General features: G+C 44.9%; 2 protein-coding genes across 2 annotated transcripts; both read right to left on the reverse strand.

Annotated features, from left to right (window-relative positions):
- Positions 1-6,344: 6,344 nt before the first annotated feature.
- On the reverse strand, positions 6,345-28,027 carry LOC149360294 (uncharacterized). The gene is made up of 5 exons (XM_089569230.1): positions 27,911-28,027; positions 24,588-24,736; positions 17,962-18,029; positions 11,850-11,933; positions 6,345-6,563 (listed from the first exon to the last, which is right to left on the reverse strand). Exons 1-5 carry the CDS (start codon positions 28,025-28,027, stop codon positions 6,406-6,408), a joined length of 576 nt encoding a protein of 191 aa, XP_089425356.1. The 3' UTR covers positions 6,345-6,405.
- Positions 28,028-50,613: 22,586 nt separating this feature from the next.
- LOC149360295 (uncharacterized) lies at positions 50,614-70,464 on the reverse strand. Its single transcript, XM_089569231.1, has 5 exons — positions 70,192-70,464; positions 61,547-61,695; positions 57,521-57,588; positions 53,782-53,865; positions 50,614-51,360 (listed from the first exon to the last, which is right to left on the reverse strand). Exons 1-5 carry the CDS (start codon positions 70,357-70,359, stop codon positions 51,203-51,205), a joined length of 627 nt encoding a protein of 208 aa, XP_089425357.1. The 5' UTR covers positions 70,360-70,464; the 3' UTR covers positions 50,614-51,202.
- Positions 70,465-72,089: the final 1,625 nt, after the last annotated feature.

Raw genomic sequence — 72,089 nt, forward strand, 5'->3', positions numbered from 1 at the left:
TTTATAGGCCGAAAGATTGTGACAGAAAAGATGACAAAAAACAAAAACAAGGGTTGTGTCAGAGCCATCAAATCGCGAGCGCATGCGCGGGTAGATGAACAACAGGTAGCGGCATTAAAAAAAGTCAATCTCAGCCTGGAACAGAGATAAAGAAGGTTCGCTAATGCAATCGCTGCCAAGTTTCCGTATGTAGTAGGCTTCTAGGCTTATCCGTGCTGTCCTGTCTTTACTTTTACCAAGAATCTTTGTCTCCTCAAACCGGGCCGGGCCACACATGCTTCACAATTACTTACATGTGCATTAGCGAACCTTCTTTATCTGTTCCACGCTGAGATTGACTTTCTTAATGCCACTACCTGTTTATTAGATCGAAGATAAACGGAAGTGCGATGCCCTTGCCTACCCGCGCATGCGCTCGCGAATTGATGGCTCTGACACAACCCCTGTTTTTGTTTTTTTTTGTCATCTTCTCTGTCACGATCCTTCGGCCTATAAAAGGTGTGGCTTTCGACGAATAAATCCAGTTGACAGTTAGCGCTTGTGTGTGTGTTTTGTTTCACTGGTCCATGTCTTTGTTTGCGCTATAACATTTCTACTTCAAGATGAATTACCAACTCGCCCAACAGGAAGTTTTATAGAAACTATGGCCTCAAAGCTTAACTTCGGAAAAGGACCTCTCCTTACCGCCACTCGTTCCGGGACACTGACAAGGTTGGAAAAATATACGTCACAGGACTGTGAAGCCTAAAGCTTCGAAGGTGCACGCAGTAGCATATCGGTCTTTGCCATGTCGCTGTTTCTTTATCTCTTTACTACAGAGCTAACTGTGGCTGTACGGTTTCATTGGACAATTTTGTTAGGGAACTGGCTTGCTGGAAATAAGGTAATTTGAAATGCTGTTCACGTACCGCTTTTCTACAGAGGTGGTAATTTAAAATCTCGCGTAGTTGGCCCATGTAAAGCCGACAATATTATGGGTTATCACAGAAAACTGCAAACGAGCACTTCTAAGCCTCTTTTAAGCAACGTCTTCTGCACTTATGCAGGTCCTAGAGGAAGCTTTTGTGCGTACGGATGGAAACTGGCGCCACAGAATTCGCGGACAACGATTGGGGAAAATGATGTCATTAAATGCATTCAACGATGTGAAGAAGGAACCGCGTTACGCTGCTTCCTCATCTTCGGCTCCCCACGGCACCTATTTCGCTACTACTATAAGATCGGCCCCAACAGGTAACCTAAAAAGTGAATTCGGCACCACATCATCGGTCTGCACGACGAATACCTTTCTACATAAAGTAATAACACTGCGGGCTTCATAGGGCTAAGGGGTGAGCTTTGGAAGGGGCGTAGGCTGACACCGACAACGAGGGAGTAATTTCGCTGCATGTACCATGTACAGCATTCGCTGAAGAAAATGCGTAGCACGTTCACCTTCCAGATGCACTGAGTACAAATGCACCCAATGTTCGTTTCTAGTAAAAATCAATTTTATAGCACTCTCAGGCCGTGTTGATGTTTGCGTTGTGTGCTCGGACATCGCGCAGAGAAACAAGAATCTGGACGGCTGGCTGAGAACAAAAACCTTTTTTGATATATTTCAGTTAGAGGTAGTTTTTTTTTAATGAGGCATAACTGCCCAAATGCAAACTGGGCAGCAGACAAGAGGGCAAACACACAAAGACAGGACTGACGCTAACAACCAATTGAGTATTTTCCGCAAATCATCACTACTAAACTACTCTGGAATAGACAAACGTAGTAGAAAAAGGCTGAAAATAGAAAAAGGCTGAAAAGGATACGATGCACTCGCAAAGTGAAATGAGCAAAGGTTAAAATGTGGAAGATGGTCCGTTAAAAAAAAAACAGTTTCTTGATCTGCAAGTGACAGAAATGGTTTGCTCGCGCAGGAAGACGTTCTTTCCTTGACATAATAAAGTTCAATTACTTCCGTGTCCTTGCTATCTCTTGATCTAGGTATGAAATTTATTCTCTCGAACATCATCGGAGTGCTTGAGGGCAATACGGGAAAAGAGTATACTCTCTGGGCGCTACATAAAGATCAGAAATTTAGCAGACCTTGTGTCATCCAAGAAATAGAAACCGAACAATCAACGTTTTGGGCAGGAGTAAGCCGCGCGACTTTGAAAACCTTATAAACAATAGCAAAAGCAAACGATCCGGCTATGTCGGAAGGCGGCTGAATGCTGTTCTAAATCGCTAGTCAAGCCATACAGATCCTCCCACACAGCTCGCCGAAATACTCTCTTTAAGGCCGAGCTTCATTATGGCCTCATTAGTTCATTTTAATTACAGTAACGTAAGGTCACTGCACGCAAACGATCAACGCAGAGAGTTCAAAGTCAAGCCCTGAGCTCCCCACCCGCGCGTCCTCCGCAAAGATTCACAAAAGCCCGGAAGTCTCTGCGACGCTTACCAGCGTCGATACGATGGCTGACTCTAGCAATGTTCACCGCGGGTGTCCGCCGGGGCACCAACAAAGCTTGCCAGTAGACCCGCGCACCACTTTCGCAGAAACATGAGAACCTGCTAATAGTAGCGCGAAGGGCACTTTTGTTTGCTAGCATTCCTGCCAGCAGTGAAGCGTCGTGGCCTCGTTTCCGCCCTCTGCCATTCGACACTTGCGCGATGAGTCAGCAAATAACTTTTCCTGTCGTTTAGCTAGAACAACTTCGAGAAGCGACACGAAGGTGCGGCGGCAAGAGTGTAATGGGGAGAGAATCACGCGGAGAGGGCAATGAGTCCCGCGTGGAGAGCGTGGAGAAGCCCTGGGTTCAAGGTTGTGCCCAACCTGCAGGGGCTGTGGCCATTGTGTATTAAAATTTCATTGGTTAACGAAGTCTAGGGTGGGCCTTCAAACATCACCGCCCTAACTTCTTTATTTGTGAAGCATATAAAAATGCGAGCAAAACTATCGGACATCAGCCATAGTCTAAGCCTTGTCTAGTACATCTCGAGACTCCGTGCTTAGCACGTACTTCTACGAGTACCTTGGCTTTATCCGAGACATTCGGTCAATAAGAAAGGTCTTGTAGAGTGTTTTATCTGTGTGAGATCAGTTCCGTTTATTCGCAGTTTGCTCAGTTCGTCTGTGTGACTTTGCTTCTGCAACTTTAAATTTTGCCCTAGTACATTCATGCAAATTTCTGTAAATATATTTCCTCTTCTCGGATGACCAGAGGTAACGATAGGTTTCAGACCGCAGCATGGCACACACGACATAATGCTACAAATCAAACAGGACATACTAAACGCTAAGACGAGGGGTGGGAAAATCAATCTAGGACTTCATCTGAAAAAAAGCCTTCGACAGCTCGACACATAAGGCTATACAAGAAGGACTACTTCGCCTAAACGTGGGCGAAAAAGCCTTTAACTACATCCGAGATTTCCTGTCAAATAGAAAAGCATGAATTAGGTATCAGGAAATAGAAGCGAATTGTTTGCAGGAGGGAAGCAATGGCACTCGCAAAGGGCAGTAATCTCGCCTATACTATTCAATGATGATATGGGGAAGCGGCTACAAAAACTGAGAAAAATATAAGAAATCAACTTTAGCCTGTATGTCGACGACGTTAGAATTGTTATAAACAAGGGTAGCGATGCTGACAAAGAGGCAGCCCTATAGGAAGCCATAAATGTTACGGTGGAGTATGTAGGCTGGAGAGGAATGAAGCGCTCCCTGGAAAAATCGGAACTCTTCACATTTCCGGACACATTGACAGAAACTCCAGATAGATCACAGTCTGGAAGTGCAAGACTAACAGACACCAAGAGTAGAGTAAATGAGAGCCCTAGGAATATTTCTCCATTCTAGTGGGTACAATAGAGAAACCATTTGTAGACTAAAATGGCACATAGTACAGACAATTTAATGAAAAGAATAGCCAACAACAACCGCGGGCTCAAAGAAGAGAGTATAATAAGACTTATACAGGTCTTTGTAATCAGTAGACTGGGCTATACTGTCCCATATTTAGACCTCAAAAGAGTAGAAAAATCCCCTTCACGGGGCATCTAGAAAAGCAAGGACTAAAAAACACCGTAGAAGAAACCACGTTAGCCGTGTTTACGCAAAAGCGCAGACTAGACAGAACGAAGGAAGGGAGAAAGATGCTCGGTAAAGTAGGAATACAGTAAGAAGAATATTGGGACACCACAGTAGAAGTGAGGCAGCGGGAAAGGGAACAAATGTACATACCACCACTGCCAAAAAACATGCACCCTGAGAACAACAAAAAAAGAAGAGAAAAAAGGGGCAGAGCCACTGGAAAGAAACTGGAAAAGATGGACTCTGATAGAGTGGCATTTGTACATCCAGCCTGCAGGGGAAAACGAAAAATTAAGGCTACAATAATTAACAGAGAACTTAGACTAATCATCGCGGCGCCGATTAAGACAAGAATTACCCAAACAGTAGAGGAGATTGCGATAGCACTGGCCATCGCGCACAGTAGAGCGCATTACATAGTCATCGATTGCAACGAGGCAATCCGCGGATACACCGCAGGGGTGATATCTACACCCGCGTCTAGAATTCCGGATCGAAATCCCATCGAAGAAAAAGTGACAATATTTTGGACTCTTGCTAACTCTGGCATCACGGGAACAAGGCGGTCAACACGCTAGCCCAAGCAATTACACGCCAGGCGGGCGGGAGGGGGAAACCACTCGAAGACACAACACAGGAAACACTAGCTAATTACAGCGAAATAACACAGCATTACAGACTAGGCTGGAGGGTATACCCCCCCCCCCCCCCCCCCTGATCCACAACTAGACAAAGGAGAAAGAGCAACGCGGAGAAAACTAAAACAAACCCATATCCAAACCTTGTTCTGGTCAACCACATATGACCAGAAGTACGATCGGACAGAAAACAGTGTTAGGATACAGGATCACTAGACCATATTATTTGGGAATGTGAGAGGGATCTAGGAAGAATAGCGGGTATAACAGCCAAGACTGCATCGGAGACCCTTCTGCAAAGCACGGAGAAGAACAAACTCCAAGCACTCCGACTGACTGAGGATTCCGCCAGGAGCCAAAAGCTTCCAGTCTGCACCTAAACTGACCGCTCGAACCCTGGGGACCTTCCCCGGCGTTTAGGCGAAGTCGGTTCTGTTGGATAAATAAGTTTTCTCTCTCTCTGCGTGGAACTGCAGGCAATACAGTGTAGTCTGTCTGATCCATAGTGTTACGGCACAACAGGAGGGACATGCAGAAGAAGAAACGACACGAAGAATGATCACAACGGATTCAAAAAAATTTATTGCATGTACAGAATACACATTAACAGTGTTACACGCGCAGTCCAGACCGTGGTGCACGACAGACAAGCAGAAGTAGAAGTTGTACAGTTCCACGAGTGGAAAAGCGATCACCAAGGTAAGGCCACAAGGACACAGTGGTATACACTACTCTAAACAGCTGGAACCTTAACGCCTCTTGCAAGACCCGCCACCACGTGCAAACCCTCTGACATCGCTATCTACGTTTCCTCAGCACGGACAAAAAGAGGAAATAATTTTCATGATTAACATTTGCAATCCGAGTGGATACAATTGCTCCAATTGTACAGAGGGCAAACGCTTGTCTAGACCAAGTTCTGGATGTGTTTCGATCTGAACACGCGATATCTAGCGACAGCGTTTGGTTAAAAATGGTATGGCCGCCGCGGTGGCTCAGCGGTTATGGTGCTCAGCTGCTGACCCGAAAGACGCGGGTTCGATCTCGGCCGCGGCGGCTGGAATTTCTTTGGAGGAGAAATTCTAGAGGCCCGTGTACTGTGCGATGTCAGTGCGCGTTAAAGAACCCCAGGTGGTCGAAATTTCCGGAGCCCTCCACTACGGCGTCTCTTAGTCGCTTTGGGACGTTAAACCTTAGTCGCTTTGGGACGTTAAACCTTGATAAACCAAATCAAACCAAAAATGGTATGAATGTACTCATGTGCAGTTAGCCTCATAAGATTTCATTGTCATTTCTTGCCTTCCTGGTCGCAGCGGCTTTCGTAGCATAAGAACACACAAGTCGGTTGTTCTGGACATGTGTTTTGCCATCTGTACCTTTGTTAAAAGTCAGTTACAAAATAATTGACTGACCACGGTAAAAAAAGACGAGTGAGTTAATCAAAAACGTAAAACTCAAAAGCACGTGCTAATAATGGTTCATTCCGTGCCAGTAATAATTAATTCCCGCCTACAAAAGCCGAACCACATGATGGAAAATGTGCATACAATGTCAATAGAAGCAGCATTTTTCGGTGTTCTTCCACGTGTTGCAACAACATTCAGGTTTTCACCGACACAAATAATTTCAGCATGAAAGGCTTCGGCAGTCGTCAACGACTGATTACCACTTCGAAGTCATCAAGTTGTCGCTTATTCAAGTTTCCTGTGCATCAGAGAAGGCTGACTGGTATACGTCTTTACAAAGGGTTTTAGTGCTAAGGTTGACGCCAGCTCCACAGACGTCCTCGAAGTTTTCGAGGCATTCATCTGGTATTGCATCCTTATGCTCGTTGGTGACCCATAAGGTACACTCTGAAAAATAAGCGTCACAACGATATATATTCTTCGCATAGGTCTGCAAAATTATTTTAAAGCTAAGTGGCATGTGTGGCGCGTAAATAAAAATTTTGCAATTCATATATCGGTACGATGACAAAGCCACATGTTGATGGCGCTTTTCGGATATCTTACATGGATAATGTTTTGAGGAAATATTCCTGAATGAGCATACGTGCATTCGTTAGGCATTTCATTTTTATGCTATACACAATTCCGACTGTCCATTTCCAATGTACCAATATTGCAACGTTGATTAAAAAAAGTGCGAAGTTCGACGGACACGTCCTGAATTAGTGCGAATGCAAGGAGAAAGGGGGCGCGTATAAGGACATACCGCAAACTCCCATCTTTCTGTAACGTAAAAACTCAATAGACTAAGGGCGAAGCATTATTAATCATCCTCGAAGGCGGGAAATGTATAAAAGGTACCAAGACAACCACGCTGATGCAGCGTTACAAACAAGCAGGAAAAACTCTTCCCACAAACATCGGTATTTCTGCAATGGTGAACCGTTTTAAGGCTCTGGCACGTAAGGTACAGGGTCGTCCACTCTTAGTTAGAAGACGCTAGCGCATGGCCGCACTCTTCAGAGGGCCACCGCATGCGACACAGTCGCTCATCGCAGCAAATCGACACAGGAGAAGGTGTACCTGGAAGTGGTGCTTCTCGTCATCTGCCGCTTCGCTTCGATGCGCAGCCGTTTCGGACGCAGTGACCCTCCAAAGAGCACGGCCATGCGCTAGTGTATTCTAAGTAAGAGTGGACGACCCTGTACAGCGTCAACAAAAGAACATTCCTTAGACCAGAAATGTGCACGCATTAACTTACTCCAGTACTCATTTAAGGCCGCCGCGGTGGCTCAGTGGTTATGACCCTCGGCTGCTGACTCGAAAGAGACGGGTTAGATCCCGGTCGCGGCAGTCGAATTTCGATGGCGGAGAAATTCTAGAGGCCCGTGTGCTGTGCGATGTTAGTGCACGTTAACGAATTCCAGGTGGTCGAAATTTTCCGAGCCCTTCGCTACGGCGTCCTGCAAAGCCTGAGTGGCTTTGGGACTTTAAACCCCATAAACTAAATCATTACTCATTTAATATGAAGTGTGTCGTTCGAATATGGAGTCAAATTTTGAAAAAGAAGTGTAGATGGGTTCCTTCGCAACAGGATAGCAATTTTCAAATGTTCCAACGGAGCTTTTTTCAAGAAAGCAACAGAAAGAACTTATGGTAAAGATACAAATAACATTTATAGAGCACTATGAGACCAATGCTTGCTCGCGATATATCACAACGACTGTCCTTAGCAATCACCATCATCGTCCTCGTCACTCAAACAGAGGCCTCAGCACGACAAAGGCCTCTTAACTGTGCCTACAATGAAACATATTTCCTGCCAGCTGCGGCGCCCCTATCACCACAAACTTCGCAATCTCACCGCCCCATCTTACAGTTTGTCGCAACCTGCTGTGTTTCTGTTGTCTTGAAATCTATTCCGTTATCCTTAACGAACATCGGTTATCTTTCCCGCGCATTATATGCCGGCCCAGGCCCATTTCTTCTCTCGGATGTTGACTGCTGAGTTCGCAACTCGTGTTTGCTCCCTGATCCACTCTGACCTCTTCGTATCGGTTAACGTTCCACCTATCAATTATGTTTGCATAGAACACTATGTGTTCGTTATTTTAAATTCAACCCACTTTGTTACGGTGCACGTTTTTGCTAAAAAAGATAGTACAGGTAAGGCACAATTGTTCTTTTCCTTTCTCTTCAGTGATATTGGTAAACTATTGTTCATCACATGAGAGAATCTGTTGAAATCCCTCGACCTGATTTTTAGTTTTTGTATTCTACTCTCATGGTCCGGATCTGCGGGCACTTCCTGGTCTAAGGAGATGATGATTTTCCCTCATCACTTTCAACACCTAGGTGTATATCGTAATAAACCGTTCCCTTCTGTCTCATGAATATTACCTCAGTTTTTTTACATATATCTATTACAGCCTGTGATCTGTTTGTTCCTCTCTATGCCTTCAAGCTTACTTTCAAGGTGGTCCTCTGAGATCGCAGATCACTTATGTATTAGACATTAGCAGCTACCCTGATCTGTTCCCAACACGGGTCTCTCAATAACTCTTGTAAACATGCGAACAAAAACGTAGTAACTATGTCTCTTTGGCTGCTGCCCGTCCTTATTGGGAGTTTATTACTTTTGCCATGCGTGAATATGGCGACTGTGCAGCGACTACAGATGTTTGCAGTACTCTGGCATATGTCTCTGCTACATCCTGGTTCTGTAATGCCTTTATGAAAGCTTAGGTTTCGACTGAGGCAAAAGCTTTATCGCAATCTTCATGGGCTGTGTACGAGGATTAGCTTTAACCTATGCACTTTTCTACCATCTGAATAACGGCGTTTGGTTTATGGTGGTTTTGCCTCTAAAAACATAAGCTGGTCATTTGGTTGAGTGTATTTTAAGGTTGCTATGGCTCTATAAATAATTACTTTAGTAAGTAAAATCTTTCCCAAAAGCAACCGATCAGCCACGCCGGTGGCCGAACCGGGGTCGTAGTCGAGCAGTGGCTCTGCGGTATCCGGCGCCGACCGCGGCTCCCCCGGCCGAGAGTGTAAACTGACAGACGCAAGACTGCGCCCTCTTTCATTATGACAGCGCTCCGAAGCCACTCCGAAGGCCATGGAATCACTCGCCGCATAATCTACCCGACTGATTCTTATCACCCAGAGAAAGAGAGCGAGGGCCGAGGGTTACATCTGCCAGTTTACACTCGCAGCCGGGTAGGAGGGACCAGCACCGGGAACGGCAGCGCCGCTACTCGGCTTCGAGGCAGTTCCTGCAGCCGTCGAGGCTGGTCGGGTGATTTTGGTGAAGACTGTAACCTTTACGTGACGGGCAGTAAGCAGATCGATCCTCAAGTTTTCAATTCCATTGGCATCCTCTTTATTATGGATTAGAATAACGTTCTAAGCTGCCGATGCGCTCGAGGTCTACTAGCGCATCCTCTCCTCCGTCTTTCAACAGATGGGCTGTTAGGTAGCCCTTACCAGTTTCCTTCCCCCTTTGGATTGCTTCTAGGCTTTCAATTTTTTTTTTTTGCCCAATGGATGTTCAATTCATCTACACCGCTGCCTCCATCATTATCGTGCTGAATATTCGGGTTACTCTATAGACCTGTGTAGGGAGCTCACCGGGCTATTTAGGTTATTTAGGTGATCACATGTCCTTGGTGCGTAAATAAGAACTTTGTGATGCTTTAAGGCTACCTGCATATATTAGGGAACGCCTTATTCTGTGCATATTACACGTTCTTGTGTCCATTAACTTGCGCTTGTTGATTGGTTTTATGGCTGTTCTAGGCCCACTGTATATCTATCAGGTTCGCTTATTTCACGCTCTGGCGTTTATTAATTAGATTTTCCATCCCCTTAGGGAGCTTACCAGTATACGGCATAGTTACACTGCCCCACGTCGGCTGTGCACACATTAATGACATGTGTGACATTTTCTTTTATCGCTTGAGTACTAAGGCCATGGTCTTCTGCTAAAGCGAAATATCTGCCCTGCAGAGAATTTGTGAATTCATTTCTTCCCTTAGTGCTAAGTCATTCATGGGCTCCTTCCTTACCATGACTTCCTTACTAGCTTCTTCCGCTCCCTGCTCGAGTACCGGCTCATTCGAGAGCTTAACATCAAACGGTCACTATATTTCACCTGCTGAACACCTCCAGATCCTAGAGAATGCAAGTATAAGCAAAAAGTATAACTTGTTCTTCAAGTCTGTATCGATATTCTGGCTCTGCGGGTCCACTTCCGTTTGTGCAGTTTGCGGAGGAAGATTTTGGTGATTCACAAATTTTTCGGGCTCCCCTCCGCTGTTTTCCTTCCTTCTGATTATCTGAGAGCGTCTGCTATATTCAGGCCATGCGTCGTGTCCTCCTACCTGTTAACTTGCCTAAATTTCAACTGAAGTCGCCCATCAGTAGTGTTCCGCGCTTTGACATACTCACTGCAGATTCCAGGTCTTCATAAATGATTTGGGCTATCTAGTCAGACGTGTAGGCCACTATCATTGTCGCACTGTACCTCTTATGAAGTTAATTATGATAACTGTTGCCCTGTCTTTAATGCTATCAAAATATTATTTCCTCCATCAATATCCGTATTCATAAGGCATCCCACTACTTTAATCTGTCCTTCCAAGTACGATAGTATAGAGGTAACTATTACTAGGGCAGCAGAGGTGAAATTAACATTTCACCACTAAACATACGAACGAAAGTCCATGTTCGTCATATTTTTGTAGCGAAAGCTACACTAGGCTAGCAGAAGCGCATTTCGATATGCCTGCCAAAGGCCACTAGTGCGCATGCGCCGTTACCACGGCATCTAGTAGAAGGGCGCAGCTCGGACTGTCAATCTTAAGCAGAGAAAAGAGTAAGAGAAGGAAACTGGGAAGAGGTGAGAATCGAAACTGGGCCGCCGGGGTGCGAGACGGGGGGACGCTGCCACTCAGCCACGACACTCCAACGTTTGTTTTTGAATAAAGGCGCGTCAAGTGAATACACAGTTCTTAAAACATATCTTTCAGATATGTATTCAGTAATTATGAGCATGTTAATTACAGATGTCACAATGAAGCGCGTACTAAATTTGCTCCGTTTCAGGTAAATCTCCTCCGTGATTGGCGTGTAGTACAAGCGTCATCATGCGGCGCCAATTGAAAAATCCCTCTGATAATGTACGGCGCTAGCCCAGCAGATGGCGCTGGTGGCATGCGGCGCACAACTTCCGTGCCGCGTGAAAATGAGGTGAAAAAGGCTAAGCAGGCGGCCCAGACGACCTAAGAACGAGAGGAAAGTCTCGCGAAGAGACGCCGCCAAGGTGCTCAACGACAACGACGTCGTGTCGCTACCGAAATGTCAGTAGACGAAACTGCTTTCGCTGCGCATATCCTGGCCTAGCTGATCTAAACCACTGCCAATTTTTTCTCTTATTACGCAGCCGCATTCGATTATCTAAAAACGGCCTTTGGTCCTTGCGGACGAGTATGCAAGTGCTCACTTGTTCCCAACTAATCATCTGGGCACTCCCACCTGCATGCGAATCTATAACTGGCGATGAAGTCACACAAATAACCCGCAATTGCTTAAACAGCGATATATGTCTGACTCATTTCAATCATAATCTCTTCAGTTTTGCGCACAGCCAGCCTGATTAACTAAAATGTATCTTTATTGTTGACTTACGGTCTCCAAGGACATACATCTCAATTATAACGCAGCTCTCGTGGTCGAAGTAGTCTGAATGGCCAGCAAAAACCTCGCCAGGGCCTGGAAAAATAGTGTTAAAATATACCAGGTGTTCATACTGCTGAGCCAACGAGATAACATAAAATGACTTGACCTTCGGTTTCGATCATGAATTTATTCTGCGCGATAGAATGCTTCTCGAGGCAAAGCTCAATGAAATGGCTTTTATTTCTATGTGCTGCGAATAACAAATTTATGGTATGTGAAGTAGCGCAAAACGGGACAAGGGACAGAGAAAGACGCACACAACACAGGCGATAACTTCCGATTGACAGAAACCTACGCGACTAAAACGAACGTACACCGTGAGGCAAACAGGCGCATGCGCATGGAAAAGAATATAATTAAAAACAAGTGAACGAGGAACAACGGACAAACGACTCAGCGATTAGTTAAGAAGGCCAGCTCTCTTTTCGACAGGGAGATCGACGGCTTGCTGACACATTTATCATCCAAGGCAGCGATACGCGCTGCTTCAATATTTTCACGAGTTAACTGATCCTGGTGTCTGGCCACGATCGAGCACTTATCCGAAAATGGCACATAGCCACACTCCTTACAGTGCAAAGCCAGATTGCTGCCAGTACAAGTTTTCAAGTTGTTTTTGTGTTCACGAAGCCTATCATTCAAGCAACGACCCTACTGACCAACATGCCGTTTGCCACAGGAGACTGGGACGTCATGAACAAAGCCTTCAGTACATTTTACGAACTTTTTCTGTTTTTAATGGTGCACTCCAGCTTTCGGAGACGTTTGTCGGCGTGCAAAGTTTTTTTGGATAGCGCGCTTACTTTTGCAGGGGCTGAAAAAACCACGCGAACATTCGCTTTTGTCCCAGTTTTCTTGAGATTGTGGAACAGGCAATGACTACAGGGAATAACGGCAATTTTGCCTTCCTTTCTTTCTGAATGCACAGACGGTAGTTGCTCTTCCTAGCGCTTCTTCTTCAGTATGACTTCAGCGACAGAAACACAGATATCAGCTAAGTAGCCTGCTTCATGGAACCTTGCGAGTTCTTCGTTAAACCTCTGCCTGATGAGGTGGGGGCATGGCTTTTCCAGGGAATTTTTCAAACATAAATTTATAATGGCTCGCTTTACGAGTTTAGAATGTGTGGATGTGTAGCGGAGTAGAGGTTTGTTAGCGCGAGGTGAATAGCTCCAGCACACGTGGTTGTCCAGGAATTTAAAAGGGATATCAAGAAAGCGGGTCTCGTTGTCAGTTGGCATTTCGTTAGTCAATAGTAGCGGTGAAAAACACTCTTGTATAATAGCTAAAATACCGGATGAAACCTGCTCTAAGCGCATAGCGTACACTCAATCAGAAAGAGGACATCGTCCACAAAACGAAAGATTCTGACCACATGTGGACTGGTAAGCCGCTCTTGGAGGATTCTGTCAAGAGATGCCAGAAACAGATCACGAAAGAAGTGCCATGTGACAACGATATCTGCTTTCTTGATATCTGTTTTAAATTCCTGGACAACCACGTGTGTTGGAGCTATTCACCTCTTCCTACCAAGCCTCAACTCCCCTACACATCCGCATATTCTAAACTCGTAAAACTAGGCATTAGTTATTCATGTTTTTAAAATGCCCTGGAAAATTCATGCCCCCACCTCATTAGCAAGAGCTTTCACGAAGAACTCAGCAAGGTTCCATGAAGCAGGCTACCCACCTGATATCTGTGTTGCTGTCGCTGAAGGCATACTGAAGAAGAAGCGCCAGGAAGAGCAACTACCGTCTGTGCCTTCAGAAAAAAAGAAAGGCAAAATTGACGTTATTCCCTACAGTCATTGCCTGTCCCACAATCTCAAGAAAATTGGGACAAAAGCGAATGTTCGCGTCGTTTTTTCAACCCCCGGAAAAGTAAGCGCGCTATCCAAAAAAACTTTGCCCGCCGAGAAACGTCTCAAAAAGCTGCAGTGCACCATTAATCATAGAAAAAGTTCGTAAAATGTACTGAAGACATTGTTCATTACATCCCACTCTCCTCTGGCAAGCGGTATGTTGGTCAGTCTGGTCGTTGCTTGAATGATAGGCTTCGTGAACACCAAAACAACTTGAATACTTTTACTGGCAGCAGTCTGGCTTTGCACTGTAAGGAGTGTGGTTGTGTGCCATTTTTGGATAAGTGTTCGATCGTGGCCATACACCGGGATGAGTTAACGCGTGAAATTATTGAAGCAGCGCGTATCGCTGCCTTGGATGATAAATGTGTCAGCAAGCCGTCTATATCCCTGTCCAAAAGAGAGCTGGCCTTCTTAAATAATCACTGAGTCGTTTGTCCGTTCTTCCTCGTTCACCTGTTTTTGATTATATTCTTTTCCAGGCGCACGCGCCTGTTTGCCTCACGGTTCACGTTTGTCTTGGTCGCCTAGGTTTCTGTCAGTCGGAAGTTTGCGCCTGCGTTGTCTGCGTCTTTCTCTGCCCCTTGTCCCGTTTTGCGCTACCTCAAATACCATGAATCACAGTTAGCGACTTGCCCAAGTTGCTACCCTTGTGTAATAACAAATGTTCGCTTGAGTTAAATTCCCAAATAAATAAAAAATATTCCTAGAAAATATTGTATTCTGTGCTAGCAGACAGCGGTTTTAGAATCTAGATAGATTCAGCTAGCGTATTGCGACGCAACCGTGATTCGATGGCAGTATATTCGTTTCGGGCGCAACTCTAGTCAACCCAAATTGTAAATCACATCTCTCCATTCCGCAGGTGCATGCAGTTCTTTATGAGAAGATGGTTTTCACCGTAGCGCAACTTTACTATCTAAGTAATTTATAAAGAACCCGAATATTGTTGCATCATCTGCGCAGGACTTACGTATATTGTTAGTTTTAAAGGGGAAGCTTTATTGGCCTAATCATGCCAAGGACATCGGCGCCGCAGTGTGATCTTCAAGTGGACGTGTGGTTGGGGTGTAGCAGCTACGCCGTGCCGGCTACTGAGCCGACCACCGCCTTGGCACCTGTGGCCTTGTGACTAATCACGTGACTCGCCATTTGCTGAATACAGGAGCCGGCACCGCCCTCGCGGCATTCGCATTGCAGTTTTCGCTATAGAATGAGCTAGTCGGCCGCAGCCGCCTACGTCGTAGGAGCGATTTCGCTGAACCACGCTTAGCTGAGCTGAGCTGCAATCGTTTTTTCCTGATTGTTTTCGTTCTCCTAATTATTCTTCAAATGCTTTTATATTTTCTTGATGACAAAAATCTTCATTTTCCCGCCCCCCCTAAGCAGCGCCGTCGAGACGTTAAGGACTAAATATATTAAATGAATAAAAAGAACGCTGCGGGCTCGTTTCGCACCCCTAGCTCCAGTCGTTAGAAATCACTCTGTCCCGATCAAGATGAGGTCTTGCTCCCCCGGCCTCCGGAATTTGGATCATGACTGCTTAATAACAAGCGCTTGTGGTGTGTTAAAAGATAACTATACACTTTCAGTTGAGTGCGCCGGGAAAGGACGTGCATAAAACCGACTGAACTTGGCTGGTTGTATAGGCCTGTCGCCGAACACAGCTTCTGTAGTCACTATATACCCAGTCGGCCATCAGGCACGAAACTGTATGGTGTTAACTAAAAGAGGTACCAAAAAATTCAAGTTGTATGCGCCAAAAATATGTGGTCTCCTTTATTTCCTTTATAAACGCGATCGTGAAGCGTGAAAGAGGAACTGCATACATGCTGCCTGAGCGCCCTTAGAAGTGTTTGCAGCTTACGTGCGGACCAGTCATATCAAGCCCATCTTCAAAAACAGCGACACAGCTTTCGAGAGCGCGAATTATTTTCGTGGGCTACCAACTAAGCTCTATTTTACAAAGCTGAAAACATACAACGGCAAAACATTCATCATTTAAGGGAAAACTTCCTGTTAAATAGGTAGAACAGTGAATGAATATTCCAGAAAGCTAGCTTCTAAACCAAGTAAACAACACAGGAAATGCCTTGACGTACGCTCGAATGCTTGAACTATAGCTGGGGTATGAAATTGAGGATTTTTACTGAAAAAAACGTACTTTACTTAGTTTTGCTGCTGTTCTCTATTTCAAGATAACAATGGCGACAATTTGATCGCACCACACCGACCTAAGGTGATTTTAGCGGGAGAAGTTTCCCTTCTGATGCGCAGAAGAAAGCGCATCAGAAAAGAAACCTGAGAAAGTGTAGAAACCGGCGGTGAACGGACAGCGGTTTCCAAACATTTAATGAAAGCGCCCTAAAATATTCAAAAGATTGATAACTCATGATATCTTTACTGATTTTTAGAATGCCTTTGATTCACGAAGTCATAACGTTTTCCTTCATAGGCTATACCTTCACGCAATTCGTAGAAGAGCCGCCGTGGTGGATTAGTGGTTACGGCTCTGGGCTGTTGACCCGAAAGACGCGAGTTCGATCCCGGCCACGGCTGTTGCATTTCGCTAGAGGCAAAATGCTAGAGGCCCTTTGTACTCAGCGGTGCCAGTGCACGTTAAAGAACCCCATGTGGTCGAAATTTCCGAAACCCTAATCGCCTCTCATAGGCGTCCCTCATAGCCCGAGTCACTTTGGGAAGTTGAACTCCATAAAACCAAACCTAACTCGAAGAATAGTTCGTAGCCTTCTCCTGTTATATCTCCGTGATACAGTTCAGTGCGTACACGTTGGTAACCGACAGTTCACTTTTATGCTAATTAAGGCCGGACGCAGTTTTTTAGGGTCATTTCTTTTAATGTCTATATTAAATACATTGTAGCGATTGATTCAAAGGCTGAATTTATTACTTGCGCAGGTGTTAGCAGCAGCCTCTATCAGGCCGAGATGAATATAATCTCGTAATCTCAAAGAATTGATTTTCTGGTCACGCCGTAACCTTTCCCAAGAAAATAAGACAAAAACTAAACTAATTACATTCCGAGCGAGCAGCAAAATAGTTAGTCTGTGAGGTGGGATCCACTGCGAAGGAAAGAAATTGCAGTAGAAACGGCACTTGCAATTTAAGGATTAAGGTTTCCCAAATATTCAACAAAACAATAAACTGACATTCGCAGCATGCGCGCGAAATTTTGCAAAAAAAAAAAAAAACATGCCTGATCACACTGCAATTCAATTCGTCTAGATTGTACCAAAATCCTGCATATGCTAACGTCATTTTTGCTCGGATAAAAATATTGCGGTTTTTTGGGTAAGGAGAAGCAAAGATAACGTTGGAATAATCTAAATGTTGGAAATATCATGCGCAATTTAGTGTATATAAGCTGATTTACTTCTGCAGATATTTTCTTCATTACAAATTTGTCTTCTCTCCAAACATAAATGCAGTCGTATGTCGAGCTCCTTTTATCACCATTAGCGCGTTTCAGAAAATTTGTCTCACCAACCACAACGTTATATTAGAGCAAAAGTAATACCTGTTTCAAGCACATCTCCATTTTGAGGCATTACCCCATACCACAAAAAATGTAAACTGCAGCCTGCGAAACACAACCTCTTGTTATTTTAAGCAAATAACAGGGCTTTACCAGCTGCAGCCTTAACGACTTTCGACGCATTATTTTTTTCCTGCAGATTTTGTCAGTTTATAAATTTCCTTTATTAACCCTATTTTGTCACTGATGTTATAACTCTATATCCTTCTACGTCCCCTGTGCGCTCGGGGTATGCATTTGTCTTTACGAGTTATTTATGCCAGGTTTTGTCTACCTCGCAGTGGAGTGGGGACACAAAATTAACTTTTTCCTTTATGCCTCAAATATATCATTTAAGATGGTCCTTTTACTTGCAATGTAAATAAATTTGTTGTAGGCAAATTGAACGCGTACATTTTTCTGCTCATACTTATACTTTTATGTACTTTCCATGACTTGCCCAGCCTTATTGCGTATTGTAGACCTGATCTTCTTAAGTAAGAACAACTGGTTTTAGGGCAGGTGACCTACCAGGAATTAATAAAAAAGAATTCAGTTGAAAAACGTATACTGTGTGCTAAGAACTTCTGGAATAAAGAAGAATACAAGAGCAAACTGACATCGCAGATTTCTTCCCACTGCAAAGTGACACAATATTTGCTTACTTAGAGAAGTGGTGAAATTAAACCAGTCAGGCACGTCCGTGGCCCAGGCGTGAACTGAATATTGGAGCCTTAACGAGAAAAATGTGAAAAATCCAGGTTATTATCGTAGCTTTAAGTGACAAAATCGGGAACAGCTAATTATCTCTTCAGGCTACCTATAATTGCAGGCACTACACGCGCCGCATGCTAATTTGTTACTACACTGAAAAAAAAAACAATTAATCCGACGGAGGCTGAATTAAAACTCTGCATAAAATGTGTTCCAAAACCATGTTGAGCATCGGCAGGAACGCGATGACATGAGTCCAAAATGCGAGCGACCTGGTATTTACTTCCCACAGTATATATTGATTTTATTTCACCATACTTGTCAGCATTAGGTGTAGAGCTCTTTCGCAGAGCCCTTTCTATGATATTCTAGGCATAGACAATGAGAAGCTGCAGCGTAGTTGCTGTGCCGCCCTCGCTAAGCGCCGAGGAGCCGCTTGTCTTCGAACCTGGGAATCAAATTAATTGCAGGTGCTGCGGTGCCAGCATTACTAGTCACAGCACGTAACTGCATTCCTGCGACTAGTTTGCTTGTATCGCAGCAAAAGGAACGGCTCGAGTTTGCAGCCCCAGCCGCCACTGTTCCCAATCGCATTAGTCGTTGCTCGCTGATAGAAGAGCTAAGTAGTCGAGAATGGCGGTGACATTTTTTTTTTAACGCAAGGATATCTGGCTGGATGAAATTCATATTGGTGAAATTTAGTTTGCCGCGGCTTTCGAGGGCCAAGAAATGAAGTAAAATAAGATTGTCTGGAAATAAATGTCTCGTCTCGTATGACTCCTTTTCGGCGCTATCTCAAAGTTTCATTGCTGGAATCAACCGAGAAGTGCTGCTAAAAAAAATTGGCGGGGGCTTAGCTTTGGCTAAGCCTGGTAGGTTGCGAAAGCGAGCAGCGCCTCTACGGAAGGAACGCGGCGCGCCGCGTCTAAAGAAGGAGCGCAGTCCGCCGCGTCTACAGGTCACACGTGGCTACCGGCCGCCGCTGCATGACGACTCGACTTGGTAGCCCATCTCTCACCCCGGTATGACGTCACTCTATGACGTCGCTAGGCATGCCATGACGTCAGAGGTCATTCTAAATGTTACGCGTGGCTACCGGCTGCCGCTGCGAGGCGACTCGACTTGGTAGCCCATCTCTCACCCTGGTATGACGTCAGAGGTCATTCTAAAGGTCAAACGTGGCTACCGGCGATCGCTACGCAAAAGGCCGTTCATGAGCGTAGTATTGCTTTCGCAATAAAATTGCGCTATCAACCGGGGCGGTATGAGTATCCGACTCGTATGCGGAAGGTACGGGGTTTGGTTCTTAGTGCCGAAGGGTGCCCAGCGGGGATACAATGGTACAATTCTTCGCCTGGTCTGGTGCTCGGCTGGGGCGGCATGCTTGAAAAACCGGTGTTGAAGCGATTGCTGCACTCTGCTCGGTAAAGCCGGGTATCGCCATGTGTGCAACATCACGGGCATTACTGGCAGGTGGCGCCAAGAGAGAACCCCAGGAGGCATGTTGCCCACCTAAGTCACTTGACCATGCAGCGCCATCAGAACCAGCCGATCGGATAGTGAGCAAACTGCCCACCTTGGTAGGTGACCATTATATTAATGACTGGTCGCTCGGGAAGAGGAACATGGGCCACACAAAGCACACCGCTATCAGCGCCTGCCATACCACGGCAGTGGCGCATCGCTTAACAGCTGCGCCACTGCGCTAAGAAGAGCATGAGGACTCCCAGGGATCTATGAATGTATAAAATAGAGAAGGAACTCCTGCATATATGGGAATTGCCCCAATACACTATCGCGTCATCCCCTTAAGGCGGAGCTTAAATGTCCCATCTCTTTGCCTCAGCGTATGTAGACACAAGTTAGGGTCAAAAAAAAATTTTACCTCGGCGAAAGCTTGTTTATTTTGGAGCTGGCGCCACAGCTCAATTCTACGCGCTGAAAGAAACGCACAAAAATGAAAGGTTTCAAGGACCCACACCTGAAAGCCGGCGCTAGCATTGGGCTCCTCAGCGGTTGCTTCTAGCCACTGACAGAGTTAGCGTGGTGTCTGCTCTAGTGCTCGACTAGCTGCTATTGCTTGTTTACGGTTATATTATTTTGTGCATCAAATTTGGCGACTGGCACCCCTTGTAAAAGAAGTAGAAAGCAGGAGACTGCCACGGCAGCCACCGCCGGAAACCACGAACGAACAAGACGAGTTAGCAGACCAATATGGAGGTGGTTGTTTGTGAATATAGTGCGGAGCGCGCCAATAGACGCTTATCCGAACGCTATACGCTGAACCGGTATCCGATCTCAAGAACGTGACTTTATCGGCAATGGATAGTGTCTGGCACGCCTCACAGAAGATCTACATGCCCGTTGCTGCAGTCGAACAGTCGGCTATAAGCAGCTGAAACGTATGCCAAGCGGAGTACATACAGAGTCATCAAATCTTCGAGATATGACACGGTAGATATGACAAGGTAGGGTTAATGTTCACTACAGCGGTAGGGGGCCTGTTCGCGCATCAATTCGCACAAGTTCGGCATACATTCCATATATACCGAATTGGTCTTCCTCCGCTTTACACTCATATATCGCTTGGAGTCCTGATACCACTCCTGGCGCTGTGGTGCAGTAATATCCCTGGCAGATGGCCACTTCAGGGACAACAACCGGTGGGCCTCGTGAGGCACAGGTTGCTCTTTTCTAGCAATCCGGCGCGAACAATCATTAATCTACCTGTCGTTGCGGGTAGTTTGTTCACCATCCCGAGAGCAAGTGTTGCCACGTGCCACAGTGGGCAGTTGTGATGATGTCGCAAGATAACGCGACCTAGGTGACAGGCGGCTCACATGCCGCCTGTCACACCGACAGGTAGGGCGGATTTTCTGCAAAAGGAAACCTTAATGCGGTCACCTTAAAATGCACTAGGCGAAACGCGAGGTAACCATCTAATGTTTTATATAACAAGTCACCAAACTCCACATTCCTGGTGCCATGTGGAGAAGTAAATATGGTTCTCAGCTTTGAACGCCTTTTCTTCAACTCCACTTTACTACGCTGTTGCTGACTGTGTGGTGCTGATTTCTTTAGGACTATGCGATTAGCGATTTCCTTCCAAAACAGCTGCTGAAGAACGTATCATCGTGTACAAAAGTCTGAAGGACCCGCAACTGTCGATCTTGGCGCATAGAACAAAGTGTACCAATGGTCGACTGATTTCACTAGCATACGTTATAGAGCTTCAGAGCAACTTTCACCAGAGCAAGTGAGGTCTGCAACCACCAGCTGATAACAAGGCTATACTGGCTAGTTTCCAGCAGCATCTTGACATCGTTTTCGTTATGAACTAAGATTTTGGTACTACCAATATCGAAGGAGATAAGGTATATATATAGCTCTGGGCTTCGCGTGTCTAAGGTTTTGGAGAAAAGAGATCCTGGTGCTATGGAACAAGTTACGGGAAGAGAACATGGGTTGGCTAAAACTTTGTAAGCGTTCTCCGCTGATAAATATCAGTTTATTGACATCATAAGAGAGGAATGTTGTAAAAAGTTTCAGGCAGCGAGCACCCATTTTATCCCGAAATATGGAGCCTAAATTATTAAAAGCCTTGCTGTCAAGCTGCTGCCAAGCGAAAGGGGGCTGCGGCTTAGTCTAAGCTGTCTCTCAGCTTTTTCTGCGCCTCCGCTGTCTGTATCTTTACAAGGCAGAAATAAAGAATTTGAATTTGAATTTGAAAGAAAAAGCTCAATCGAGCCGGCCTCTGACTAAACCATGTCTTGAGATTATGGTGGTGAAGACCTTTTGGCTCATGCTTTTGGGATTGAGAACTCTCATATCAACGAAACGAGGCTTTATAATTTGAATTTAGCATTGAAAATCGCATAAAACAAACTAAAGGTTCATCTTGCAGTGTAATTCTGCCATAATTACTGTATCCTATTACGTGCGGCATCTCGGTAAAGTACAATAAAATTGTTTTGAGTGAAGGGTTTTTTTATTGTGCTCGTCATATTTTATTATAGCTTGCACGGTGTGCAGCGCTCACATTGATGAAAAGTAACCCTCTTTTTGCGTCGCCAATAGTCTACTTTTTAGCTTTTGTAATTACACGGTTCCACAACGTTTGGAATTTCCTGAATGAAGCGGCATCCACGGTCCACAAACGGTTTCGTAGAAGAGGCGTAGAGGCGTAGACGGTCGTAAAAGCTTTGAGCGACAACTGAAGTGGGCGCTGCTGTATACTAAAAATTACTAATTACTGTCAGACGGGTGAGATTTAAGTAAGGCTTTGGTGCACCCCTTTTCCGACTAGCGTTGGCCATTGCGCTCGCGCATGATCGTTTCTAGCATCAGGATACATAATATCGGGCATAAGCACTCATCTAGAAATTTTGCGTAAAAATCTCTTTTAGAGAGAGCTAAATGCCGGCAATGACGGATTATTCGAGTTTAGTGATAAAGGCCTTTGATACGCACTGCATGCAATGCTGAAGGCGGTATCAGGGAAATTACAACAACGCAATTCCCTCACAGTCGGGATTCATATCCTTCGCCTTAATTTCGCATTCATCATGCTCCTTTCCTGCGATCGCTGCACGGACACTGCGCAACAAGTGTTTGTGTTAGGTTGCAAGCTCTAGTCATATAGGCTACCGAGACCTCGTTTATTGCGCGACCCAAGTCCGCCTGCTGTCTCGAGTCGGCGAGTAGAGGCTAAAGCTCGGCCCGGTATGGCTGTCGTCGGCAAGCGTGTGATATGGCTTATGCTTTACACGGGTTTGACGTCCCAAAGCAACTCAGCCTATGAGGGACAACGTGGTGAAGGGCTCCGGAAATTACAAGCACCTGTGGTTCTCTAGCTTGCGGTGACATTGCACAACATGGGCCTCTAGATTTTGGTTTTTTGTTTGTTCTTTTTTTGAGGAAAGGAAATGGCGCAGTACCTGTCTCACATATCTCGGCGGACACCTGAACCGCGCCATAAGGGAAGGGAGGAAGGTGAGAGTGAAAGAAGAAAGAAAGAAAGAGGTGCCGCATCCATCAAAATGTAACCGCCGCGGCCGCGGTCTAACCCACGTCTTTACGGTCAGCAGCCGAGCGCCGTAAGCACTGAGCTACCACCGCTGCTAAGAGTGTGATATAGGGAAAGAGCAGTGACCAGTGGTGGGATTAGAGGGGGCAATAATCCCAGGAATATTTTGCGCCGGAGGGGGGAGGAATACGTATCGGAGGAAGTTCGTTGTCGGCTTGTCGCGTGAATAGCCCCAGTAGGAATGTACTACGTGTTTGCATAGGAGAGTACTCGTAGTGCACATGCATATAGGTAAGCTTTGAGCTCGACGATAGACATGCAGATCTAGCAAGGAACAAATAGTGAATTTCTATGTCGCCCTTACAGCTTTTGATATCGCGGCATAACTACACAACTGACAACTCAAGAATAGATTTACTTTTCGCAATACTTCAAAGCAGGGCACTACTCAGATCTTTCGCTCACCGCATACTCTTCCAGCAGCAACATAATTAGGTATTCAAATTTTCAGTGTGTAACCTAAGAAGGCCATCAAAAACTAATGTAAACTAATTATTGGATGTTTTCGAACGCATCTTACAACTAGAGATTAGTAGCGCACTCCTATGTCATCCTAAATTATGTATCTCATTGTGACGTTTGCGAAAACAAAACTTGAAGGCACCTCTGTTCTCAGTATGCGTGTGTTGTTTTTATTTCATCCTTTAAATTAGTTTATGCCAGCAATTGTTTTTTTGAAGTCGTGCATTTCAAAAAATATATTGCATTCGTAACGATCGCAATAGCCTGTAGCAACATTCTGTCACGCTTCATTCTAATCGAGATAACTTGTTTAACCGGAACATCTCGCTTTCGTTACACAGGAGCATAAAAAAAAAATATACGTTCGCCCGGTCTTCAGAAGCTCTACATTCTAAATAACAATAATCGAACAACTGGCGAGTGTGCGTCGCCGCAAAATCTGCGCGAATCAATGCCTGCGTTTCTTGACGGCGTTATTTTCTTAATTAGCTGGCGCGTGTGTTTGCACATTCCACTTGATTAGACTCAGCAAGCAAATTTTTGCTCAGTGAAGTGGTTGCGCATGCTTCTCAGACACTCCGGTATATGAATTAGCTTAGTATACAAGATGACTTTTTTCAGAAGCTGACACTGCAACCTCTCACAGCCGAGAAAGTTATCCAGTTTCACGCATCACGCTGTAATACTCGAGCAATACTAGAACTTCTATCTCATACGGGGGAGGAGAATGGTTAAAATTCAGTGCTACCATGAGCACAGTAGTGTATAGTGACAGAAAGTAAGAAGCAACACGCTGACAACAAGGTCCGACACTGGCTGTAACAATTTTTGCAAAAACCGACTACTTCAGGTGCAACTACTTCAGGCTGGCAGTGGGCAATCTAAACCCGCTTCATCTGCACAGGCGGTTTTTTTCCAGACGGGCCTCATGCTTGTCGCAAAATCTATTCCAATAAAGTTGTGCTAGGGGAGCCCCAAGAGTAGAACGTTTCTATTTCAGAATCGTAGGTGATCTCGGCGAAAGTTTACCTTTCTCCGGTGGAACCCTGCACAGACCAGACGTACGTGGAACTCCAGACTTCAGGGTCGTACTGTGTCTTCCTTGCTGTCAAGCAGTCGAGAATATTATCATTGTCAACATCCATTACGGCGATGGAGTCCCCGAAGAGGGCTATTACCTGCGAACCGGGAGCACCATTATGATGTGGCCACTTAACCTGCCTTTCTTTTCAGAGAGGAAATGCTCATAAAGGAGCAATGTCTTAGTAATAAGAAAGAGCTCCATTATAAAATCTGTGAAGCACAACTGCTTTGACCTGTGGCCTTTTCTTGTTATGCTTCGGAAAGCGAACATTCTGACCAATAAAGGCCCCGTACGCGCATTGTTTCCATCTGAACCCTGTCATGCACCTGCCAAATAGCAACTTGCATTATGAGAATTATAACTTACACTATGCTCAAGCGCACTTCTGAGGTTCGTCAGTTCTCAGCGACTGTGCAATGAAGGAAAGAAAATTGCAGGCGATGTAACCGCAAAATGTTTACATGCAATTATTGTACGCACCTTTACTTCACGCAGTTCTCCGCCGGATAAATAAAAATGCCGCCTGTGATGCAACTGCCTTACCAGCCCTGCGATGCGGCCTGATCTCGGTGACCAGAGCGGAACACACGCTCTCTCACCTCAACAGGATTTGTCCACCCTGGTGTAGCACATATCCACAACCTGCTGTGTAAATACACCGATTCACAATATACCCTTGGCCATTAAACCCCGGCGCTGGTCAGACCTGTGATACCAGCAGAGAGTGCTAAGAATGACTGGCTCCGCGTAGGTCGTCGTCGAAAACTGAACATGGAAATCTTTACCACTAGAAACTTATATAGTGAGGCTAGTCTAGAAGTGGTATTCGAAGAACAAGCGGGTGTCAAATGGGATGTCCAAAGGCTCTGAAAGGTTATCAGGACATATGAGGCGTTTGGTGTTAAAAGAAGGGCACGTGCTGTGCCAGCGTTAATTACCGGACAGATGACGGCTTCTAGGAGAATAATATACAGAGCCATATTATAATACTCCAAGAGGCTCCTTTATCTAGAAGGGTGGAGAAGAATTCTCATACGTATATGCGATAACCTCTACTTTATTTTACTGTACGAATGGCAGATCCACAATTGATCGCCCATCGCCGATTGATTTCTCCCTGAATAATAACTAGTAAAAGCAGTTGTCGTCAGTGTTCTTCAAGGCTACCTTAGCAGGAATAAAAGCTACTGCAATTATTTTACCAACCTGGCACGGGAAAGTTCCAAAATTTATGTGCAAAGCCGCTTCTCGACAGCCGTTACTAATGTCCACTGACACGACAGAATGAAAGAGCATCATGTTTGGAAAGGCCCCCAACATACCTTGCCCTGTGCGAAACATTTCTTAAGTGACGAGAGCTCGCCGACTGTGGCAAGGGTTGTCTTTCGAAAACCACATTCCAGGACCCAACAAAGCAAGCGAATGTTCGACAGCAACAATGCGCGAACTAAGTCCTTGTGTATAGAACTCATGCAAGCTTGAATGCCTTCCAGAATTTTTTTATCTTGCAAAATTGAATCTTTCAAAGTCCAACAAGTCTAGATTCGATATGGACGGAAATAATATGACATGCTGCTATTATAGGAAAGTCGCAATATTCACACTTTTTTTTCGTGCTGTTTGTCAAAGCAACACGTCTAGGCTGAGAACTTGTTAGGCTTAAAACGCGCCCCGTTTGCCAAGTTACAGAAGCCCAGCTTTCCTGCAGATCACTTCTATTGGTCACGCAACTCTCGAACGTTCTGAGATAAGGCTATCTACATATCAGGGACTGATTTAGCTATCAGGTGGGTGGCAAAATCCACCTCTTTAAAGTTTCTCCTGCGCAGGCACAGTGCAGTGAAGCCTGCCATGGAAAACAAATTGTGAGTGCTTTAGACAATAATTGTGAGACAACTCGAGAATTTCTTAAGGATAATTTTATGACCAGATTGATGGCCATGGCCTATGCTTGAGATTGGTAGAAAAATTTCGCTTTTTATGTTTGCTCTACGTGAGCACCAAGTAGTTAGGGCGGCCTTCGGAAAACAATTGGGTGCATTTCATCATCATTTTTTCATTATTTTATTCCAACATCAACATTACAGATGCTGAGGACCGTAAACAAAAAGCCTCTGACTGTGCTTATATGAATAAACAACTGAAACCTCTCCCTATGAGGGATCTGCGAATATTTTGATTTATATGGCACAGTCTAGCGATGTGCGTAAAATATAGCTTAAACAGACAACATGCCAATGAAAATATGCGGTTGCTCTCAAATCCTGTGTATATCGCGGATCAAATGCACTTAGCAATAACGGCGAGTATAGGCCGCGTTTTTTGTGGCGCGAAGAAAAGCGGAGCAAATGCGCATTTTACTCTATACTTTCCAACTTAATCTCACGCTGAACATCTTCATCCACTTGTAAAGGAAATAGGGTTGTACATTCAAGAAGCGCTTTCATATCAGTTTCTCTTGCGTTCTTTCTTTTATCGTAACCATCATGCTGGTTTGCTTGCTTATATTTACTGGCCTAGACCCGCTCCCATTTTCGCAATCACTGTACGCAATGAGACCGCTGTGGTCTTGGTTATGCGCAAAACATTCATTTATGTTCAAGACTTGTCGTGATATTCAAGGTGCCCCTTTGGAAATCTGTAGTTATCTTTACGCAGACAGAGCAAAAATTAATGGCCGTTATGTTCCGAGCAACACCGTGGGCGCTAGTTGTTTCCGCCAGAACTAGGTTTTTTTTCATTTCATTTATTTTTTTTTTCATTTATTAGGTTCTTTCTTAGCAAAAGCTCTTGTTCCGTTCCCTGTCTACGTCGGCAGCAAGAAATAATTTCATTAGATTTATATTTGTAGCGTTGAAATGCATTCGGGCTGTGGGTTTCTTTTATAAAACATTAACACACACTTTTTCCGGGCTGGCATATAAAGTGCATCCCGGGGGCCTTGCAGATGCCTGATATCGTCGTGGCTGGTATATCATGTATGGGGTTCTCTCCTGAAGGTTAAAATAGGCCCATAATAATAAAAATACCCGTATCAGCGCGAATGCGAGGCGTTTCGTTCTATATTTATAGGAATTGCTTCACTCATGCCATATAAGGCGAAGAACTGTAAAAATGTATTCAAGGACGGTTGCACAACTTTACAGACAGGCCTTGTTGGGAAGATACTAAAATGACCGTTTGGTTTGGCATTAGCACTGTGTGGTCAAAATTGGCTTTCGTGTGCTTAATTAAACGTCCTATATATGAAGCCACAATAATGACCCACCTCGGCCATGTCAGCAACATCACGCTGTAGCTTCTGCGGGCCTCTCCTCCTTTCTGCACCAACAAGAGTCACGCACAGGATTGATGCAGCCACAGCAACCGCTGGCAGGGTGTGCATTCTGTACCCTTTTTTGAAGTAGGCAGTTGGGAAAACTTTTCCTGTCCCCATTTATACCTGCACAAGTGTCGCGTAGAGACAGGTACTGATGGTGTGGCACTGTTTTCTGAAGCAGTAGCTTGGCTCAGTAGAGAATATTACACGTACAAAGGATCGTGCGCATTTCATAACAAAAAAGTGCGCCTATAACTGGCGCATCTTTCTGTTTGTTTGAATTCGTGGTGCATTGAAAACAAAAGCGCAATCTACCTCGTCCAGGAGAGTAGATGCAAGCCTAAATTCCATTCCATTATACGCACAGCACATTGCAATTGTAATTTTTTTATACTTAATTAAACGCGACAAATATGAGGCAACATTAATAACCTATCTCTGTCATACCACCAACATCACGATGGAGCTTGTGTGGCCCTCTACCTATTTCTTTAGCTGCCAGCAGAATTGAGAACATGGCTCCAACCATAACCACAGCCCCAGTACATGGAACCTGTACCCTTTTTTTGACATAAGCCGAGCACAACAACTTTGCCTAAGCTAAGTTATACCCGCACGTGTGCCCGGCACGAACACGCACCAGTTATTATGACTCTTCTATTAGTAGCAGAATGTCACTTTAGAAAACTTGATATATGAATATAGACAGCCGTCGTAAAATTCTGAGCCCCAAAAAGAAAATATAGGGCCTGCAGATGACATAACAATCCTGCCTGGTTGTATTCGTCCTCTACAGATTTAAGCAAAAGAAAACATGTCTCTCTCTGCCTCAGCGCCGAGAGTAGCTGCAGGTGTAAATGCATTGCTAGGAAGGCATATCGAATTCTATGGCCCTAAAAATTATGGTATCGCTCCTGCACTCGACTGTAACGAGTAGCGTGAGCTGGCCCCAACTAGCCTCTTTCGGCACGTGGTCTGAGCTGGCCATCCAGGTCGCGCAGAATATGCAATTACAGTTTTTATTTTTATTTCCTTTAATTTATTTTATTTATTTAGAAATACTGCTGTTCGGAGGAGAGACATAGCAGGAGTGGGTACATACATTAGTAAAAACAAATAACATGGGTAGCATAGAAATAGATAACATAGAAGTATTAAAAACAGATCAACAGGTCAAATTGTCAGGCAACTGAACAACGAACTCTTCAATTGTCAATAAGCGAAGTGAGCCGTCCAATCGATTCCAAATTTGAACAGTTAGAGGGAATAAAGAAAATTTAAAGCAATCTATATTTGGTTTAAAAGGAACAATGTTTAATGGGTGGTACCGGCGGGTTGCACGCGCGCTTGAGGACATAAATGTGAAGGGTGCCTGTATGGCAGGTGACGTGTGAACTATCTTGTGCAGCATAATGATGCGTTCACGTCTGCGCCTATGTTCTAACGTTTGTAAAAATAAACTGTGCATATGGGAAGAAGGTGAAACTTGCGATCGTACCGGCCAAAGATGAATCGTATTGCTTTTCTTTGAACTGATTCTAAACGGTCAATGTCGCGCTCGTAATGAGGGGAACAGACAATTGAGGCGTACTCCAGGATGGGTCGAACTAGTGATTTGTAAGCAGTTAATTTACATTCCTTCGTGGCATTTTTTAAGGTTCGTTTGAGATAGACAATTTTGCGAAGTGCTTTCCTAGAAATGTTCTTTATGTGAGCATTCCATTTTAAGTTAAGCGAAAATATAACGACCAGGTATCTGAACTCGCTGACATGGGTCAATCAGTTACCGTTATTACTGTAAGAGAAATGCAGCGGATTCTTTTTGTTACCAAAGGTCATTGCAACTGTTTTAGTGAAATTAATTTTCATTTGCCATGCGTTACTCTATTCATAGAACAATGAAAACACTTTGTTTTGTTCCTGTTGATCATGGGCCATAACAACGTTGCGGTAAAGCACGCAGTCATCGGCATATAGGCGTAACTTCCCTGCGGTGTCATTAATAACATTAGCTACATCATTAATAAAGATTATAAATAGTAGAGGCCCAAGGACCGATCCTTGGGGCACACCTGAAGTTACAGTGACTGACGATGACTGTGCATGGTTGAAAGTGACAAACTGGGATCCTAAGTATTCTTAAGTATGGTCTTAAGTTGTCGGTTATCCAGTTCAGCAACTTATTTCTGTTAAATATGGTGCGTAGTTTACGAAGAAGCTTATTATGGCAGACCATGTCAAATGCTTTGGAATAATCTATAAATATTGCATTGTTGCGACCACGGTCATTTAAATAAGAAGAGATGTCGTGAGTAAATTCAATGAGCTTAGTGACAGTGGAAAAACCGGATCGAAAACCGTGCAGACAGTGCGACAGTAGATTATGACAAGTTAAGAACTGAACTATGTGCTCGTGAATAATGTGCTCAAGAAGCTTGCAGCAAGTGGAAATTAGGGAGATCGGTTGGTAATTACTAATTTGTTGTTTATCGCCGGATTTAAACACAGGGATGAGATTGGCAATTTTCCAAGCCTGGGGAAAGGGGGATGTGTCCAGTGATTTGCTGAAAATGACTGTAAGGTAAGGGGCACTCCATTCCGAGTATCTCTTTAAGAACATGTTAGGTATGGCGTCTGGTCCCGCACTTTTAGTTGTGTCAATTTTTACTAACAGATTGTGAACCCCAGCGTAACTTCCTTCGAGGTTGGGCAACTGGTGATCCGAGCTATGAATGAAAGGATGATTGGTATCATCATCAAGATGAAAGACAGAGTGAAAGTAGCTATTGAAGGCTTCAGAAATGGTTACGCGATCAGCGCAAGGCTGCTCGTTGATAATGAAGGACACAAAGTCATGGGAAGAGGGCAATATTGTTTTCTAAAATTTCGATGGGTTCTCTTTCATGAATGTTAACAGGGTTGTGTTGAAGTAAAAGTGTTTAGCTTGTGTCATTTTTGTCTTGAGCTCAGACTTGAGTGAAAAAAGTAGTGAATCGCGGCTTTCGTGTCCTGACCGGCTGGGCTTGCGCAAGCGCTTGATGCGTCTTATGAGATGAATCATGTCTCTTGTGTACCATGGATGCTTCGGGTTATGTTTCCCACATTTTGTGGCGATGAAATAAAGCACACAGCTATGTACTAAGCTATAAAACTGCTCTAACAAAGCATCAACACAGCACGTTTCACTGCCTGTCACGAAACCTCCGAACGACGACGATAGCAGTTCAAAAATAGCACGGACGTTAGCACGGGTAAAATCAGTAACAATCTTGAATTTCGGCTTATGCGGCTTATGCGGCTCACAAACCACGTTAGATTGCATGAAAACACCCTTGTGATCTGACAGTCCGTCGACTACATCACACTGAAATCCGTACTGTAGCAACTGTTCATTAACAAAAACAAGGTCAAGAACAGAGTTTACTCGAGTTGGACATTCAACCACTTGTGTTAAATCAAATGATATAGCCATATTAATTTGGAATTCACAAACAGCCTTGTCACGACCTGTTGAAATAACAACGTCCAATCGCTATAAGGAGCATTGAAATCACTTGTAATGATCATTTTATAGTTGTGGAGCCTGTGTTCCGCTATGTATTCTGTAATGTGCGAGAAAATGTTTTCCGAAACGGGCGGACGTTATACAGCACCCACAACTGTTACGAAACCAGAAATATTTATCCGGCACCAAACAGGCTCAGTATTCAGAAGTTCTGGCAATACAAAAATTTCAATGCCTTTTCTAATGAACAGAGCTACGCCCCCTCCTCTAGTAAACTGTCTGTCGTTTCTGATAAGCGAGTAATCTGGAGGCAAAAATTCTACACCTGATATAGAGTTGTCCAACCATGTTTCTGTTGCGCAAATAACTGACGAAGTGTAGCACTCTATAAGCCAATTGAAATATTCAATGTTATTAAGCAAGCTTCTAGCATTTAAGTTCAAAAGAGTCAGTTTCTGCTTTTATTTCTGCTGATTTTATCTTTTTGCTCATTAACGAGTCATTCTGTGTCCCTAGACACTGCAGCACGTGGAGCCTCAACAAGCCTTTTGGAAACGTCATCCCAAGTGTAACGAACACTGTCGACTATCAGGCAATCGTATTGCAACCTATACTTATCTGCTTCTGCGCAGATATCAACCGAATTGTCCCAGAGAGATTTTCGAATTTGCCGTTCACGCGCAGAAAAGTCTTCACTAATGTTCGTGTCAGATCCTTTTAGTTTTCTGGCGTTTTTAAGGATGGACAGCTTGGTTCTGAGGTCTGGCAGTATAAAAATTGCAGGTCTCGTCTTTTCAGTTGTTTGCCTGCCAAGCCTGCGACAGCGTTAAATACCTTCACATTGAATTCCAAGTTTGGAAGACACCGTTTACCAGGTCATCATTTTTTGCGGTAAAGTTTGGTAATGACATCTTTAAGGTTCTCAACAGTTATCTCAAGATCATGAACACGCTGAAGAGCGTCGTTTGCAGTTGAAGCCAACATTTCTATGTGCGTAATACGCTGTTAAAAGGTAGCCATTCTAGAGTGAAGCGCGAAAAGCTCTGCGCTGATTCGTGCTTGTCCAGCTAGCAGCTCTGTTAGCATTTCCTTTGTCTTTGGGCCTGGATTAGTCTCGACATCGCCGGACAGTTGCAACAAAATTTTTAAAGAATGCAGTAGGCAAGGAAAAATGCACACAAAGTGCTGAGGGTCTGGCAGCATGATTAAGAAACGATTATCGCTCCTATAACATTTGAAAGCGTATTTGTGGCCTACCTGCAAAATGAAGCACACGTGTTTGCAAGAACCGTTCACCATGCCGCTGCCAGACCCACTGAAGAGGATTGGCCGGTGTGTCGGTTTCATGTTCCGTCAAGTCCGTGTCGATGACATTTCGAGGTTGTGCCATGCGTGGTCGAGACAGGCGAGATCGACGGGTGATGAGGCTATGGATGCATTGCCATCTATCGGTTGATAGCAGGAACTGAATGGAGGGCCCGTGAGGATGCATTTTCCGTGAAGGAAGCTTGAAGAAACATTGCTCAAGAGGTATGGGCCAGCGATGCATGCGGCTGTCGGCAAAATGAAGCACACCTGTTTGCAAGAACCGTTCGCCATGCCGCTGCCAGACCCATCATGTTTTTGTCATAAAAATATTTTATTTATTTCATCCTCAGCGCAACAAGCACTGTAGTGGGGAAGATCAGAAATACAGAAAAGGGCCCAAAAAGTCATAGCAACCATAGCTAGAGGCCGTGGAGTAAGGAATTGGTCATTAGCCTAACTGCCAATGAACAAACACATGGGTGTCTATGATAGCCGGTCGGCCTGCTAGTCGCGGGCCTTTTTGCGGGCATGTTCGGGGTCAGAGGTACCCGAGACGCATTTGCCTGTCTAATGCTATCGCGTTCTTCATACGCAATGTAATCAAGTGGTGGTTGTCTGCGTCCTAGAAGTTACGATATACAAAAGGAGAACATAAACGGAAGTGTATTGAATGTTCTCCGAAACCTGATTTCCAACACTCGATGGTTGTTCTAGGGCAGCTTCAAGTGCGCTGCAAATAAGGTTGCGGGTGCTACCCGTTTATTGTAATTTAAGTATGCTTTAGACGAATTATTCTCATGTTTACAAAAGCGCACCTATATTACATTAACAACGAGCAAATGAGATTCCCTAAAATGTGATTGCGAACCCTAGACTGGTCTAGGGCAGCTTGAGAGGTGCTGCAAATAAGTTTACGAGGACTCCCCATTTATTAGAATTTAATCATTCTTCGGTCGAATTAATTTTATATCTACAAAGTGCACTTGTAATACATTGACAAGAAGCTATAACCGCGCATATACTTTTTCACGTATTTTAACATGCCAGAAGCACGCTTTAGGTGAGTTATTTTCGACAAATTTTAAGAATATATTTCCAATACTGAAATACTGAGAAGTACATTCAAGGATACAAAAGAATTCTTAGACGCAATATAAGCATCCCGACGTGTATGCCGAAAGTAACATTTTTAGTTAAGGCAAGGAACCGGCCTAAGGATACACCAGCACGAGTTGCGCTTCATTTCTTGCAGTTGTTCATGTACGAGAGACTATATTATCTCCAAAATATTCGTCCGCGCATTCGCCTGCTTTCAGTTTTTGCTGTGTGCCTCTACGTCTTCGCGTCATCACTGATCTCTGTTGAACCAAACAGCCCCGCCTTTGTCATAATCAAGTAGGATCCACGAAGTCGCTTCTCCCATCTGCGGCACGTGCAGTATGGAACCCTCGCATGCAATTATTGCGGCGGTCCGCGATGATGTGAAAATCTATTTTGTGGAAAGGAAATGACGCAGGAACCCACGGTCGGGTTTGAACCCTGGTACTTCGGCTCAGTAGACCACGACATGCAGAAATTTGTTTCAAAAATTTGTTTCTGAGGAAAGGAAAAGGCGCAGTAATTGTCTGACATCTCGGTGGACATCCGAACCACGCCGTAAGAGAAGGGAGGAAGGTAGGAGTGAAAGAAGAAAGAGAAGAAGAGGCGCCGTAGTCGAGAGTTTCGGAATATTTTCGACCACCTGGGATCTTTAATGGGCAAAAGGCGCTCGTGTGCTGTGCGAATTCAGGGCACGTTCCTTCGCTGCTCTTTCCTGCGTCGTTTTGCCACAGTCGCGGTATGCGCCATGGGGCTCGTCGCAGGCCGCACTTGGCGAAATAGACTGGTGTACTTATAACCTGGTCTTCATAGTCTGGCGTTTACCTCAGGGCTGGAAGTTTTCTTTCACCAGATGAGTTGAAGGGCATGAAATTTTAGATGAATGAAATTGTGTATAAATACGCAGCTGCTGCCAAAATACAGCACAAAAAAGATAACCAAATCTAGCATACACTTTAAAGAGTATCCCTCTCTAGGTTCTCTTGTTTTGCTGATATACGCTGTCAGATGTGCTGCCTTCAAAATATTTGTTATTTGTTAAGCTGCGCCGTGTATCACCTTCTCTTCCTTTTTTTTCCACTGTGTGTCTTGAGCCGTGCTATATATTCCATGATGCTTCCGAATGAACTATCTCGCTTGAATGCAATCTAAATTATTGCTTTCAAAACTGAAGCTTCTTTAAAAGTTGTCGTGCATGGCTGCCCTGGAAACTTTCTTTGTTCAGCTACCTGGCATGAGTCTTGTTTAATTGGCACTCTGCAACACTTCGTACTTTCAGAAAATAGTGCTTTTTGAGTGGACAGCTAGCTGTGAAGTTTGCTCATGAAGCTGTTAAAATAATTCTTTTTGCAAGAATCAATTTGGAACACAAAAAGACATTTGTTATCGGGTTGTTTGCATGCTATTGGAGTTGCGAAAATGGCTTACATATTTGCCACACTTTAATTACGCTCTCTGACGTGCAGCACAAGACTCAGTTTCATGCTGAACGAATGTGCATATGTCTTTTTTCAGGCTGAGTCGTGAACAGCGTTGCCATGCATAGTCACACCCCGGCTTAGTGTTCAACCTGCCGTTCAATGCTGCTCTTCATGTTGAATGTAGCAATCTGCTTTCATTGCGCATGTTTGGGCAGCAGGCCTTGCCAACAGTGCCTTGTGCTGCTTAAATGAGGGCGCGAGAAATCCTTAGTGCATATCCTTTGGTTGGTCTGAAGAAGTGCATTTACCTTCATTGCATGTCTTTTTATGGCAAGTAGTGCGAGGAATACTTTTTGATACAGCAGCGAAGGTGGGCTTAGGCTCATAACATGCTCAAAACACTTAGGCTCATAACATGCGTTCATAAACGTGGCTGTGCCAGCTATGACTTGATTGACAACTCCGAGATCCGCTCATATTATTATGAGAGAAGCAGAAAGGGCCGAAAGTGGCCATACTAGTACTACAGGGGAGGATTTAGGGGTAGGGTGTGACGTCTTCCTCTCCACAAAGCTGGAAAGTTTACATAAGAAAATCATGCTGAACATTTTCTCAGCGAGTAAAGTCCAAGAAATACATGTTTCTTGCGGGACCGCCCCATCCAAGAGTGACCGATAAATCCACCGGTGTAGCAGTGCAGCATAGCGTGTGAGACATCTACAGATCTAGTTTAGTGCATAATATCTATGACCGTAGCTTTTCAGAGTCCTCCCAGAGATTCAGTAATATCGATTGGCTGCAGTAGAAGTTTCAGTGTTGTGAATTATTTGAATGGTTTGATTTTTATGTTAACGTGCACAGTTGCTGCTGTCCACATCGCGTCTCTTATTAGTTAAATATTAGCTTGCAATTCACTGCATAATCGTACACTTTACTAATTGTCCACAACTCAGGAAAAGAAAGTTAGTTTATTGTGCCTAATTGAAATTAAAATTATTATTACTACACATTACCACAGACACCATTCATCTTCAGATCACATGTGCATTACCATTTCGCAAAGTACTTTTTACCCGCAATAACACTATCAGAGTGCATGACCACAATAAAAACATCTGCGGAACGTTGCGCAAATGCAGTTAGAGCTACATTACAAAGTGAAAGCTCAGAGAAATAGCCTTCACGCATTATACGAAGGGCGGCAAACGAAATCCAGAACATATTAGGACAGCTGAAAAATTTTCACTGCGATGAAGTAAGAAATTCATTCGCCTTTTTGGCGGTCTTAACCATAACTGCAAAGATAAAAGCAATTACACAAAAACGAATAACCTTGCGCCCGGCACGTCCCGGTTGCAAACAGCTCACTAGACGCTTCAAACGTAACACGCTTCAAACAGAAATGAAGATATAAAGCAAGGCTCTGTAAAACAAGAGCAAACCGACCGCGGCTCCTGCCTTTATAATGTGCCTTTCCGCCCATATCATGCACCCGAGCGTTCGCACTGGCACAATCGCCGGAAAAAAAAATCGAGGGTACGCGGCAGTTCCGCCTTATAGGTATGACGTGATAGCCTTTATAATTCCCATATATGCAGAAGGATATTCTCTGATTTCTTTACATTCATAGATCTCTCGCAGTCCTCATACAGCCCACCCCCCGCCCCCCTTGGCGCAGAGCAGTACGAGTTAGCGATGCGACACTGCCCTGCGATGGCAGATGCTACATCGATGGGCCTTGCCCGGCCTAGATTGCTCTTTTTGAGCGACCAATCAATTTAACTGTCACCTGCCACGGTGGGCACTTTGCTCGCTATCCGATTGGCACTTTGTGATGGCTCCGCAAGGTCACGTGATATAGGTGGCCCCCCTGCCTCCTTGGTTGTTCGCTGTGCGTCACCTGTCAAAATCATGCTCGTAATCTTTCGCTCACAACGTCAATGCCAACGCGAGATTTTCTAGACAGCGAGGCCCTTAAGGATGACGAGTTAAAAATGGCAGTAATATTATAATCAACAACAGTTCGATCGCTGCAGCGTTGCAAGATTAAGCATAAGAAGTAGCAACGAGGTTTCACTGCCAAAGGAAACGGGGGTGCAAGTTGCGCGTGCATACGCACAGGCACCCAGAGACACGAGACACAGATCGCAGAAGGCATAAAACATTTCAGGACATAGTACACAACAACTTCACTGCATATAAGTAATTTTCTTCACACAGAGTTATCAGAAAGGAACAAGACCAAACCCTACGCACGAAGTTATGATTGCAAGGCCAGGAAAACAATATATCGGGCGGCCACTAGCCAATAATAAAAGATCAAAACGGGGAAAACATGTTGGCCGAAGCATGTATCAGTCGGCCTAAAATTTTTGAAGGAGGTTATTAAGTACATCGCGAAATCAATTGTACTCTGACGCTCTGACTGGCCTGGCTAGAAAGTGATTCTGATTGCAAAATATTTTCGCACGAGCAAATATACACATATACGCTACCGTACTTTGTCAGGTTTAGACTAGCGTGATTTTAAGGCAGTCATCTTCGTTCCGTCTTAAACAGACCGAACAAAATGTTTTCTGGCTTCACGAACACTTAGCAACAAACGTGACGGTGCAGGATAGAGGATTTCTTGGGCCAGTTAATCTTGTTTTCTTTGCGGCCTCCTTGCGAAACCGCATTAGATCAGCTCAGTCCCATTAGGTTAAACATGAAGTTATGATCACCTTAGAATGCAGGTAGGCGTTTAAAGTGAAGAAGCTTGGAGCGCGTAAAAATATTAGTGGCAACTGTAAAGTGGAACGGTATGAGCTGCTTGTTAGCAAAGACAGATGAAAGAATTATTCTGGCAGACACCAGCACTTCACAGACCTCCGCAACGACTCCATTAACAGCATATCTCGCTCAGTTAGGTGGAAGATGTGAGGTCAATAACAATGCCGCGGGTTCTATGAAAAGGGCAGCAGGAGTTGCCAGGACTATTTGAATTGCGTTTCTGCAGTTTCCAGTTTCAAGGCGGCAGCTTTGAGTTCACAATGTCGCACTATTAGCCAGCTTCAAGACTTCAAGATTGGGACAAAAAATGTCTGAAATACTTGCACACTTTCAATTACTCGCAAGGAGGACTTCGTTCTTTAGGAAAGGAATGGGCTGGCAGCATGTGGTGTTGACATCCAATGCTGCTACAGGAACGGGTACATTGTTACACTCACCCAAAAGAGACCACGAATTGCTACATCGTTTTCTTTTCCCCTGTCCCTCCGAACATTCCGACGGTGCGTAGTTTTGAATTTAGGACGTTTTAGCTCCATGTCCCAAAGAGAGCCCCGAGTAGCGTTATTTTGGAGTCAGTCGAGATGGATGTACCAACAGAAGTATTAGGTATTTTACGATAGATTACACCGTTGGAAATATTGAGAAAATAGACTCAGAAACATTAGTAGTGAAGCTCTTAATGAATGTGAGAAGTAATGGTTCTAAAGCAGATAACCGGAAAGACCTGAGTGGATGGACACTAAGAAAATCTGATTTTTTTTTTGGTCGCAACGCACTGATTGTGGATAGGAGGAAATACAACAATCATGTGAAACCCTAATGATTCATGGTTGAGGCGGCTTAGGTTGAGTATAAGAAGATGCAGAATTATGTGTTCAAACACTTCGCAAGTCTCAAAAATGAGCAATCTGTTGGTAATGCAGTAATGTATGCGAACAACTGGTGCACCGAAGATATGTCATTCCTCAGGAATCAGTGACGAGGCCGGAATGACGCGCATAGCCAAAAGCATATTACACAAGGGATGCAAATGTCACAAGATATTGAAACAAAAACCCTTAAGAGTGCGGTCCAATGTTTTGTTCCCTAACTTGCATGTGTTACAAGTTCCCTTAACTTGCAACTGTGGATATGCGCGAAAACGAGTTTGGGGAATAAACTTATAACAAAGTTTGTTCTTGCTTTTCGAAAATACCAATTTTCTTGAATTCCTTGGGGACTTAAAACCAGACACGAAAACTTGAAAACACGTATCAAGTTCCTTCCTTGTCGTGCCATAACTTTCTTCGTCGTAAAGACGTATGCGTTATATGCGTGTGCTTATGCGTTCGGCACCGGATTGGTTTCAGACGGTTTTTTTCCATGACTTTGAGGGCACTAATTTCTGGCACTGGGCTTAACGCTGTCTGAATGATTCGTTAATAAGAGATCGAAAATGTTTCTAAAGTTTTGTGTTACACGGGTAGGTTCTAGTATAACCTGAGTAAAAAATCCCTCTGTACAAGAATTTAAAGGCCAAGCGTCAAAACTTGTTTTTCTTTTTGTAAGTCCATCTCAAAAAGAGCGCGAAAAAAGTGACAACTAAGACTAGCAGCATAAGCGCACGTGTTGCTCGCACATGTAGCCAGAAACGGTGAACCGAGGGAATTACAAAATTTTTGCAGTCAACCTGTGCACACGTAAAGCTGTAACGCTATTCAGCGTTCACTGGAACATTAGTGGGGGTTCGGCGTGATCGTCTCTTTCTCGAGCAGTTTCTATAAAAACGCCTTATAGAACGCGTTTAGAGTGTTCTGTTGCTGTCTAACTCAGTGTCAGTCAAATAAAGTGTGCGAGTCGTGACGCCTGCTCTGATGTCCGCTTGATGTCCCCAGAACGCAATAACATACGTGTTGCCGTGGGATTCAGTGCGGGTTTCATGACGACTCAATTCTTGTATGGAGGGCTACACTGGCCACCGCCGCTTACTGCGAAAATTGCGTAGCAGCGTTTGCGAATGTAGCTACACGTGTGGTTGACAGCTGCATCCTGTCCCTCGGGGACATGGAATGCAAACGGCGATTTTTAATACTAACGGCCCACGTGATGTCGACCGCCAGCACAAACTGCCGCATAACATCAGGCAGTAAAATTTATTTGTTTTCAAGGTTAAGCCAGCCTTGTTCTCCTTGTACACAAATATTCACTTTTTCGACTAGGTAAATTATAAGTGTAGCAGAACGGCAGATTGGGCGAGTTGGTGTTCCATGGTGGCAAGAAAATTCAAACAGCGCTAGAGAACAGCACCAGAAAGATCAGGAGGCAAATTGCGCGCCGTGTTTGTCTCCTCCTCTTGCCGGTCCTGTTGTCTAGCGCTGTTGGAATTTTCTTGTCACCAAATTAGGAGTACCCGCCGCGGTGCCTCAGTGGTTAAGGTGCTCGTCTACTTAGCTGCAATACCCGGGCTCGAACCCGGCTTCGGCGGCCATGTTTCGATAGAGGCGAAACGCAAAAGGCGCCCGCGTGCTCTGCGATGTCAGAGCACGTTAAAGATCTCCATGTGGTCAAAATTATTCCTGAGACCTCCACTACTCCCACTTCCTGCTTTCACTCCCTCCTTAGTCGCTACCCTTACGGCGCTGCTCCGATGCCCACCGAGATATGTGAGACAGTCACTGCGTCATTTCCTTTCTCAAAAACCAATTTTCAACCAATGTTTTCCCAAATTAGGACTATCACTGTCTATTAGGACTATATCTGTTAATCTGTCAAAAAAAGAAATGATGTTCCTGAGGCGTGGCGTGGCTGCTGCGCATGTGTGAGTTCAGCTATTTTGAGATGTCATATATTGATTGTTTTTCGAATAAACGGCAGTTGAAGACTAGCGTCTGTCCTTTGTATTTGCGTTCTTGTCCCGTGTGTTCACTAAGCGCTAGCAAATATGAATCCAAACGCTTTCCAACTAGCCAAAGTTTCCGCTTTAATAGGACTATCACGTATGTGGAAGTAATTTTTCGGGACTGCAGCAGACCATCGTATATGGGTTGATTTTGATTCTGCCGCGCAGGAAACAACAAACAACTCCAGTGTTGAAAATACGAACGAAAGAAGTCAACAGTCAAGTAGGCTAAATGACTTCTTGCTTTGTTCGCCTTTTCATAATACTAAGTAACTGAGACTAAATTGAAAAATGGTGGTCTCATCCTAACCGCTCCATTGATGAGGCTGTAATTTGGCAGAGATGTGGCGTTTGGAGGTAAGGATTGTTTTGTATTTCGCTCAGGTCAGATTTTTACGTGAATAGGTGAGAAAGAAAGCAAAATGAACCGAATAAGAGGACTTCAAATCAGCCGTACTGACAGCGCCATCTCTTGCTCCCTGAGTTGTTTGGTAACCCTGCGTTCTTTTGGCGCTGCCAAGCAGCCTTTGCGAAACCTTTCTTTCTTGGTCCGGCATTCCACCAAATGAAGCGGACTTGCAATCAATCACTATCACTTTAATCACATATCCGTCCCAGATACAATGTAAAACAAATTATAGCATATAACGCTCGTGATGAAAAAAACCTCGCAGCGAAAAAGCCAGAGCTTTGTTTTTTCTTTCAGTTTCTCTCAGCTACGCATCACTCAGTAGATCCTGACCAGGCAGTCAGCTTCTTGCACTTCACAGGTAGCTAGCATAGCAAATGTCTAAGTTGTGACAGTAATGATTACGTAGGTAAAAAGCAGAACACATGGAAGAAGACAGGAAGGCAGCCCCCTCTATAGCACAGTTTGTTTGCCCCTCATAGTGCTATGAGGAGCAAACTAGACAGGTCTTGCTTGATGAGCGTCGGCACGGGAGTGCCAAGCGCGTCTCTAAGCTCTACTGTGGGGGCACCCTGGTCATAAGTACAGAAGAAACAGTAACCGAGTTTTCAAAATACTACACCTCGCTTTTTGCTGCTGCTTCAAGCGCTGCTGACGATGTTCATGTAGCGCGCTGGGTGTCTATTGTTTCCGCGTTTTCTCAGGATGAGTCCGAAATAATAAATGGTCCTGTAAACTTGGGTGAACAGGAAGATGCAATTGATAGATTACCCTTTTCGAAAACCCCTGGGCCTGACGGCCTCTCATGGGAATTTTATATGACCTTTAAGTCTGTTATCCCCTGTCCTGCTCCAAATTTTTGAGCGGAGTACTGATGCTGGATTTATGCCACAGTCATTTATCGAAAGTCATATTGTCTTAATACCAAAAACGGACGATAGGGAAAAACTATGATTTATAGATTGCTACAGACTTATCACGCTTTCTAATGTTGATTACAAGATCTTCGCTAAAGTCCTCTCACATCGGCTACAGCTTGCAATCACGACTTCTATTGGACCTCATCAAACATGTGGCTTCAGGGGTTGGTCTATACAATCTAATCTACATATTGCGCGCACAGTGTTGCAGTATTTCAGTGAGATATGTTCCTTTTGATTGGATTACACAGCCTGTGGAAAACAGGCATGATGGACCGACATCGTGAATCGGTCGTTTCTGCTAAAGACCAATTCTGGAGAATGACTGTACACCTAAAAGACTTGTTGGTTGGTTTGGTTGGTTTATGGGGTTTAACGTCCCAAAGCGACTAAGGCTATGAGAGACGCCGTAGTGGAGGGCTCCGGAAATTTCGACCACCTGGGGTTCTTTAACGTGCACTGACATCGCACAGTACACGGGCCTCGAATTTCTCCTCCAAAGAAATTCAGCCGCCGCGGCCGGGATCGAACCCACGTCCTTCGGGCCAGTAGCCGAGCACCATAGCCACTGAGCCACCGCGGCGGCCCCCTAAAAGACTTGTATGCCCAGACCGAGTATGAACCGGAGTCGTACTGACTCTTAGTTCTGTGCTGTTCACTGCCTTTTTTCTAGTTCTTTGTTGCTTAGATGTGTCGTGTTATGATGCATTCGCTATGTGCTCCGAATTTACTCCTTTCTCGTGCTTGTGTGTTGATGTGCCACTGCCTGTAGATAGCTCATGTACATAAACATCGCACATTGCAATGAATACCATGTTGAAGAAAAAGTAGGCGGCGATAGAATAGTGGTCTAGATAGCGGCCCTTAAATGAGATATGTTCCCGCAGCCGCAGGTTCGACTCCCAGGCACGTATATTGATTCAATTTTTTGTCTCTTTTTCATGATTCCTCCTAGAACTCGCCTCTCACGCAAACTAGGTTCGTCCCTGATTTCGAAATATTAGTCGCCGCGGGACATACCAGATGGAAGCTGATGAAGACCGCGTTCTCCAATTCACAGCGCGAGAGTGGAGTGCAGTTTAACACGAGACATGCTGGCTGCGGCGATATCCTAGTAGTCTCGCTGAGCGGCCCTTAAAAGAGATCTGTTCGTGCAGCCGCGGGTTCGACTCCCAGTCGGGGATATTGATTGAATTTCTTTTTCTCTTTTTCATGGTTTGACCTCCAACTCAGCCTAAGGTCAGAACTAGGCACCCGGCGATCGAAGCACGAGGTCCCATAGTGAATCTTTCGCTTGAAAAACGGAGCAAATCGAAATGGGGCAGCCGATGCATTCCAGCAGGCAGTCCCACATCGGCTACAGAGGGACTTAACTCACCGGCGTGGCTCAATCGTGTTACACACGCATTTGCTTTCAGTTCACCAATTCGTACTACAAGCGATCTTGAATTAGTCTTATAGATAATTTGTAACGTAAATCTCAGCATCTTCACCCGATTACTTCAAAATACACGCTTTGATCTCTCCCACTCAGCTACAGTGAACAAAATAATAAGAGCACGCGTAGGAATGGCTGTGCCCAATTAAAAGGAGGAACTGGACTACCTGACACCCTCCAAACATCATTCTATTTTGGAATACAAACGTAGGCTGGAGGCGCATTGTCCAACAGTAAGGGGCATTGCCTGCTCAAGGACCAACATGGGCTCATTGGCGGCAGCCCACGTAAGCCCATTTGCCCCCTTGGCGACAAAGAAAATTTCGGTGGGCTGCTTAGCTCTGGCTGAGAGTGAATAAATTAGTGCACGATAATATGCCTTGAGGGTACAATGGGGGACGTGGAGCTGGGTCTACCCCTAACGCATCCATAACGGCCTCCTGTGTGGGAAGACCCCTTGCCCCTTTAGAACCCGTATCGGTCCCATGCCAATTTTGGAGGAGCTGATGCAAAGTTAAAGTTTGTCCTCCGGTGCTATCCACATCTCCCGAATATTGGATCTATTGGGGAATTTGGTGGGCTACTCACATCAGGCAATGCAGGCCAAATGGGGGCAACACCACATGGCCTACCTGCATCGGTGTCCAATGGGACGTATTGGGGTGTACGTGTGCAGCCCACCTGGGGCTGGCTGAGGCCCGCGAAGCAAACTCCACATTCATCCCCCCGCCGCTGACATGGGCAGCCCACATTAAACGAACAGGATGCCTCACTTTATAGCCCACTCCGTGCCACATGGGTACATGACAAGCACTGTTTTTTTTTTTCATTTTCATAATTGCTGTTCTACATTTTCAATTTTAGAATAATATTCATTATTACTGATTATACTACATGGTATGCTTGCACAGATCATATAATATGTGCCTGCCTTTCATTACCTTAGTACTGTATAAAATATTCACTAAATGTTTCCTCTATGCGTTCTTATACAGTGGTATCGTGTGTACTCTGTTTTTGCCCACGTAAACACAAGGTGTGGGAGCTTCTGAAATATCTCTTCAGCAGACATTTGTCTCACCTCCTCTTGTTTTTAATAAACATGAAATAAACTGTATCTGCATGTGCTTTTGTGATAGCTGCGACGAATGTATTATGGTATTTTGAGAAATGAGTTTGTACGGGCTTGAGCGTCTTGTCGGCCAGCTCATTCGTGGTTTTTACTGCAAGCACGTTCTTTCACTGTTTTACTCACCGCAGATCTCCGTTCTGCCCTCTCCTTCACATGCAGAATCCCGAGAAAGGCCCACCGCCATGACTGCATCCATGGCTCTCCGAAAACGCGAGCATGTGCCACGTCACTGCTGACGGCGTTATTAAATATACTGTAGCTGGTTACGTGGATGCGCGCAAACAACCGGAGCCATCCAATCATGTCAGGAAGCTTTCATCGTAGCACTTCAAGCAGAACTCTCTCTTTACACGGAAAGAGTCGCTGCTGGTGACGTCACGGAAAAGCAGTCTGCTGATCATAATCTAGTGGGAGCGCCGCCGCGGTAAACAAAGAGGATGGCCGGTAGCCGGCTGTATTGCTCTGGGCGGGCTCGCTAGCAAGATTTTTCCCATTAGGCCTCGCTTCGCGCCAAAGCAAGGGAGCGGGGAAGTGTTTGTGTGAGTGCGCGTTTTCTTAAGGCAAGAAAACGAGTGAGTAATGCACCCTGTTGCGGTACCCGCATGAGCAGGTACTGCTCAGTAGTTGGGGCTACCAGACAAGAGATACCGGTGCGTTAAAAATAAATCTGGAAGGCAGAGAAAAGAGACCGACTGTGTCGTAACATCGTCGTATGCGAGTACATCAACGCTCCTGAGCTCCTCCGGAAAGACACAAAAAGTGCATAGAGAAACAGCGATGAGGCTGGTAGTTCGCATGCACGATCGGGAAGAGCATGTGCTTTTCCTTGCTCCTTTCGCCGCTTCGGTCCATCATAAGGCACTGACAAGCTGGCTGGTCGATGGTCCCGTGATACTATTACAGAATTGGCCCGGTGTGCATTACCGTGTGTGTAGATTCTGCTTCGTTCTTCTTCAGGGATTCGCAAGCCTCGGCCAAAACATCCGTTTTTTTTTTTTCAAACTAGTGATGAGTTTTAAAGGCGCGCTCTGTGTTAGTCTGTTGCTAAAGTGCCGTTATTTCATGCTGTGTTTAGGGTTGCTGCTCTTGACGCGTGTGTGAATGCATGTCTCCTCTGTACTTTTATTTCGTTGTGATTATACTGTAACAAAAAATCAAGGTAGTTCAATTTTTGGCCCTTTTGGCTACAGGCGCTCGCATATTTTATTTTCTGGGTGCTAGGGACCCGGTCTTGCTTCTAAAGCCCTCACCCGAGGCTTGTAAAGCCCTCACCCGAGGGCCCTTGAGGTATTTGTAATAAAATAAAAAAATAAAATATCGTTTTCGTACGCTGGCAAAGAAAGGTGACGGTTTCTGATAGCCAGCAGGCTTTGAGAAGGTAAGTAGCACTAGCAATCCTTGTACTCTACAACTCTGGCGTTGCGCGCGATAATTCAACTGCATTTGTGTTATTAGTTCATTGTGCTGGTGCAAGTGACTGCACTATAGAGACCCTTAGTCACTCGACCTTCCCGGAGTAAGCTTGTTACTTCTCCTTCGTCGATTTTATTGTATCCTCATCAACGTATAAGTTTTTGTTGATATACAGGGTACAATAACAGGGATGGAAGAAACGAAAAAAACGATGAGGATAAAGAAATTCAACCCCCGCCAGTTAAACTCAAAAGTGGGGTGATGAGCCAAATTCAGAACAAGGAAACTAGAATAACAAAGCTGTAAGAGCCACAAAGGCTATAACGACACAAATCAAACAAATATCAGGAACCTTCGGCAAACCATTTCATTACACCCTAGCACAAGTAAAGGCGGAGCAGGCGTCCAATGCAGGCTGGGGCAGAACATTATGACAGCCATAACCCAGCTCTAAAAGGGCCAGAACATCTAAAAGAAACAATCAGGAAAGGCAGCAGAAATGCAGAGGATATAAGAGAAAAATGAAAGCGCTACCGCATCTCCTACAAACAATGGAACCTCCTTAGCGACAGCTATGTGTGAAACAGGAGGACCAGCCAAATTAGTAGGATACCAAGCCTTTTATAGTTCCAGAGGAGACAAAGCAACAGTTACGACCTTAACCGAAGGAAACGTCGCAGCACTAGTTCATGAGATAGGATCTAAAGAGATGAAGTATGTTTTCGTGGAGGTACTTACTGGGATATTTGAAACCAGTCTGTTTTTACTAAACCTGTACGGCTCGCCAAAGAAAAGAAATTCAGGTTCAGGGCCTTGCTCAAAGAGGCAAAGCTACTCAGTGCATGCCAGCAGCTAATCATAGTAGCAGACTTTTACGCCCACCTCCAGGCATGGGGGTACGACAGCACGGCCCCATAGGTCAACAACCTTGGGCAGACATACGGAACTAGGTTTTACAATAAACAATAACGCAGAACACCCCACCAGGCTGTGAAACAGCGCAAGGAAGGACACGTCTCCGGACCTCACCCTAACCATAAACACGATAGAGACCAAACGGTGCAATTTAGAGATGAATTTAGGTAGCGACCACTACATAACAGACACAACCGTCATATGAGGACCAAAGAAAAAGAAACCCACAAAAGCCAAAACTAAAAAAGGGGTAAGCTTACAAAAGACATTGAAATGGGCACACTTGACCCAAAAGAGGAAACAGACTGGTGCTGCGCCAAGGTCAGCGCGGGCGCAGGCAAACATACCAAAACGCTGGAAGGAGGAAACACAGCCAGGGAAATGGACAGCAGAATGCTTCAATACGAGAGAAAATGGAGGGCTAGAAATGCTAAAAAAGCAAAAATGGAATAGAACACAAAAAAGCCGATTAGCCAAGCTAAACAACGAAATGAAAGAATGCGCAAAAAATATGTACTGAAAATTGGCAGAATAAATATAACCAAATGAAAAACAAAACGGGGATGGCCAAACCTCGAACATCAAGAGACATCTTCTGGACTCTCAGAAGACTAAAAGGAAAACTACAATTCAACTCATTACAGCAAGGCACGACATGATGGGAAACGACGAGGAGATTTTAGCGGAAAGTAGTTAAAGGTCCTTAGGGACAGTAGAGGCGAAAGAACCCGGCAACTATGCAGGTTTACTCAACGCACAATTGGACGCTATTATTACTAAAGCAAAAGTCATAGCAGAGATAGAATGCTCAAGACGAGATCAGCCCCGGGGCCTGATGGAATAACTAGCAAAATACTAAGCAGCTTAGACGAATGATCCATAGATACCCTCGCAGAGTACTTTGGGAAATTCTGGGAGAATGGGGAGATGCTGGATCAATGAAAAATGGCAGAAATATTGATGATACCCAAACCAGGCAAACCATCTGCCATAGAAAACCTCTGGCCCATCTCACTACCTTTATGCGTTAGAAAACTGTGAACACGTGGTTCAGACACGACTGAGTGGATACACGGGAGAAAAGGAACTATGGCAGGAGGAAGCGGTTTCAGACCACACCTCAGCACACAGCACCTAATGATACAAATCAAACGTCTCATAATAAACGCAAAGACGAGGAATGAGAAAATCGTTCCAGGACTTGATCTGAAAAAATAAAAAAAAAAAACCTTCGGCAGCGTGAGACATCGGGCTCTACTAGAAGGGCTATCTCACCTAAGCTTGGGAGAAAAACTTTCAACTGCATCTGTGAGTTTATGACAAATAGGAGACCAAGAATCAGCTATCAGGAATTAGAATCGGAAAGTTTCAAGATGGGAAACAAAGGCACACCGCAAGGGGCAGTACTCTCACCCACACTCTTCAATGTTGCTATGAGGGAGCTGCCACACAAACTAAGAAAGATTTAAGGAATCAACTTTAGGCTTTGTGCAGACGACCACAATTTCGCTAACAAGGGCAGCGATGCTGACCTAGAGACGGCCCTACAGGAAGCAATAGACGTTACTGTGGATATGTAGGCAAGAATGGAATGACGTGCTCCCCAGAGAAATCGGAACTCTTCATCAACTTCCCGTACACCTTCACAGATGCACCAGATAGACATCAGTCTAAAAGTGGAAGCCCAACAGATACCAAGAGTAGAAGAAATAAGAGTCCTAGGAGTGTTTCTCCAACCTAATGGGTACAATAGAGAAACCATATGTAGACTAGAATGGCACATAGTACATACAACGAATTTAATAAAAAGAATAGCAACAAAGACAACCGCCTTGAAGAGATGAGCCTAAAGAGACAGCTTTAGGTCATTCCGATCAGTGTGGTGGGCTACGCTATCCCATATTAAGAACTATGCTATAATTAGGAAGTGCGTCAAGCGCGCGTAAAACCTACGCATAAGCACATCCACGGGTCACCTAGAGAACATAGGGCTACACAACACCTTAAAATAAATCACGTTATCCACGTTACCTACACAAAAGCGCAGACTAGAAAGAACAAAACCAGGGAGAAAGACAGTTAAATGGTAATACAGCACAAAATAATATTCGGGCACGACAGTAGAAGTAAGGCAGCGGAATAGAGAAGAAATCCACATGCAATCACTGCCAAAAAACATGCACCGCGAATGCAACAAAAAAAGAATAGAAGAAAAGGGCAGAGGCACTGGAAAAAAAAACTGGAAAAGATAGACCCTGACAGAGTGGCATTTTCAGATGCAGCGTGCATGAGAAAAGGAAAAATGAAGGCTACAATAATTAATGGAGAACACAGACTAATAACCGCGGGTCGATTATGACAAGAATGGCCCAAACAGCTGAGGAGGTTGCGATAGCACTGGCCATCGCGCACAATAGAGCGTATTGCATAGTCAGCGATTGTAATGAGGCAATCTGTGGATACACCGCGGGGGTGATATCAACACCAGCGGCTAGAATCCTGCATCAAAATCCCATAGAAAGGAAAGTCACAACAATTAGGACAACTGCTCACGCCGAATTCGCCGGAAAAGTGGCGGTCAAAGCGCTAGCCCGAGAAATTACACGCCAAGCGGGCGGGAGGGGGGCACCACTCAAAGACACAACACAGGAAACACTGGCTAATTGCAGCGAAATAACGCAAGATTACAGACTAGGCGGGAGAGAATACCCCGCACCTGATCCAGAAGTACACAAAGGACAATGCAACAGCGCGGAGAAGACTCCAAACAAACACATATCTAAACCCGGTTCTGGTCAACCACATGTGGCCAGAAGTACGATCGGACAGATGGAAACAATGTTAGGATAGAGGGTCACTAGACCATATTATTTGGGAATGTGTAGGATAGAGGGTCACTAGACCATATTATTTGGGAATGTGGGAAGGGTCCAGGAAGAATAGCGGGGATAACAAACAAGGCTGCATGGGAGACCTTTCTGCAAAGCACGGAAAAGAAGACCCAACTCAAAGCAGTCCGACTGGCTGATGATGCCGCCAGGTGACAAGAGCTTCCGGCCTGCATCTAGCTGACCTCCGGAACCCTGGGGACCTGGCCCCGGATTTAGGCGTGGTCTATTCTGTTGTACAAATAAACTTTACTCTCTGTCTCGCTCTAGGTAGAACTGCCGGCAATACAGTGTAGTCTGTTTAATCCATAGTGTTGCGGCACAATAGGAGGGACACGCTGAAGAAGAAACGATAGGAAGAATGATCACAATGGATTGAAAATTTTTATTCCATGCCCAGAATACATATGAACAGCATTACACGCGCTGTCCAGATATAGTGCATGAATACACGAGCAAAAGTGCAAGTTATACAGCTCCAGGAGTGGCAAAGCGATCACAAAGGTAAGGCCACAAAGGATAGTGATATACACTAAACTACTCTAAACAGTTGAAACCTCAAGCCTCTTGCAAGAACCGCCATCGTGTATGTCCTCTGACATCACTTTCTACGTTTCGTCAACACGAACAAGAAAAGGAAAAAATTTCAATGGTTAATATTTCTAATGTGAGTGCACGCCATTGCTCCGATTGTATCGTTGGTTGACTGCCTCCATTGAGGTATTTGGCGTTCTTTGAATGTATGCTTCTGTTATGCCTCTCTGCCTGCCTTCGTTCCTTCTACCAAGGCGCCCACGTTTTACACACACAGTTACAAAATATCAGAATAAAAATAAGTCACAAAAGAAATGAACGGGAGCACGGTACAAAAAAAGACTGGTGAGTTGATCAAAAACGTGAAACTGAAAATCAGGAGCTAATAATGGTTCATTGAGCAACTGTAATAACTAATTTCTGCCTATAAAAGCCCAACCATATGTTGGAAAATGTACATACAATGCCAATACAAGCAGTATTATCAGTGTTTTTTGCACGTACTGCAAGAACAGTCAGGTTTCCACCAGCAGAAATAATTTCACCATGAAAGGCTTCGGCAGTCGTCAACGACTGATTACCACTTCAAAGTCATCAATTTGTCCGTTATTCAAGCTTCCGGTGCATCAGCGAAGGCTGACTGGTATGCGTCTTTACAAATGGTTTTAGTGCTGAGGTTGACGCCAGCTCCACAGACATCCTCGAAGTTTTCGAGACAGTCATCTGGTATTGAATCCTTGTGCTCGTTGCTGACCCATAAAGTACACTCTGAAACATAAGCGCCACAACGATATATATTCTGCGCATAGGTCTGCAAAACTATTTTAAGTGAAGTGGCATGTGTGAAGTGTAAATAAAAATTCTGCGACTCATATACTGGTAGGGTGACAGCTACGTGTCCATGGTGCATTTTGATATCTTAGATCGACCAAGTTTGGAGTTAAGATTTCTGATTGATTATAGGTGTATTCTTCAGGGATTTTATTTTTTATGCTATGCGCAACTCCGACTATCCATTTCCACTGTATGCCACCATCGCAACTTGATGAAAAAAAGCGCGAAGTTCGATGGACACGTCCTGAATTAATGCCAATGCAAGGAAAAATGGGAGGCATACAAGGGCATGCCGCAAACTCCCATCTTGGTGTGATGTGAAAACTCAATAGACTCTGAGCGAAGGATTATTCATCATCCTCGAAGCTGGCAAATGAATAAAAGATGTCAAGGAAACCACCCTGATGCCGCGTTACAAACACGCAGGAACACCTCTTCCCACGAATATCGGTATTTCTGGAATGCTGATCCGCTTTAAGGCACTGGAACGTAAAGGACAACCTAAATAAAAGAAAATTCTTTAGACCAGAAATGTGCACGTATTGACTTACTCCAGTACTCATTTAAGGCCGCTGCGATGGCTCAGTGGTTATGACCCACGGCTGCTGACTCGAAAGACGCGGGTTCGATCACGGCCACGGCAGTCGAATTTCGATGGCGGCGAAATTCTAGAGGCCCGTGTGCTGTGAGGTTTCAGTGCCATTAAAAAACTCCAGCAGGTCGAAATTTCCGGAGCCCTTCACTACGGCGTCCTTCAATGCCGAGGTGCTTTGGGACTTTAGACCCACTTAAATCAAATCAGCACTGAATACGAAGTCTGCGGTTCGAATATGCAGTAAAAAAATCGAAAAAAGAAGTTTAGATGGGTTCATTTGCAACAGGATAGTAATTTTCTCATGTTCCAAAGAAGCTTACTTAAAGAAAGCACCAGAAAGAACTTACGGTAAAGATATAGGTAACATTTTCTTAGATCACCATGAGAACAATGCTTGTTCGCGATAACCCAACGGCTGTCCTTAGCAATCACCATCATAGTCATCACCACTAAAACAGATTGTTCTGCAAGACAAAGGCCTCTCGAATGTGCCTACAATGAAACATATCCCCTGCCAGCAGCGGTGCCCTTATCCCCACAAATTTCCCAATCTCATCCACCCATGTTATAATCTGTCGCACCTGCTCCGTTTCTGTTCTCTTCAAATCTACCCCGTTACTCTTAACAACCATCGGTTAACTTTCCCGCGCATTACATGCCGGCCCACACACAAATCTTCTCTCTGATGTTGACTGCTGAGTTACTAAATCGTGTTTGCTCCCTGATCCGCTCTGACCTCTTCCTATCTGTTAGCGTTGCACCTATCAATTGTCTTTGAATAGAACGCTGAGTATTCCTTATTTTAAATTCAACCCACTCTCTTACGGTGGACGTTTTTGCTCCTAAAAGAGCACAAGTAAGGCACAATTGGTATATGCTTTTCTCTTCGGTGATATTGGTAAACTGCCATTCATAACGCGAGAGAATCTGTAGAAGTCATTTTACCTGATTTTTAATCTTTGTATTTTACTGTCATGGTCCGGATCTGCGGGCACTTTTTGGCCTAAGGAAATGATTGTATTCCCTCATCACTTTCAACACCTCGGTGTATATCGTAATCAACTGTTCCCTTCTGTCCGTTGTACATTACGCTGCCACTCTGCCACGACACTTCAACGTTTGTTTTTGAATAAAGGTGCGTCAAGTGAATATACAGTCCTTAATACATATCTTCGACATATGTATTAAGGCCTAGATGAGTAATTATGAACATGTTAATTAAAGATATAGAAATGAAGCGAGTACCAAATTTCCTCCGCGATTGGCTTGTAGTAGAAGCGCCATCATGCGGGGCCAACCAAACAACCCCTTTATCAATGTACGGCAATAGCCCAGCAGATGGCGCAGGTAGCGGGCGGCGCACAACTTCCGCGCTGCCTGAAAATGAGGCGCCAAAAAGGCTAAGCGGGTGGCCGAGACGCCCGAAGAACGAGAGGAATGCCTCGCGAAGAGACGCCGTCAAGCTGCTGAACGACAGCGACGGCGTGTCGCTGCCAAAATGTCAGTGGACATAGCTGCTTTTGCTACGCATATCGTGGCTTGGCTGAGCTGAGCCACTGCCAATTTTTTCGCTTCTTTGGAGCGGCATGCCATTATATTTGGTCCTTGCGGACGAATATGCAGGTGCTCACTAGGCGCTCCCACCTGCATGCGAAGTTATCACAGGCGATGAAGGCACACCAATAATTTTACTCATAAGCTCTTCAGTTTTGCGCACAGCCAGGCTAATTAACTCAATTGTATCTTTATTATTGACTTACGGTCACCAAGGTTATACATCTCAACTATAACGCAGCTCTCGTGGTCAAAGTAGTCAGAATGGCCAGCAAAAACCTCGCCAGGTCCTGCAAAAAAAGTGTAAACTATACCAGGTGTTCACACTGCTGAACCAATGAGATAACATAAAATGATTTGACCTTCGGTTTCGATCATGCATTTAATCTGAGCAATAGAGTGTTTCTCAGAGAAAACCTCAAAGAAATGGCTTTTATTTTCCTGTGCTGCTAATAACAAGTATTCGCTTGCGTTAAATTCCCAAATAAATTAAAAATATGCTTATAAAACACTGTACTCTGTGCATAGTAGATATCAGCGCAGTTAGGATGAGATATAGCTGGCTTCCACCGACGCAGCAGTGCTTCAATGGCAATATCTTCCCTTCGGGCGCAACTCTAGCCAACCGAAATTGCAAATCACTTCTCTGCATTCTGGGGGTGCATGCAATCCTTTATGAGAAAATGGCTTTGACGGTAGTGCAACTTTCTCATCCGGGTAATTTATAAAGAATCCAACTATCGTTGCATTGTCTGTGCAGGACTCGTGTATATTATAAGTTTTAAAGGGGAAGCTTTATTAGCCTATTCTAGCCAAGGTCATCGGCGCTGCAGAGTGACCTTCAAGTGAACATGTGGTTGTGGTGTAGGAGCTACGTGGGAAGCGACTTCCCTCGCCCCCTTGGTAGCTGTGGCAGCGTGCCTAACCACGTGACTTGCCATTTGCTGGATAAAGGAGCCGGCGCCGCCCTCGTGGCATTCGCATTGCAGTTTTCGCTATGGAAGGAGCAAGTGGGCCGCAGCCGCCTACGTAGGAACCATTTCACTCAACCACGCTTAGCTGAGCTAAATATGCAACCGTTTTTTCTTAATTGTTTTTCTTTACCCAATTATTCTTTACCTGCTTTGATATTTTCTAGATGACGCAAAAATCTTGATTTTCCTGTCCCCCCACCCCAAAGTAACACCTTCGGGCCATTAAGGGATAAATATATTAAATGAATAAAAACAACCCTGCGGGCTCGTCTTCACCCCTCGCTCCAGTCACTAGGAATTACTCTGTCCCGATTAACTTGAAGTCTTGCTCGCCCGGCCTCCGCATAATGAATAATCACTGCTTAATAACGACATAATGGTGCGTTAGAAGCAAACTATGCACTTTCAGTTGAAAGCGACGGGAAAGGACGTGCATAAAACCGAGTGAACTTTGATCATTTTGTGGGCCTGTCGTCGAACACAGCTTTTCTAGTCACGAAATGCCCATTCGGCCATCAGCCAGGAAACTGCATGGTATTAACCAAAAGAGGTAGCAAAACATTGAAGGTATATGCACCAAAAATATGTGCTCTCTTTTATTTACTTTAAAAACACCATCGTGAATCGTGAAATAGGAACTGCATACATACTGCCTGAGCGCGCCTAGAAGTGTTTGCGAATTAATTTCGCAGGCGGTCATCTAATCTCTATTCTACGAAGCCGAAAACATACAACGAAAAAAAAAATCATTATTTAAGGGAAAGCTTCCTGTTAGGGAGGCAGAACAGTGAATGAATATTCCAGAAAGCTAGCTTTTAAAATAAGAAAAGAACGCAAGAAATTCCTTGACCTGTGCGCGAATGTTTGAACTGTAGCTGGGGTGTAAAATCGAAGATTTTTACTGAAAAAAAAAACCTATTCAGTTTTGCTGCTGTTCTCTATTTCAAGGCAGCAATGGCGACAGTTTGGTCGCACCACAACGACTATAGGGTGATTTTGGCGGGTGATGTCTCTTTTCTAATGCGCAGTTTAGTATAAAAAGCGGTAGTCCACAGTGATCGCTTTGCCAACATTTAATGAAAGCGCCCTAAACTATTCAAAATACATTCGTAACGCATGATATCTTCACTTACTTTTACAATGCCTTTGATTCACTAAGTCATAATGTTACCCTACATAGACTATCCCTTCACGCAATTCGTAGAAAAGCCGCAGCGGTGGCTCAGTGGGTTTGGTGCTCACCTGCTGACCCAAAAGACGCGGGCTCGATCCCGGCTACGGCGGTTGCATTTCGATGGTGGGCAATTCTAGAGCCCCGTGTACTGTGCGATGTCAGTGCACGTTAAAGAACCCCAGGTGGTCGAAATTTCCCAAGTCATTCACTACGGGGTCACCCAATAGCCCGAATCACTTTGGGAAGTTGACTCCCATAAAACCAGACGTAATTCTAAGAATGGTTCCTAGCCTTTTCCTATTATATCTCCGTGACAGAGTTCAGTGCGTACACGTTTGTCACCGGTAGTCCTCTTAAACGCTAAATAAAGGCAGGGTGCAGTTTCTTATAGGGCCGCTTCTTTTTATGTATAAAGGCCTTCAGGGGATAGCAGCAGCCTCTACCAGGCTGAGATTAGTATACTCTCATAATAAGGTTTAAGTACCTGCTCAAACAATTAGTTTTCTGGTCCCGCCGTAACCTTCTCCAGGAAAGTCAGTCAAAAACGAGACTAAATACACTTCGAGCGAGCTGCAATATAGCTAGTCTAGGAGGTGTGTCCCGCCGTAACCTTCTCCAGGAAAGTCAGTCAAAAACGAGACTAAATACACTTCGAGCGAGCTGCAATATAGCTAGTCTAGGAGGTGTGATCCACTGCGAAGGGAAGAAATTGCAGTAGGAAAGGTACTTGAAATTATAGGATTGACGTTTTCCAAATATTCAACTATTAACTTTGATATTCCCAGCATCTGCGCGAAATTTCGCAAAAAAAAAAAACATGCCTTACCACACTGCAATTCCAATCGCCTAGTTTGTACCAAAATCCTGCATATGCCAACGACATTTCTGCCCGGATATAAATATCGCAATATTTTGGGTAAGGAAAAGCAAAGACAACGTTGGCATAATAAAAATGTTGGAAAAATTATGTGCAATTTAGCGCACATGAGCTCAATTGCTTCTTCAGATATTTTCTTGATTACAAATTTGTCTTAACTTTAAGCATGAATGCAATTCATATGTCAAGCTCATTTTATCTACCATTAACGCGTTTCAGACAACTTATCTCACCAACCACAACATTATAATACAACAGCAGCAATGCCTGTTTCAAGCCCGTCTTCTTTATGGGGCATTCCCCCATGACACAAAAACTATAAACTGCAGTCTGCGAAACACACCCTCGTGTTTTTTTCAGCAAATAACTGTAATTTAACAGACTTAGTCTTAACGACTCCCGACACATTATTTTGTGTCTGTAGATTTTGTCAGTTTGTAAATTTCTGTATTAACCCTATTTATCACTCATTTTATTTATAACTGTATATCCTCCTATGTCCCCTGTATGCGTGTGGTATAGATTTCTCTTTGCGAGTTATTTATGCCATGTTTTGACTACCTCGCAGTGGAGTCGAAACACAAGTTGATTTTTATTTACTTTATGCGTCAAATATACCATTTCAAATGGCCTTATGGCTTGGATTGCTTATTGCTTGATATCGTATTCTGCTTACATTTATACTTTCATGTACTTTCAGACATAAGTTTCCAATGCTTTCTGCAACATACCCAGCCTTATTGTGTATTGGTACCTGGTCTTTGTTAAGTAAGAACAACAGATTTTACGGCAGGTGACCCACAAAGAAATAAGGAAAAGGAATTCAGTTGAAAAACCTATACCATATGCTGAGAACTTGTTGAATGAAGAAGAATACAAGAGCCAACTGACATTGCAAAATTCTTCTCACTGCCACTTACTTAGAGAAGTGGTGAAATTAAACCAGTCAGGCTTGTCCGTGGCCCAGGCATGAACTGTGAATTGCAGCCTGTTAACGAGAAAAATGGGAACAATCCAGGTTATGATCGTAGCCTTAAGTGGCAAAATCGGGAACAGTTTTTAATCTCTTCAGGGTACCATTATATGCAGGCACTACATGTGCTGCATGCTATTTTTTACTATTGTGAAAATAAAAAACATTTGCCCGTCGGCGGCTGAATTTAAACTCTGTCATGAAATGTGTTCCAAAACCATGTTGAGCACCGGCACGCACGCTATGACATGAGTCCCAAATGCGATTGAGTTCGTATCTGCCCACAATATATATTGAATTTATTTCACCACACCTGTCAGCATTATACGTAGAGCTCATTCAAGGAGTCATTTTATGATATTCTAGGCGTAGCCCATGACAAGCCGGAATGTAGTTGCTGTGCCGCCATCGCCAAGTGCCCAGGAGCTGCTTGTTGTTTAACCTGGGAACCAAATGAACCGCAGATGCTGTGGCGCCAGCATTACGTCACACGGCACGTAACTGCATTCCTACGAGTAGTTTGCATGCATCGCAGCAACAGGCTTGAGTTTGCAGCCCGCTACTTTGTTCCCAATCGCATTAGTCAATGCTCGGTGATTGATGAGCCAAGTCATTGATATTGGCTGTACGATTTATTTTAACGAAATGATATCTAGCTGGAGCAAATGCATATTTGCGAAATTTAATTTGCCGCGGTTTTCGAGGGGCGATAGATGGCGCAAGATTATATTTTCTAAAAATAAGTCTCCGCTCGTATATGTCCTTTCCTGTACTGTCTCAAAGTTTTATTTTTGAAACCTGCCGAGAAGTACTGCTAAAAATTGCGCTGTCAACCGTGGTAGTATGAATATCCAGCTCGTATGCTAAAGGTGCGGCGTTTCATCCCTAGTGCCGACGGGTACCCAATGGTCATACAATGGTGCAATCCTTCCGCTGGCCTGGTGCTCGGCTTAGCTGGCATGCTGAAAAATCGGTGTTTGACTTGAGCCACCGCAGACACAAGTGTAGGGTAAACAAGAATTTTTGCCTCGGGGAAAGCTTTTTTTTTTATTTTGAAAGCTGGCGCCAGCCACAGCTATATTCTACGCGCTGAAGGAAACACATAAAAATGTAAGGTTTGAAGGCCTCACAGCTGAATGCCCTCGTCAGCATTGGGCTCCTCAGCGGCTGCTCCCAGCCACCTACGGAGTTAGCGCGGTGTATGCTCTTGTGCTCGACTAGCTACAATTCCTTGTTTTGCGTTATACTATTTTGGGCTCCGAATTTGGCGACCGGCACCCCTTCTAGAAGAAGTAGAAAGCAGGCCATTGCCACAGCAGGCGCCGCCGGAAACCGCCAGCGACCAAGACGAGGGAGCACAACAATATGGAGGCTGCTGTGTGGGAATATATTGAAGTGATAGCTTCACTCTGCTAAGTCGATCGGGGTATCGCCGTTTGTGCAACATGACTCCGGCAGGTGGTGTCGAGAGAGCAACCTAGGAGGCAGGTGGGCCGCCTAGGTGACGTGAACTTGCTGCGCGATCACAACCTGCCCCTCAAATAGTGAGCAAACTGCCCGCCATGGAATGATTGGTCGCTAGGGAAGATCAACCTGGACCGCACAATACGCACTACTGGGAGCACCTTCCATCTGAGGGCAGTGGCGCATCGCTTAACCGCTGCCGCACCACTGCGACAGGAGTGGTATGAGAACTTCGAGGGATATATGAATGTAAAGTATAGCATTGCATTCTGCATATATGGTAATTAATCCACTACGCTATCGCATGATATTTTTAAGGCGGAGCTCAAGTGTGCCCTCTTTCTGCGGAGTGCGTCGGTATACACTTATCCGAACGCTTTACGCTGCACCGGTAGCCCATCTCAAGAACGCGGCTTGATCGTCAATGGATAGCGCGCGACGGACGTCATAAAAGCGCATCCGAGCTCTACGGGCCCCGTTGCTACCAGGTAACAATCTCCTGTAAGCAGCTGGAAAGTATTCCACGCGGAGAACACAGTCATCAAAGCCTTGATATATAACGCCTTAGATATGGCGCGGTAGAAGTAATGGGTCACTGCAGCGGCCTGAAGTCCTGTTTGCTTATCAATTCGCCCAAGTTCGACATACATTCCCATATATGCGGAATTAGTGTTTCTCTACCTTACATTCATATATCGCTTCATCCACATACGACTGCACTAATGGGAACATTTTCGATAAAATCTCCTTCAGAGTTTCTCGCAAAGGGGTTGCGCAGTCCACCAACTAACACGGTAAGCCCTGACATGATTTATGCTTTAGGGGTGTTTCGCGTCGCAAAGCGACTTAGGCTATGAGGGACGACGTGGTAAAGGGCTCCGGAAATTGTGACCACCTGTGGTTCTTTAACGTACGGAAACTGCACAACATGGACCTCTAGAATTTCGTCTCCATCAAAATGCGACCGCTGCGGCCGGGATCGAACCCGCGTCTTTTGGGTCAGCAGCCGAGCACCATAACCACTGAGCCATCACGGCGGCTAAGTGGGTGATATAAAGTAATAGCACTGGCCAGTGGTGGGATTAGTGGGTCAGCTATCCCAGGAGTATTGTGTGTCCAAAGGGTGGAGGAATACGTATCGGAGGAAGTTCGGTGACTACTTGTCGCGTGGACAGCACCAGTGCGAGTGTACTACGTGTGTGCATAGGTGAGTACTCTCTGTGCACATGCATAATGCTAAGCTTTAGGCTCGAAGAAATACATGCAAATCTCGCAAGAAACAAATAGCGAATTGCTATGTCACCCTTAGAACTTTTGATGCTGTGGCATCATTGCACAATTGAAAATCAAAAATAGATTTCTTTTTCGCAGTATTCCAAAGCAGGGCACTATTCCCATCTTTCGCTCACCGTATACTCTTCGAACAGTACCATACTGAGGTATTCAAATTTTCAGTTTGTAATCGGAGAAGGCCATCAAAAACTAATGTACATTAATTTTGGCTGTTTTCGAAAGCGTCTTAGAACTAGAGATTAGTAGCGCGCTCCAATATTATCTAAAATAGTATCCGACTGTGATATTTGCGAAAATAAAATTTGAAGGTACCTCTGTTTCGAGTATGCATTTGTTGTTGCTTATTTCATCCTTTAACTTATCTTACACCAAGCATTTTTTTGTAGTCATTAATCTCAAAAAATATATTACTTTGTAACAATCGCAATGGCCTGTAGCAACATTTTATCACGTTTCATTCTAATCCAGCTAAGTTGTTTAACCTCAGCATCTCGTTTTTATTACGCCGGAGCGTAAAAAATATCGGTTCGCCCGCCAGGAAGGCTCTCGGTCTTGAGAACCGCTACATTCTAAATAAAAATAGTTGGACAACACGCGAGTGTACGTCGCCGCAAAAGCTGCGCGAATCACTGGCTGCGTTTAGTGAAAGCATTATTTTCTTAATTAGCAGGCGCGTGTGTTTGCACATTTATCTGTATTAAGCTCAGCAAATAAATTTTCTGGTCAGTGAAGTGATTGTGCATGCCTTTCAGACACGCAGGTATATAAAGCAGCTTAGCATACATGATGATTTCTTTTTAAAAGCTGATATTGAAAATTCTCTGAGCAGAGAAAAGAACCTAGTTTTACGTACCGCGCTGTAATCCTCGACCATTACTAGAACATCTGTCTCTTGCATGAGAGGAGAATGGTTGAAATTCGGTGTTGCCGTGAGCGCAGCAGTGTAAATATAGTGACAGAAAACAAGAAACAAAACACACTGACAACAAGACTCGACACTGGCAGTTGTAATTTTTGCAAAAACCGACTACTTGAGGTACAACTTCTTCAGCCCAACGGTGGGCATTGTAAACCCGCTTCTTCTGCTTAGCTGGTCGTTTTTCCAAACGTGCGCCATGCTTGTCTCAAAATCCATTCGAATAAAGTTGTGCGAGAGGAGGCTCAGGCGTACGACTTTTCTATTTCAGAAGCGTAGGCGATGTCCACAAAACTTTACCTTTCGCCGGTGGAACCCTGCACTGCCCAGGTGTACGTGGAACTCCAGACTTCAGGGTCGTACTGTGTCTTTCTTGCGGTCAAGCAGTCGAGAATATTATCATTGTCAATATCCATCACGGCGACGGTGTCCCCGAAGAAGGCTACAACCTGCGCACCGAGAGCCCCCTTATGATGTTACCACTGAACCTGCCTTTCATTTCAGACAAAAAATGGTCATAAATTAGCGTTGTCTTAGTAATAAAATGAGTTTCATTATGAAATATTTGTACGACTATTGATGTCACGAGTGTCCTATTCTTGTTAGGTTTCGGAAACTGAAAATTTGTACCATGAAACGCCCCGTACACGCATTGTTTCCATCTTAACGTTGTCGTGTACCTCCCATAAGGAAGCTTGCATTACGATCATTATAATTTACATTGTGGTCGAGCGCAGTACAGAGGTTTGTCAGTTCGCAGCGACTGTCCAATGACGAAAAGAAAATTGCACCAGATGATACCGTAAATTCTTTAAGCGCAATTATTGTACGCAGCTTTACGCCCCACACTTCCCCGCCCGATAAATCAAAATACCGCGCGTGATGGAATTATATTACCAGGCCAGGGATGCGGCCTGATCTCGATTACCAAGCGGAAAACGTACTCCCTCAACAGAACAGGATTTTTCCACATTGGTATAGTACATGACCACAACGAATACACCAATTAACCATTCACTATCGGCCTCGAAACCGCAGCGCTGGTCAGGCCTGTGACGCAGCGGAAGTTGCTAAAAATGCCAGGCTCCGGGTAGACCACCGTAGAGAACTTAATTGGAAAATGTTTAACGCTACAAGCTTATATAATGAGACCAGTCTAGCAGTGGTATTTGAAGAACTAGCGGGTATCAAACTGAATGGCACAGTGCTTAGGGAGGTTACAAGGACAGATGAGGCATATAAGTGTTAAAAGATGGGCACCTGCTCTGCTAGTTTTGATTACCAGACAGACGAGAACTAGGTGTGGGATTCTTCATCAATCTAGATAGAGCTGTAAACATAGAGATATTGTATAGTATTAAGGAGGGGTGGCAATTACCGCAACTGACCTCAATGAGAGGTACAAAGTCAGGATGGTACTGGCCTGTGCACCCGCACAGCCACGATAACCAGATCGTCAAAAGCGTCTATAAAGATGTGAAATCTGCAGTGAGCGAAGTAAAAACACAGACACTGTACTCATGAGCGATTTAGCTATGCAAAAAGAAGGCTGCAAGCCAAGCAGTCGGCTGCTGTGGCATAGGCTCCAGGAAGAACACGGGGGAGTTAATAGTATAGAGTTTGCGCAACGAAATAATTTACTGATCTAGAATGCCTTCTTGCGCAAACGGGAAAACAGGAAATAAAGGTGGAAGAGCACCAACGGCGAGACTGAACAGAAATATACTGACGCTGTGCGCTCACCCTAGCATTGTGCCGAGGGGGAGGTGCTCAAAGAGGTACGTTGTAGCAGCCATAGAACGGTCTGGTCAAGAATAAAGCAAGTATTAAAGCGGAAACGCAAGAAACTAACGAGGAAGAAGCCCACCAACGAGTTATCGGCAAGAAGGGAAGTAGATGAAATCAGGATAACGCTGTAGCATGCATATTCATCTTAAAGGACGACAATGTCCTGAATGTACAGCCATCGAACAATATTCTCAGAGCTATCACTACTGAATGCGGTTTAGAAGTAGGCGTTTGGATGGTGAGACGGTATACCGGTAATCTGTCTCAAGTTTCATCAACAAACTAAAAAGCATGAAACCGTCTAACCCCACAGACAGCATACATTACGCGAGCTATCAAATCTAGTCAATAAGTACACGATAACCTGCATAAAGATGTATAATATAGACAGAATCTAGCATTCAGTAAACAACGCAGGTAGCCTGAAAGCTCTCTTGCAGAAGTTAGGGATAGGCAAAAATCAAACGTAAGCCTTTGGAGAGAGAGAAGGCAATGCCTTTAGCAATATTCATAGCATAGTTGAAGCAGCCGAAGAGTTTTACACAAATCTATACAGTAGGCAATGTAACCTGCACATTAATGTGCGAGAGTAGTGTACAACAATTTGGACATAGCAATACAAAGGCGTAGAGCAGCTGATCAAGATCAGGTAGGAAAAACCTCTTGAAGAACGCAATGCATCATGACCTCGAACATACCAGAATCCTTGAAGAACGCTAGCATCAACTTAATGGATAAGAAAGGAGATGTGAAAGACGTCAAAAATAAGGCAGATCAAGCAATTGCTAATATTGTAACGTGGCGGCCAGCCGAAGAATGAGGCGTGGTGAACGACGGATGAGAGATGATTTAATGGCCGCTGGCCTAGCGCGAGCGCTCCGTCCCGCGCCACTGCCAGCGTCGTGCAACACAAGCCAGAAGTGCAACACAAGCAGAAGAGGTCGCGATTGCTCTCGCGGCCTCACATTCCGATTCAAAATACATAATCACCGACTCGCGAGGGGCCTGTCGGAACGTCGAAAAAGGCTGCACTCCCTTCCTAGCCTATCGAATATACCAAAATTGTATACGGGATACGGACCCCGCACACCGTTACATTATATGGGCCCCTGCTCATTAGGGGTTGGCAGGAAACGAGGCAGCAGACGCAGCCGCCCGCGCGCTCTCTCACCGGGCTGTTTTCTCCTCCCCACCCGATCAGGAACCCGATTTTAATCCGGTGTATACATTCAAAGAAATTACAGCCTACTATCAAAACAGTCATCGCCTTTACCCAAGCCCATGTAAAGGCCTCAAGAAGGCGGATGAGCGGCTCCTTCTCCGCCTTCTCACCAATACATTACTGTGCCCGGCAGCACTAAAGCATTTTGACCCCTCCTGTAACGGCAGCTGCCCGCACTGTAGTGCGGTGTCTTCTGACACCTATCACATGGTGTGGGCCTGCCCCTCCAACCCGGCTATTCCCCCATCCCCAACCCAACCCGGGAGGACTGGGAGGCGACCCTGCTCGGCTGCCACGACTTACAGGCCCAACAAGCCTTAGTCGGGCGCGCCCGGGCGGCGGCCACCGCCACTGGGGTCCCATACTAGGGACCTCCACCTAGTGTTTGTAAGGATCGGTCCCTTACGGGCTGATCCAAGCATACCTCCTGTCCTTTCTTAATAAATGTTTTCACCACCACCACCACCAGCGTCGTCTTCTTTGTAACATTACCCGGGGCCACCGAGCGATCGTCCCGATCGTAAACTGAAGAAGACGTGGACGAAGGGATACGCGATTCAGCGATGGTTTCCGCGGCAAGAAAGAAGTGGCAAGGTGATGAAGTGCTGGCCGCCACGGTGGATGAAATGATAGGCGGATGAGTCCCGGTCCACGAAGCATCCGGGCCATAAGGTGCCAGGAGCTGACGGCCGAGGTCCTTGGACGCACCGAACGGGAGGGGCAGGGGGGCGGTGTCCTCAAGTGTGGGCAGGGTCTTGGGTCGGTCGCGTCTTGTGGTCCGGGCGGGGGACGGGGCAGGGGTGAGCGTCGAGGTCGGTTCAGGTCGGGCGGGCTTGGGCATGGCCGTGCGGCGCGGAGCAGGAACTTACGGCCGACGTCCAGGGCAGGCGCAGGCCACCGAAGCTCCGTGACCAGGATGGCGATGAAGGGACCCCAGCACCTCACACCAAATGTAACGTGGCGGCCAGCCGAAGAATGAGGCGTGGTGAGGGACGGATGAGAGATTATTTAATGGCCGCTGGCCTAGCGCGAGCGCTCCGTCCCGCGCCACTGCCAGCGTCGTCTTCTTTGTAGCGATATAATCAAGACACCCCTAGACTTAAATCAACCGGATTACCAGGCAGGCTTTCGTAAAGGCTCCTGGGCCATAGACCATATTCACACGAACAGTCAACTGATAGATACGAGTATATGCCCAAAATATAACCGACCGCCATACACAACCTTCATATATGGGGAGAAAACAACAGACTCAGCAGTCATGCATCTCAGCAGTCATGCAGTCATTACGGAATCAGAGTATAGAAAGCGGTTATTTAAATGTGTTGCTCTATATTTATGAAGTGTGCACAGCAATCCTAGTCGTTATAAAGACTGCAATAAAGTCTCAAGAATGAAGGGTGTCATAAAAGGAAACACTATGTATACAATCCTATTCACCGCCTTTTTACCTTCATTCAAAGGCCTAAATTGTAAACAGTTGATAATAACAGTTATCGGACAATTCCTTAGTAATCGGTGATTCGCTGACCATATAGCCTTGCTAAAACAGTCGGGGTGAAATGGAAAGCATGATGAATGATATACACAGGCCAAGCAGAATGGTGGGTCTAAATATTATTATACACGAAACTAAAGTACTGTAAAACCGTCTTGGAAGAGAACAGCAGTTTAGGATTGGTAGCGAGGCGCCGTAAGTGTATTTGGGGTTGATTGTGAAACATGGTCCGGACTATAAGAGTTATAGAATTAGAAGAATAAGTATGTCGTAGAGCACATTTATTGCGTGCTCTATGTTTATTAACGGCCCTTTACCAATGTCCCTGTAGAGAAAATAACGCAGCAGTGGTATCTTACTGGTAATACTGAGCAGGAACATAGAGGCTAACGAAAAGGGTACAGATTAAATAGAGGGCACCACACCCAGTTATGGAAATAAAAATGGTAAGTGTAATGTTAAGAGACAGGATGAGAACAGAAAGGAGCATGGAATAAACGCTGGTAAAGATAGCTTATTCGAACAGATGAAATGGGCTTGGGCAGGGCATGTAATGAGAATGCAAGATAAGGGATGGTCGTTAAGGGTAGCACACTGGATTACAATAGAAGGCATGCGTGGCAGGTGTGGCCCAAACTTAGAGAAATCAAACTAAGAAATTTTTTAAGCGAATAAGGTGACCGCATTTGGAACAGAGGAGAATTAATTGTAGAATCGGTGTAGCGGGTGTAGTCACGCGGCTGGCGATAATGTTGATGTGGTAGTTGCATTTTGGCTGCAGAGCAGGAAGTATCTATCGTGGACTGGTAACGTCTTGTATGTACGTTTAAAATACGATTTAGTCATTCTATGCGTGGTGGATGCGGTGCTTCATTGACTTCGACAATTTTATCAACTGTTCTCAAGACCACTGGCAACGTATACTTTTTATGCACCGGAAGTCATGTGTTATTTCAAACACAATACGGAATGGTAACCGAGGAAAAACTTAAGCATTTTACAAGGGCTTCTATATTGTTAAAATTATCGAAATCCTTTTTCACGGAGCGGCGTTCGATTACACATGAGCTTAAGAAAGATCATAAAATTGCAGGCGCTGGATTAAATTAATTTTTTTTGGCATGGTGCTCTGAGCCTCATGGCATGTTATTACTTACATCTCTGTTTTCTTAAATAAAACTACCATTCCATCGATTAAACGTCGGGCTCCCCGTCCTCACTGAACTCATAAACGGCGTCTTAGTGACCATGAATCCATTTCAGATGGTAGTGACTGAGAGAAGTCACGAAGGGCAAGGTTCTAAGGATAGTCTTAGTGGTTTCGACAAGCTAGTCAGCACGCCGTACTGGGTTGTGTGCTTCTATTTCTTTCACCTGGTTTATTTTCACGGTGCCCCAAAGAGTAGTCCAATTTCTCTTCACTTATGTTCCCTACAGTTCCCTTCAGTTATGTTGAAGACTTCTCGCGGTGTTCAAGGCGCGGCCCCTGGCAAATCTACAGTGATCTTTACAAAGACGCGGTGAAAAGCAATGGCCGTTATGTGCCGAGAATCACTGTGGCCGCTGGTTGTTTTCGGCAAGCGACGGTCACTTGATTCCCTGGGGCCCACCTCCCTAAGAACATGTTTAGGAAAACTCTATGAACGGGTCATCCACACCCGACTCCAAAATTGTATTGAAGACAATGATCCCTTCCTCCTACTGGTTTGGTTTATGGTTTATGGGGTTTAACGTCCCAAAGCGACTGAGACTATGAGAGACGCCGAAATGAAGGGCTCCGGAAATTTCGACCACCTGGGGTTCTTTAACGTGCACTCACATCGCACAGTACACGGGCCTCTAGAATTTTTCCTCCAAAGAAATTCTAGCCGCCGCGGCCGGGATCGAACCCGCGTCTTTTGAGTCAGCAGCCGAGCACCATAACCACTGAGCCACCACGGCGGCCCTTCCCCCTACTATAGTTGGGTTCAGGCTAGGGCTTTCGGCCGAAGACGCTTTCCTGCTCCAGCGAGAAGTGCTCACCAACATCCCCAGATGTCGAGAACACCTCATCTTGGAATTAAGATTTAAAGGGTGCATTCGACAACATATCCCAAGAGGCGATCCTTCAAGCCATAAATGACCTTAACGGCGGCGAAAATGTCGTTGCTTACGTGCATACGTTCCTCACGGGCCGCACGGCCATGATAGGCATCGGTAAAACCCGCTCCAAAGTGAAAGATATGCGATACAAAGGCACACCTCATGAAGCTATCTTGGCCTCTTGATATTTAACATTGCTATGCGCAGGCTGCCGCGTGAACTACAAGCACTTCCAAATGTAGGCATTACCATACACGCGGATGACATACCATATGGGCCTCAAAGGGTTCCTTGGGCTAAAAACACAGCACCCTACAACCACTGCGGCCCGGAGAAATCGGAGGTCATACCAGTACATGACCTGAGATAAGTCTCTAGAGGCTCCATCAACCTCGCGGTCGAGGGTCAAGCCATCAGGGAACTTAACCTGATTCGCATTCTTCTTCCTTGAGAAGAGAGAAACCCCTTTATCACCCACACCATCCACACTCTGAAAACCACCGCCAACTAGAAAGCTGGCATGACCAGCCGCATTACCAAGCATAGCCAAGGAAGGCGAGAAGACAATCTTCTGCTGGTGCAAGCAGTGGTACCTAGCCGAATCACATACGGACTACCGTTTCACGCGCTAACAAAGGGAGAGGTGCGGCAAGTTGACACCATCATAAGGGGGGTACACAAGACGGCCCTTAACCTTCCTAAAAACACTTCAACGGAGCGTCTGATCTCCCTAGGAATCTTTAACCCCTTTGCGGAACTAACAGACACCATTCGAGCTTCTCAAACACTGAGACATCAGACCACCCAATCTGGACGAGCTATCCTGCGCCGAGTAGGCACAGTTGCGGGCATCCGCACACTGGATGCTCAATCCTTTCTAGAAAACTTACTCTGGAAGCACATCCAGTGTGGTTCCGATACTAAAACATTTGCTTAAAGACGGTCATACAGGCAGACGATGAACGCGAGTACCCTACCTACGCCGACGCCTAGCCAGTTCCCCGAACGTGCTTTATGTGGAGGCCGCAGCATACCGGGACCACGGGAAGTACGCAGGGGCGGCAGCGGAGCACCGCTTCTCCACTCTATTCCCTTTTCCTGTAAGAGGCGAAACACCAGCGGCTGCGAAGACACCGCAGTGACCATTGCCATTAGGCATTACGAGTCCCAAGGCCAAAGCGCTCATGTGATAACTGACTCACAACACGCGTGTCGAAACTTCCTGAGAGGCCGAGTTCCCAAGCACGTAAGCCGGTTCACGGGCACAACACCCATCACCAAGCACCACCAAATCACCTGGACCCGAGTCCACGAGGGACTGTAGAGGAACGAGAGGGCCCATGCTCCAGCTCGAGGCATCATCAACCGAGCGGGGCCATAAACCGTGCCCGCTTTTACCCCCTCTAGCTTCCAGGTGTAACGAACGCCTCGAGTGTCAGCGTATTCAAAGGAGATAATTCCACCACCTCATAGGAAATTAGACACCCCAGGCGCTATCTCTTGGCGGCAGATACAAACGAACACGCTTCCAAATTTCAATAGACTGCATCTCATACATCCAACATTATACACCGACACCTGCCCCTGGTGCAAGGCCCGCCCTGCAATACTCCACATTTCGGGGCGATGTGGCGCCACGCCAGACACTCTACAGACGAAGAACACGTCTTTTGAGCTGTCGCAGGGCGCTGCTGACCAGCGATGACATAGACGGCCAACGGGCCCTTATACAAAAGGTCCGCAGGGTAGCTCTAAGCGGAGCCCATGAATGAGGGTCTCACCCACAAGCTCGCACAACTCCCCTTTACTTTAATAAAGTTTTTCCTCGTCCTTCTCGCCACGACCAGGTTTTATTTTCTTTCTTCGCAGAAGTTCTTGTTCCGTTCCCTGTATACGTCGACAATAAGAAATAATATCATTCGATTTATATATGGAGCGTTAAAATGCGTTCCGTCGGTGGGTTTCTTTTATAGGAAGGCAAAATATTTTTTTGAGGGGCTAACATATTAAGTGCAACTTCGCAGTTCATGCAGGTGCCTGACTGATATCTTCACGGCTGCATATCACATACTGGGTTCTCCAGAAGGTTAAACTAGGCCCATAATAATGAAAATACCGGTTTCAGTGCGAATGCGAGGCGTTTCATTGTATATTTGTAAGAATGGCCTCACTGCTGTCATACAAGGTGATGTACTGTAAAAATGTATTCAAGGGCGGTTCCATAACTTTATAGACATGGCATTGCTGGGAAGATTGTAAAATGACCGTTTGGTTTCCAGTAGCTCTGAATGGTCACAATTTGTTTTTGCGTGCTTAATTAAACGCTCTAAATATGATACCGCTTTAATTACCCACCTCTGCCATATCAGCAACATCACGCTGGAGACTCTGTGGGCCTCTCCTCCTTTCCGCAGCTACAAGAGTCACGCACAAGATGGATCCAACCACAGCAACAGCTAGCAGAGTGCGCATCCTGTGCTCTTTTTTGAAGTACGCAGTCAGGAAAACTTTTTGTGTGCCCATTTATACCTGCGCATGTACCGCGAAGAAACAGGTACTGATAGTGTGGCACGGTTATCAGAAGCACTCGTATGGCTGAGTAGCGGATATTACACGTACTACAAAGGACCGTGCGCATTTCAGAACCGCAAAAAAATGCGCGTATAACTGGCACATCTCTCTGTTTGTTTGAATTCGTGCTGCAATCAGAAAAAAAAGAGTAATCTATCTCGTCGAGGAGAGTAGACGAAAGCGAAAATTCCATTGCATTATACGCACAGCACATTACAGTTGTAATTTTTTTTTCAATTCTTAATCAAACGTGCGAAATATGAGGCAACATTATTAACCCATCACTGCCATACCGGCAACAGTATGCTGCAGCTTGTGTGACCCTCTCCCCGTTTGTTCAGCTGTCAGAAGAATTTAGAGAACGGCTCCAGCCATAACCACAGCCCCCAGAACGTGCAACCTGTACCCTTTTTTGACATGCACAGGACGGAAAAACGTTTCCTGAGCTAATTTATATCTGCACATGTGCCCGGCACGAACACGGACCAGATAGCATGACCCTTATATTACTAGCCGCGTGTCGTTTTAGAAAAGTTAGTGGAGGAATTTAAATGACCGTTGTAACTTTCTGAATCAGAAAAAATAAAAATACACTGCCTGCAGATGGCATAACAATTCTGTCTGGTTGCATTTGTTCTATGCAAGTTTCATAAAAAAAAAACACGCTTAGGAAGGCATAGCGCATTCTGTGGCTCTAAAAGCCAAGGTAGCGTTCGTGCAATCGACTGCAACATGCAGCGCATGCTGGCCCCAACTAGTCTCCTTCGGCGCGTGGTCTGAGCTAGTCACATTGGTAGCACAAATAATGCGATGGCAAAATTTTTTATTTATATGCAGTGTTGTTTATGTCATAAAAATACTTTACTTATTTAATCCTCAGGGCAACAGGCACTGTAGAGGGTAAGGGCAAGAATACAGAAAGGGGCACAGAAAAAATTCAGGGGGAACTTTGGCTCTCTGAAGTGCTGCAAGGCGAAAGCGCTTCCTGGCGCACTGTTTGTTTTTATTTACTTTTTATTTTTCATACTTTTTTTCATTTTTATTTTTGCTCCTTTGCATATTTTTATTGCTTTTTATTTTTATTTTCATATCTTATTTTATTTTGTTTTTATTTTTGTTCATTTCCTTATTTTTATTTTCTATTTTTTCTTTTTCATGACTTTATTCCTTATATTTTATTTATGAAACCCATACATTCACTAGATGCGCCTTTATTCATGCGCGAACCAAGCATGCCTCCTTGTCAGGAGGCATGCTTGGTCTACCTCCTTTAGCCTCACCTCGAGGGCATATTGTATGTAATATGGCCAAATAAACATACTACTACTACATACTACTACTACCTGTTCTTTGAATCTTTCCCATTAGGTATAAAGAGAAAGAGAAAGAACCCTGCACGCTGAACTGGAATGCTTGCTGAACATGGAAAGCACAGCTCCTGGAATGTTCACAAAAGAAATCAGAGATGTGAAATGTGAACTGCAACGCAATGACGCAGAAACAAATAAAGCTGCTGTCGTACGTGCGAGGTCCGAAAAATTGTGGGCAGGCGAAACGCCTACAAAGTGAGCGCTCGCGGACGAAAAAAGGTACGCTTCCCAGAAAGAAATCAGAAAGATAAGATACGGAGACGCAATTACCAGCGATCCAGGAGATATTCAGAACGCCTTTGTGGACCACTT

This window comes from Amblyomma mixtum, chromosome 2 (assembly GCF_055824585.1).
Source record: "Amblyomma mixtum isolate Tamu chromosome 2, ASM5582458v1, whole genome shotgun sequence".
NCBI classification, from domain to species: Eukaryota; Metazoa; Arthropoda; class Arachnida; order Ixodida; family Ixodidae; genus Amblyomma; species Amblyomma mixtum.

Bases quoted from the DNA above. Each gene is read 5' to 3' on its own strand.
- LOC149360295 (XM_089569231.1), bottom strand. From the start codon at position 70,359: ATGGGCACACAAAAAGTTTTCCTGACTGCGTACTTCAAAAAAGAGCAC. The intron at 57,589-61,546 runs GTAAAGTTTTGT...TCTCGTTAACAG, and splicing joins CAGGGTTCCACCGGCGAAAG to GCTGCAATTCACAGTTCATG. The intron at 53,866-57,520 runs GTAAGTGGCAGT...CTTTTTTTGCAG, and splicing joins TAATTTCACCACTTCTCTAA to GACCTGGCGAGGTTTTTGCT.
- LOC149360294 (XM_089569230.1), bottom strand. From the start codon at position 28,027: ATGCACACCCTGCCAGCGGTTGCTGTGGCTGCATCAATCCTGTGCGTG. The intron at 11,934-17,961 runs GTAAGCAAATAT...CTATTTTTCCAG, and splicing joins TAATTTCACCACTTCTCTAA to GCCCTGGCGAGGTTTTTGCT. The intron at 6,564-11,849 runs GTAAGTCAACAA...CTTATTTTTCAG, and splicing joins GATGTATGTCCTTGGAGACC to AGTGTACCTTATGGGTCACC.